Source organism: Squalius cephalus (genome assembly GCF_949319135.1).
Source record: "Squalius cephalus genome assembly, chromosome: 15".
Classification (NCBI taxonomy): domain Eukaryota; kingdom Metazoa; phylum Chordata; class Actinopteri; order Cypriniformes; family Leuciscidae; genus Squalius; species Squalius cephalus.
The window spans coordinates 34,371,652-34,443,740 of NC_137136.1; the positions used below are offsets into that span (position 1 = coordinate 34,371,652).

General features: G+C 37.6%; 2 protein-coding genes across 4 annotated transcripts in view; one reads left to right on the top strand and one right to left on the bottom strand.

The window, feature by feature from the left end:
- The window catches only part of cyb5r4 (cytochrome b5 reductase 4), a 13,777-nt gene extending 13,082 nt beyond the window's left edge, over positions 1–695 (top strand). For both annotated transcript variants that reach the window (XM_079895058.1, XM_079895059.1), the window contains exon 17: positions 540–695. In XM_079895058.1, the coding sequence (XP_079751184.1) occupies positions 540–594 (55 nt within the window). In that variant the 3' untranslated portion in view covers positions 595–695. The remainder of the gene's footprint in view (positions 1–539) is intronic.
- Positions 696–9,478: 8,783 nt separating this feature from the next.
- csf3r (colony stimulating factor 3 receptor) lies at positions 9,479–30,192 on the bottom strand. Of its 2 annotated transcripts, XM_079895821.1 has the most exons (16): positions 30,014–30,192; positions 29,583–29,651; positions 28,104–28,397; positions 27,173–27,302; positions 24,432–24,598; positions 21,936–22,093; positions 21,681–21,834; positions 20,859–20,923; positions 19,917–20,115; positions 19,652–19,834; positions 18,139–18,237; positions 17,853–17,996; positions 17,632–17,766; positions 16,930–17,026; positions 16,592–16,673; positions 9,479–10,979 (listed from the first exon to the last, which is right to left on the bottom strand). In XM_079895821.1, exons 2-16 carry the CDS (start codon positions 29,638–29,640, stop codon positions 10,500–10,502), a joined length of 2,445 nt encoding a protein of 814 aa, XP_079751947.1. In that variant the 5' UTR covers positions 29,641–29,651; positions 30,014–30,192; the 3' UTR covers positions 9,479–10,499. The 2 variants fall into 2 exon arrangements, with proteins under 2 accessions (XP_079751947.1, XP_079751948.1); XM_079895822.1 differs by lacking the exon at positions 28,104–28,397 and having other exon boundaries at positions 30,014–30,092.
- Positions 30,193–72,089: the final 41,897 nt, after the last annotated feature.

The following is a 72,089-nucleotide window of genomic DNA, read 5'->3' on the forward strand; positions in this document are numbered from 1 at the left end:
TTAGCCCTTTAAATACCACTTTGTTTACATAATGCCACTAAAACTATATTATTTGACATATACTACATGCTAAGCAGAATTCTTTGGGGGGATTTTTACAGTCCCGGACCAGTCTATCACTCGCACACGATTTCTCAAACAAAACACACATTTATAGGCGCTTCATTTACTGGCAAGTATTTGCTCCATTGGCCAAACCTGAGAAATGGCACCATCTAATAGAAAATAGCAAAAATTTAAATTTCAAAGCCTTGCCTATGAACAAAAAATGCATAATTTTATGCTTAAATGGCACTACAATCAAATCATTTTTTAATGGGTTTAAATGGGGACAATTTTGGGTACCTAGTGTAACATAGATTTATGAAAAGAAATGGGTCAAATATAAAAATTCCAATAAAAACACACACGTTTGGCAAAAACTATGCTGTCTGCATCACCAAAAATGTCTCTAAGGACACATAAGTGTTAATGTATGCTTCATAAAGGTTTATTTACTGTTTGGTTAATGGATTGCTTGTTTCTCTCATTGTATCCAGATTGGTCAGACAGCTGGACTTCAGTGAAGAGGAACTTCACATTTTTCAGGGCTGATTGAGACATTGGAGTGTGACATGCATTTCTGATACACACACTTGCAGACTATTTCTATGCATATACAGTGCACTTTCCAGTTAATAATGAAGCTGCGACAACCATTCTACCACATTGTCTTTTTTTTATTTGTGGAAATCCAATGTACATTCAGATGCGTGCACTTATAGATTCTCGTATAACACCGACAGAAGCTCTTGCTTTCTAGCATTTCTACTAGAAGACTTTCCCACCCATTCAAACACCAGACAGTGTAAGACAGCAGCCTTAAGCAGAATCATTCTGCTAGTTTTCTTCTTACGCTGTCATAATGCTTTTGGCCATTCACATGGTCGACGTGTAATGCAACTAAAGCATATCTTACTTTTAACTAGTTTTGTTGCTGTGTCTCCATATAGAAAATTGAAATGTCAGTAAATCAGGATGCAGTACATCAGTAATTTTACAGTGAGAAAGTATAGTTATTGCTGTTTGGAAATGCTGCCAAATGAATAAGGATTCTTGGTAACAATTTACTTAATGCCTTTATGTGTGATGCATTATAAAGGCATTCATAATGTACATTATAATGCATGATATTTTGTTATTAATAATTGTAACCAAAGTTAAAATGCATTATAATATTTTCAGATAGATCTGAAATTGGTTGTTTGTCATGCGTTTCACACTTTTTCTTAAGGTATAACAATGAATAGATGAGTATTTTAATGTATTATAACAGGTTACAATTATTCATGAGACCACACAATGCATTTTAAGGCATAATTAATGCATTAAACATACTGTTATAATGCAATATATATATATAGGCTATAAGTAAAGCGTTACCCGTTTCTTTTATCTCAGAATATGTGCAGATATTGTTCTAATATGTTAGATGGAGTGCAATTTCCCTTCACAAATGTCAACTCCTTGAATATGTTTTGTGCCTCTAGTGCTGAAATCTGCTGGTCCCCCGTTTATCTGCGCTGTAAACTCATATCACAGCTCTGATGTCATGACATCCGCTACTAAAACTATTATAGCAAAGCACTTTCTGTTATACAAGCAGACCATGTTGTTCTGGAAGTTTCTGATCATGCAATGTGTTTATTGTATGTTACTTCGGATGAAATGTGTTTGAATGCATTGCAGTCCAATTATTTATTTTTAGAAGAAAGCTCTGAAATATGAATGACTGTATAAAACTGATAATTATTTGACTCCACGTTCATCTTTATACAAACCACTGATGGCTTCCAGCAGGGAGCTTTCACAGGATTTCCTCTTTATCGGTTCTCACATGTGAAGGGGAGAATGGGATATGTGGCATTAAACTGTCAGGAAGACAGTGAATTCAGTGAATTAAATGGTTTTTGGTTCAAAAATGTTAACTGTGTCTTGAGACTCTTTGATTAAATGAAACGCTCTTTTAGAGTATTTATACTGCTGTCTGTCTGTCTGAAACTAGTCTTCTCACCTGCGGGAAGGACCATACATTACAGGGCAATTTATTCAGTCAAATCATCAAGTAAAACTAAACACTATAGTTGGAGTTTTATAACATTCATACTTTTAAGGTAATTACCAGCTAACAAAATATATTCTAACAATGTTTTCCATACGTTCCTATTAAGTTCTGAAAACATTATCTTCGAAACACCCATACAAAACATTAAGGGAACATTTCATTTTATCATTCTTTAAACATGGGAATGTTAGTTTTGGATGTTCTCTGAAAATTCTGAAATCATCTTAGATGAACATCCACATACAACATTTCAGGAAAAACAAAATGATCCATGAACGATGTATAAATAATGTTTTTGTGCTAATGTTTTGAGAGCGTTATTAACCCATTTGTGCCCAAATTTTTCTGAATGCTTTCATGCATATAGTCATGTTAATAGTGTTTTTTTTTTTTCTTTCTTGAAAATCATATTTGAAAGATGTTGTATGCACCCCCTCAATGTAAAATATGAATAGGAGGAGAACATTTGGCATCTATCTCAAAATAACTGCTTTTTACAGCTTTAAAAGTAACAAAATGATCACTTTAACCAGTAGATGGCTGCAGAGCTCCACTATTTGCTATTTGACTAACTGAAAGACATCTTTTCACAAGTTTCTCCAGTTGTATTCATCTACATATTATGAAATCACAAATATAACAATATAAGGTACTTTTTGTCAAAGTTTAGAATTGTTTTGTACTGAAAAAAAAAAAAAAAAAAATCTGTTTTTCAGTAATGTTATATTATTATTAGAATCAAATGAATTTTGTCAATGGACAAAGATTTGCTCTGCAAGTAGTCTGGCAAAGAGCTCATTCAAGTCCATTTCCATGGCCTAGAAATCGCGGCACCAATCAGAAACGTTGAGGCGGGCTTTACACGATGACGATCGCTCTGATTGGTTTTAGGTCTATCCAATTGCGTCCAGAGGCATTTGAGCGACGTCTGTTCAACTTTTAAATGCATTATTATATTCAAAATGCAAACACATGAGGACAGTCTCCATGAAAGACCCACTGGCAGATGAACGTGCTACTACATTTATCTCCGAAACGGTAGGAAATTAAATTAGATTTAATAGAGGATTTTAACTGTGACAAGATGATTGACAGGGCAGTTTACGTGACAGGACGCACGCGACAGATCCGTCCGATAAAGATGACGAAGTAGTATGTCCCAAAGCTTGCCTACTTTTTTGCTACACATTCAAAAGTAAATACAGTACATCAGGGGTGCCCAATCCTGCTCCTGGCGATCGACTGTCCTGCACAGTTCATCTCCAACTAGAGCAACTACAACTTTTTAAGTCCCGCTCCCGCCCGCTCCCGCTGGGGTTATATCCCGCACCCACCCGTTCCCGCTATATATACACTATTTGTTCACCCGCTGTCTGCTTAGAATAATTTTCTTCCCGACCCGACCCGACCATCCCGCTTTAATATAGATCTACCAGAATTTCACATGTACATTTTCACAGAGAAAATAAAAATGTAGTCTGCACAAAAAAAAAATTATTATTATTTTATTCGCCTTGTCAATATACAAAATTTAACATTTTGCTGCAGACAGTAGGGGAAAAAATATCGCAGCGAAAAAAAAAAAGAAGTGTAGGCTATTATTTTTATTCGTATTATCAAAATTCGTAACATTTTGCTGTTAAGCAAATACAATCAATGCATGACAGAAAGAACCGTTACTGGTCCGTGCGTGCATAACGGTCCTGAGTAGCCTACAGGGCAGACTGTAGCCTATACCGGGTGGTCGATAAGATTAAGATTAGGTAAAGCGAAGATATGCTGTTCTGAAAGAACGTCGGCGTCGGGAATGTGATATTGAATGACCGACCGCTCCCGTTCAAATTACACCAGAGTTACCGACCGCTCCCGTTCAAATTACACCAGAGTTACCGACCGCTACCGTTTTTTAGTCGGAAATTTAATCCCGTGGCGCAAAATATCTGGTCGGGTCCCGCGGATCCCGCGGGACAGCCGCGGGATTGCAGACCTCTATCTCCAACCCTAATCAAACACACCAGCCTTTAATTTTCAAGTGATCCTGACGTGCTCTGAAGACCTTAATTGGTTGCTTCAGGTGTGTTTGATTAGGGTAGGAGATGAACTGTGCAGGACAGTCGATCGCCAGGAGCAGGATTGGGCACCCCTGCAGTACATTTTCTTCACAAAAAGAGTACATACATTTATGGCGTAGTGTAACTTAGGCGAATTGGGACGCAACCTATGTCTTTACACGATGCCGATCGCTCTGATTGGTTTTGGGAGTTTTAGGTCTATCCAATTGCGCCCAGAGGCATTTGAGCGACGTCCGTTGGTGACGCCCCTTTGGAAATGAGTTATTAAAGAAGCTTTGCCAGACCATAACTCAGTTACTACTGCGAATGGTCTGGTTTTAACCAGGCTAGTGGCACACTTTAAATTTGTAGAATTATATGAAAAACAGATGTTTGAAATAAATGATAAACTCTAAAAACTCCAACTTTTCTCTTTGTAACATCCTGATCAGGATTGATTCTAATCATAATGTAACATTATTGAAAAAAAAAAAAAAAATCTGTACAAAACCTGCTACACTTTGACAAAAAGTAACTTTTATTGTTATAATTGTGATTTCATAATATGTAGATATGAATCTAACTGGAAAAACTTGTGAAAAGATGTATTTTATTTTTAAACTTTTAGTACTTTTATAGCTCTGCAGCCATCTACTGGTTAAAGTGATTTTTTTTTTTTTATTATTTAACTGCATTTTCCAAAAGATGGGCAAAGATCTTACACTAAACCATGTCAGATTATCCATGTTATCCCCATGAATGAAAGTTAGAAATGTGGGGTTTTTTTTTATAAGGTGAATCTTACATAAAAAAACCTTTTATTTTAATTTATTTATATACATTTTATGAAGTAAAAATGTCCAGATGTGGAATAAAAACATTAATAAACTGAGTAAAATTACATTTGTTTAATATATATATATATATATATATATATATATATATATATATATATAGATATATTGTTGCAAAATTACATTTTGTTGCCAGGGGTCTCTGAGACCTCAAACAGCCCGACTGTGAACCGCAAACAAACAGCGCACAAGGGTTAAAGTGGTGGAACATAGTGCAGAACAAAGTGCAGCCATAACAGGGCATTGTGAATCAAAAAGTTAAATATAAATAAATAAATACAAATAAATATAATTTAGAAAAAAATATATCTATATAACAAAAAAAAATAAAAAAAATAATTAACAATATGGCAAATAACAAAAATAACAGTGCATACAGACAATTTATGAACAGTAGAGATGCAATTTAAGGGGTTGAGTTGTGTTTATGCACTAAACAAGACCAATAACCTTGATTTATTAACCTATTAAAACAGTATACCCAATTTTCCCATGATATATGTACTTACAATGCATTTGTTGCCACTTGGACTTTTGACTAAGTATACAAAAAACTATAGATCTCTTGGAAGATTTGTTTTGTTTGGATGATTCTAGAGACCTTCATGATTATGTATATATATATGTGTGTGTGTGTGTGTCAATGTGCTTGCATGTCATTGAGACATAAAACATGGACAACATCTAGAAAAATACTTACAAAAGGAAAATGACAACTATACACTGTGGCAAATTAGTTGCCGGTGGGCTTAAATGGGTTTTAAAGACCCGATAACTTTAAAATAAACATTATATTAATGTTACTGGAAGAACGTTGCCAGAACGTTAGCTGGAGGTCTGAGAATGTTCCCGGTTAGCTGGATAATACCTTAAAGCTACACTGTAGGATTTTCTCCCATCTAGTGGTGAAATTGTTTATGACTACCAACTGAATATTACTTTCTAGCCCCTCCCACTCCGAGGGCGTTTTAACTCCTACGGTGGCCGTATTATTACAAATCTGCCGACAGTCGCGAGTAATCTCCCCCTCGCATTCGTCACGGCGCCACTGAGTGTAAAAGCGCGAAAGGCGAAGCTTGAATTTCCAGGTATGTCCCTCTTTGGCACATGTATTTTCAAGATGGAGGGGCAACATGGCTGCGGCCATTCGAGTGACTCGCTCGTATGTATTCTGAATGGCAGATTCTACACTTACGAGAAGACTTGATTAGTTGGTAGAAGTAATTACACATTAGTTAGTTAGTATACTTTATTGTCCTTTTTCAGGAAATTTGTCTTGGACTCAAAGCTGCATTAATACACAACATATACATGCATACAACAACAACATTAATGGGCACATATCATTTTGAAAGAACAAAGTGTTTTTGTTTTTTTTGCTAAGAATCAACTTAAAAAATTACACAGTGTAGGTTTAATACATTTGTTCATCTTTATTCAGTTTTATTCAGGAACATATTTGGTACACAGATAATTACCCCCTGACTCTGAGTAGGTCTAGTTTCTCTATTTGTAGAATAAACTGCCCTCAAAAAATCCTAATATTTAATTGGCAAATGCTCAAAATCAACAACAACATGTACTAATACAACCTCACAGTTTTCTATTTAACTGAAATGAAAAATGAAACTGCCATCTGTTTAAAGTCTGAAATTGATTAAGGCCATCAAAAAAAAAAAAAAAAAAAAGTGTATGACAAAACAATGGCAAGAAAATGAAATACAAAAATGCAAGGACCTGGTTCTTTTAATGAACCATTCAAGATGACTCACAAACTCATATCAGTCTGAGGAATACTAACACGAAATGAACTTGCTGAATCCAGCAGTCGTAAAAGCCAGTAGACCAGTAGACTATTGGTGCCAATGGTTTCTAGTCTTACGCTTATGATGCTTTTGGGACATGAATCCCACAGTGGTTACAGAATCTGCATCGGACTCATTAATGAACTCAATGTTAGGATGTCTCGAAACAAATGTTGTATAATGTTTGAAAAATGTAAGGGTAAATGCTGTTTGTTCATGTGAATGTTTAAAACACATTAACAATAGATTTTTTGTTTTATTTATTTTTTTATAAAACAGTAACTTGAAACATCGGTTCCAGTCTTCGAATTTGACTATCCGGTCTGTCTTTCAAAAGTGCTGATATAAAACAGTCCAGATGATCATGGGTGAACCGGAGAGATATAGGCATCTTAGGACGTCTCACTGTTTGTGTCTTTATTTAAGTGTTTCATACATGACCGTCAGTGCTTTAGTAGTGGGGCACTTTAAGATTTTAGACTATGTCTGCAGTTTACACAGTTACACTCCTTCTACATAGTCATATGTAGTCGCACTCCTTCAGACTAGTTCATAGTCTTTATGAGTGAGTCATTGAATCATTCATTCAACCTGTTCAAACTGCTGATTCATTCGACTGTCTTTATGAATGTGTAATTGAATTAGTCACGCAACCACTTTGTTCAACACACTGAATCATTCAGGAATCGGTAGATACTAAAGAACGTATTGCCATTGCCTTAAAACATCTACAAGACACACTTCATTGGTAAGATTTAGTATAAGAGCTTGAAGCCGTGAAGCCACACACTCAGTATATTGGCAGTATATTTTCATCAGTATGTAAACAGAGTTTCTGCAGAGCTTCTAGAAAAGTTTTTTATTAAACGTTACATGCTGAAAACCATTCACTGTCACACATAAAATTACGAATAGCCAAATCATGTAAATCTTTTATTTTATCCTTCCAGAGGAGGTGTTGTTATACATTGCCAGATGTAACCACAATTTGTACTCTTTAAAAATGTTCAAAATGCATATAAAAATACTCAATTTAAAGCACCATACAGACAAGAGGTAAATGCATATAGCAAAACACATATCAAACATAATGAAACAATCAGTAATTATGAAGTAAATGAACATAAAACTTTCTTTTTTTTTCTTTTACAAAAATAAAAACATACAGATACAAATCAGACATATTTGTGCTCCTTTTCTAATAGTACATACACTATATATATATATATATATATATATATATATATATATATATATATATATATATATATATATATATATATATATGCAATACAAAAATACAGCCACAGAAATGAGCACATCAGTGCTGGCCAGCATTATTATTATTATTATTAGTAGTAGTCTTATTTACTCCCACATTGCCATCAATAAGACTCATAATTTCTTCATTGACAACAAAAGAGAAATGTGCTTCTTTTAAACTGGATGTCATGAATAGCATTATTCTTCATTATTATTTTTTAAATGCTACTGAAATTTGCTGCAGTTTCTCAATGCTAAGAACACAAGAATAGACATTCTTGTTTAGGTAAATTCTTGGGTAACACTTTATAATAACTGCACGCTATTAATCATTAGTTAAGCATTACTAAACAGTTAGTTCATCATTTATAAAGCATTAATATACATTAATAAGCAGTTTATAAATACAGCTATAAATGCTTTAATCTTGATTTATAAGCATATCTATAATGTCTTTAATAATTGTATTTATATACTTTATTAATGATCAATTTATAATTTCTAAATTAAGTATAGCATTATTTACGAACCAGTTGCATTATTTACCATTATTTACAAACTAGGTGTTGTCATTGATGAATAAGATCACTTAGAAAGTGTAAGTAAATGTAGTAGATGCAGGGAGTTATAAAGCATTTAGTAGTGGTCATTTAAATATTTTTTTGAGCACATCTAAAGAGAGGACTAGTTATGCTTTGTAAAGCATTTATAAAGGCGATTTAAAGACTCAGTTTTCTTCTAAACAGAAAAAGGAAACAAACACAACACAGTGATACAGAACATAAAAATGTATAACAGCCTTTAAATCTCCTTTATAAATGCTTTACAAGGCATAACTAGTCCTCACTTTAGATGAGCTCACACAAATAGTTAACTGACCACTACTAAATTCTTTGAATTAATCATGAATTACAGTAGAAATACATGTTAATAAAGCATTTATTAACACACTTAGTAACTATTACTATATGTCTGAATAATAAGATGTATGAATGTACATTTAAATAGTTTATTAATCATTTACTTACACTTCCTAAGTGAGCTTATGAACCACTGACAACTTCTAAATAACTGGTTCGTAAATAATGCAGTACTTCATTTAGAAATGATAAATTGATCATTAATAAAGTATGAAAATGCAATTATTAAACACATTATAGATATGCTTATAAATCAAGAACAAAGCATTTATAGCTGTATTTATAAACTGCTTATTAATGTCTATTAATGCTTTATAAATGATGAGTTAACTGTTTACTAATGCTTAACTAATGATTAATAGTTATTATAAAGTATTAACAATTCTTGTCTAGTTTTATCTGGCTACCTTGAAAACATGAAACTTGATTAAATGCATCTACTGTATGTGACACGTATGAATGGCTCTTCTATTTAGAAGCGGGATTTACTTTATTAAATCTTCCATATTAAAAGTTCCACTTTCTCCCATTTGTTGTAATACCAGCGGTCTGTTTTATGGATATACAGTCCCTGGCAATATTAAAGACAGTTCAGATAATGAACTGAGTGGCAGTGGTCCAGAAAACAAATAAAACTAATTCAAAAAACATTCATAAAACAAATATGTGAGGGAAAACAATCATGTTATGACCCCATCCAGCCTCTGTGTGAACGCAGACTCTTTGGCAACTAAGGCTCATTGGGAAAACCTGCCTGTGGAAACATTTTTACACAATGAAATTACATTACGTCTTGCACATGTTGCAACACTTTCAAAGTGAAATGACCAGTGAGTGGCTCTAAAAGCACATTTGTCTTTTATTCCAAAAACGATGAACGTGAATCTGGTAACGTTTTATTGTGTTGGTTGTTGTAGTATCGCAGCAGTTCTGAATTGAATTGTCTGGTCAGTGGCTCTAAAAGGTCAATGCTCTGTCATGTTGGTTAATAAAGAACCACCTACACTAAACCATAAACATACCTCATAGGTTAACAAAAGCAAATTTGAGATAAACCCACATTTGATGAAGCAACAGAGCCATTTTAGCTGCTTCTATACCAGTCTTTGAGCTCTTTTATCGAGATTGGTGTTTCACGGGACATCACGAGAGCACTGCTGTATCAGGTGAGAGACTTTACTACATCAGAGAAGACACACACGGATGAGCTGGTCATGTGATGCAAACGTCAAAAAGTATTAATTTACAAATCTTGCACTATGGTAAAAGTGTTTTGAGGTCATAACATAATATTTTGCAAGGAACTGCATGAAAATAAGTCTATTATTCAATAATAATTTTGTGTGAAAATGATAAAAAGTTTTAGTGTTAATTTAAGCTGGAAACGGCAGTGATTTGTCTGTATTTTTTGCAAGGTAATGTAGGTAGAGGCACGTTTTTCCAATGAGCCTGCGTAATTTTTCGGGGCCCCCGCATGTTTTCTATATAGACTCAAATTCAGTTTAGTTATGATCAGGATCCCTGATCTCTAAGGATCTGAGCATTGGAAATTCTTCCCAAAGTTCTTCGTTCTCCTCACATCCAGTGGAATTGTGAGGAAACGCAGTGAAGTGTTTTGCTTTAGAAACACGCCTGCCTAGCAACACGTTCTCATATGGTGGAGGGCTGCCGGGCTCGTCCCCTCCTAACAGGGGCTGTGTGGACTCAGAGCGCACGTAGGGTGGCACAGGCGTCGAGTGGCTTTGATGCAAACCACCGAAAACCACAGTGGCGTAAGGGACTGAGTCCCTGTCCTGCTCCGGGTCGTAACTGCAGGCCTGGAAAGGGCGGTGACTCCCATTACGACTGACCATATCATGTGACCACTGACTCTCCTTGACGTAGTCACCCTTGAACGGCTCTTTCTCAGAGAGATCGAGAAGACTGAAGCGGGACAGAAACACCAACACAGGGTCCTTGTCTTCTTTATAGGGAGGCATGCCCTTGGACAAAAACATGTTAAGATATGAAATTACTGAACAGTTTGATTGGCTATTTCTAATTGACAATTTTTTTCACATATTCAGTAATAGGACACTTGACACACTTTTTATTGCCTTTTATCTCTAGAACATATTTTAGTAATCATCATAACTTAGGTATCATTGAAAAGCATAAGCCTTTTAGCAGGCTCCTCCCCCTAGTGGGCTCTCTCATGTTTACCATTTTGCAAAATTTACTGCATTATTTTATATATATATATATACAGTGCTTTAAGTGGCTCAAAAGAGGTGCCGGTACTCTAATTTTTTTTTTTTTTTTTGCTGACTCCCCTCCTCCCCTGAGGTAACTATGGAAGCTTGTTTCCGCCACTGAATAATAAATAAATAATAATAATTGCGACTTGTTATCTCACAATTCTGACTTTTTTTCTCACAATTGCGATATATCAAGTCAGAATTGTGACTTTTTTTTCTCATAATTGCGAGATAAGAAGTCAGAATTGTGAGAAATAAAGTCGCAATTATGAGATATAAAGTCGCAATAGCGAGATATAAAGTCGCAATTCTGAGAAATAAAGGCGCAATTGGGATATATAAAGTCAGAATTGCATGATATAAAGTCGCAAAATGTGTGTTATAAAGTCAGAATTGTGAGATATAAACTATTCTGAGAAAGAAAAAAAAAGTCAGTCTTTTTTTCCCTTAGAATTTGACTAGCTTTATAGATAGTTTATATCTCACATTTTTTTCACACTTTATAAGACGCAGTGTTGTATAAATTACTAGACAGCAATACTTGAGTAAAAGTACAAGTACTAGAAAAAGACTTTGGTAGAAGTGAAAGTTACCTTTTAGAATATTACTTAAGTAAAAGTCTTAAAGTACCTGATATTTAATGTACTTAAGTAATTGAAGTAAAAGTATTTTTTATTTATTTTTTAATTTTATTTTTTAAAAGCAACAGTTAGAACTTTGATTGTGAACTTTATTGTGGCTTTATTGTGGGAGGGGTGGGGGGGGGGGGTGTTGGGATGTACAAAATAATCTTTTTCTTAATCTAATTTGGATAAATATTAGGTACACAAGATAGGCATTCATTTTTCTCAAGAAAAAAAATCTCACCTAATGATGTAAACATACAGAGAGCCCTATCAGCTGGTAGTATTATTTAAGGTTAAAAATAATTCAAATTAAATATAATGCATTTTTTTATCCTAATAACAACTTTATTTAATGATATGTAAAAAAATATAATAAATATGTAATATAGTACACATATTTAGCAAAAAACTCTCTATAGCTGTGTTTTTCTAGCCAACTCACGTGCTATAGCCTATATTATGGTCATCAAATGGCTTTCCTGAGGTAAATATTATGTGACAATTGTTCTCCAGCTGTTTTACTGACCCTTTCCGCGGTTGAAAAACACTGATTGATCGATATTATGTAGGCTGAATATACATTTCGGTAAGTTGTACTGTTTCTTTTAACATTGTGTTCATTCGTGTTAATAGAGATGATCGGTTCACGTGCGCTAGGGATCTGTCATGTCACATTTACAAGCGCCAAAACGGTATTTATTGTTTGAATCTCGTTATAAAAATGACAGAATCTGAGAGCTGGGATTTTGTTTTATATCATAACTAACCTGCTCTGTCTCCGTGTCCTCTTTGCAGGGGCGTAGCCAGGACATTATTTCTGGGGGGGCCAGCTTGGGCCAGTCTTTTATTTGGGGTGGCACTTGATTGTCAAAAACTACTATTTTAAAACTCACTCAGAGTAGCGGTTTTCCCGCGGCTCGTCAGGCCATAAACAATGGATTGAACTTCCTTATGGACACTAATAATGTCTTATTGATAATCCATGTTATTGGGATGGGTGCTTAGATCAGTGGTTCTCAAACTTTTTACACCAAGTAGACTACCACCTCAGAAAATATTTGGCTCTCCAAGTACCACCATAATGATCAATATTAAAATACAGTAGCGTAGTAGGCCTAACTATTCAGCTACAGTTATGCACAGCTAAAAAAAGTTTTATTTATAATAAGAATATGTATTGTTGTCAGCCACTTTAAACATTGTAACAACACAGTTTTAACATCAACACTGCACTGTGTGCACTGTTACACAGGTAATTTTTTTTTAAATGTATAAAATGTCATCATAATTTCTCACTGTTTTGTAGCGTTTGCTGCTGCTGCCTTCACCGGCGCTTTCAAAGTTGCCACTGTTGTGTTGTTAGCAGCACTAGTGCTTGGTTCACTCTCATCCTCTTCAGTTCTTGTATTTGAAACATTCTCCTCCTGATCCAAACTTTTCTTGTCAGATTGAAGCCACAATAGCAGTTTTGAACTTTTCATAATTTAATAATCCACCTAACATTCATTTATATTTAACCTTTTCACACACTTAGTTAAGTTAAAAAAAAAATCAGCTGCTCCCAAGCGTAAGCTTTTCAAGGCGACCGTTATAGATCGTATCACTTTGTTTCCATGGTGACGTGTCGTCACACGATCACAACCACTCAATACATACTGATGTAAATATACAAAATATTCACAAATTTGTTAGCTAAAGCATTGAATCGCCTTTATAATGATCACGTTAGTTGGGAAAAAAAAGCACAGTTTGAATTTAGCAGTTGATCACGTTCTACTCACACCGGTGAGATCGAAATTCAGTGTTTCCTCTGCGTAGGGACCTTAACATGAGACGGGGATTTTTTAGTGCAAATGACAGAAAGACACAATATGAATTGTCATTTTTAGGCGATAATTTATTTATGTAAACCATGGCATTTTAAGTGCAATATTCAATTTATTTTTCATAATTGTCTTTTTGTTTGTTTGCTGAGTGAGTTTTCAAATCTGCGTCACTCATCGGCGAAAGGTGGAAATAGAGTGTTTTAGTCTGTTATTATAAACAAAGCATGCACACCTACAAATAAACGCCGACACAAAGTATGACGCTCTCTTCTATACTCACTCTAACGGTTTAATTATGTATCTTCCCCTGTGGCTCAGTGGTGAAATCTAAGCTTTTTCGCGCCAGAGACCCGTGTTCGAATCCCGGCTCTGGCGGCAGATGAGCTTTCTTACATACAGAAAGCGAATCCGCCCCTCGCGCCCTCCTGTTCACTCGGCGGGGGTCGAGTATTTATTTCTGAGTATTTATTTAAACTCAGGAGGGTTTTTTTCTTTAAATTAAATTTATTTTCCCCCTCCTCAGACTGGGGGTGGGGCCGTGAGTTTGGGGGGGCCGGCAGGGGGGCCGAGCCTTGACCAGTGGTGGCCGTGGCCCCCCCTGGCCACCACGTAGCTCCGCCCCTGCCTCTTTGCTTCGCGATTTTTCTGTGCGTGAGAAAATGGATGTGTTGTGAGAGCGTGTGAAAAGTGTCAATTGCGTGCATGTGTCTCACGGACGGTGAATGCGTGAGAGTTGGCGGGTGGTCGTTTACGATAACGGGAGGTCCTCTCGTGCTTCCATGGCGGTTTCAGTTGTGCTTCCTCCTCCTTTGTCATGGCAACAAACAACCATTATGCTGAAATAGAGCGCGCGCCGTGCATTGTGAAGGGCGCTCTGAAAAGCGGCAGCGCCGCCAGAGGATTAAAACAGATGTGCAAATGAGCGTACCGGTACGCTAAAACCACGTTCTGGGCGCACGGAGAGGTGGCGGTACGCTCAAGAGCTATATTTGGAAGTGGCGGTACTGAGTACCGGCGCGTACCGGCCCACTTAAAGCACTGTATATATATATTAGAGGTGGGCATAGATTAATTTTTTTAATCTAGATTAATCTAGATTAATTTTGAAATTAATCTAGATTAATCTAGATTAAAATGGCTCATTTGAATTCTGCCGAAGGCATTCAGAATATGTGTGCTACCCAAATAATGACTATAAAAGTAAGTCTTTGAGAACGGGTTTCTCAAGCCAGGTGGCGCATTAGACCAGGGGCTCATCTCCTGTTTCCAAAATGCATCACAAACTGCTTGAGAAAGCTGTTCTACTCATAGACTGTAAAAGGTTACTACTGTACTGTTACCGTACGTAGGCAACATTAGGTAGGCCTATGTTATTATCAACTACTATAGGCTATCAATTAGGGATGGGCGATATGGCCTAAAATCCATATTGTGATATACATTGCAGCCTCTTGCGATAACGATATTATAATAAAACCATTTCAGAACAGGTTACACAGACCCTGCTAAACAACTGCTAAATGTATTTGTTTTTTTTGAAAGGGTGTATGTAGTTTTGAGAACATATATTGTGCAAAACTGTAAGTATACAACATCATTTTGCAGATAAATAAAATTTAAGTACACTAGCTGCAGAGACTTAAGTAGGTCTAATGTTTATTATGGCTTGGAGCTTATGAAACCCCAAATTTAAAATTAGAATATTGTCTAACCGATGTCTTTTCAGTTAAAAAGAAACAACAACGATTCTTAAAATCGGGCGCTTTTAATAAAAAGAGATTATGTGCTACACCACTCACTAAGATATATTGGGAATAATACGCGCGCGCTGGTATTCAGTGATATGTTTCGTTTTGAATTTGAGGTGGTAGAACGGATTAGTCGTGTGTTAATTTACCGAACTGTTACACCACACAGTCTACGTCGGACGGCTTAAATACAAACCAAGTCCAAATAATGGATGTTCCACCGATCTTTTACACCAGCTTTCACTTTCAGCCGTGTTTACTTAAGATGACGACGAATATGATGCGTTGCAGCCGGGTGTTCCTCGCGGCCGCGGGTAGATTGCGTCATCATAGCTTGTGTAGCTTGAGCCAGCTCCCAACCCAATTTGGAGAATAGATTAACGGCGATATTTTTTTTATCGCGCGATAAGAGTCTCGCGTTAACGCAGCGCGTTAACGCCGATAACGGCCCACCACTAATATATATATATATATATAATTTGGCCACTGTTTTGTGGTAGAAGTGATACTTTGACAGAACCGTGTTAATTTATGACAGGAGAACGCATACAAAAAAAAATTCAGTGGAATATGGATGTCGCTTTTTTAATGGAAGCTTGTTTCCGCCACAGAATAAAGAGTAATTGCAACTTTTTGTCTCGCTATTCTGACATTTTTTTCACAGAATTGTGAGCAAGAAAGTAAAAATTATGAGACATAAACACGCAAAGTCAGAACAAAAGTCGAAAATCGTTTAAATTGTTTTATTCCGTGGCGGAAACAAGCTTACAAACACCTAAAGAAAATCTCACAGGAACCTCAATTTTTGCGATATCAATTACTCCAAAATTGGAACACAACTTGACTAGATATATGCCTTTAATTTTATAACAAATTTAGAGTCCAAATAATCTAGTAATATATATATATATATTGTATAAAATATGTTCTTTAGTACAGTACATTTGCTTTACGGTAAACTTTTGTAACTTTTTTACACTATAATTTTTTGAAGAGCAATAATCTGCCGAGTGTCTTCTTTAAAAAGAGACCTTAGGTCTGTATTCCATAGCATTCATGAATTATAACCATTTAAGTTAGGATAGTGCATTTCTATGTGAGTGCTCATAGAGTTAACGGGTTCATCAGTCAAACTACAGCAGTTCATCATACAGTACCTGCAGTGAGTCAGTGGTGGTCCACCTCTTAATGCTGCTGTTGGCAGGGTCGGGAATTATAGGCCACAAACACATCTTCACCCTGTGACAACCACACAGAAACGTAAAGTTTTAGCACTAATACACTGTACAAATGATTTCTAGAAGTTGCAAATAAAGATTATTGGAGTATGTTTTACAAGAAAATGTTTTCTACTTCAAAATGTCACATTTAATTAAATGTATTACTTGCCGTTTCTTTGTAATGCATTTTAAAACTCACGAGCAATTTCTAAGAAAAAAAAATACATATTTCTACAAATTTTTCCAGTGTACTTAACAAGCCTGTGGATGCTCACCGTTCAAGTTTCCCCAAACAGGTAAACACAACAATGATGATGAGAAGGGATAACCCAATGCATGCTGGGATAACAAAGACCACCATGTCTAATCGACCTGAAAAACATTTTCAATAATCAAACCAATAATGAAAATAAAAATTCATACTTTCCCTTAACAAAGAATATAATAAATAAAATGTAAAATTTGTTTGTCTGATGAACTGCATCACACTTAGATTTATAATATGTACAATATGAGGTTACACTTTATTTTAAGGTGTCATTGTTACAGTGTAATTATACATTTAAGTACTGAGTAATATTAAGTAACTACATGTACTTACTATAGGGTTAGTGTAGGATTAGGATTTGGTTGAGGGTTAGTTGCATGTAATTATGCATAATTTACTGTTATTACTATGGTAAGTACATGTAACATATATAACAAGGACACTGTAAAATAAAGTGTTACCCAATAAGATTTATAATAAGTATACAACCAAAGGACACATTGCTATTGCTTTTGAAAAAAAGATGCTGTAGAATAGTTGTAATGTTAAGGAGTGCATTCATATTACACTAATGCATGACTAAATGCACTTAGTGATTATGGTTTGTAAAAGTTATTATTGAAATCTTATTCACAAACACTCATATTTGAATAGTATAGGTCTTAGAATATGTACTATTAATAATTGAACAGTGGTCAAAAATAGTCACCAATATGTGCAGTTGACAGGGGCACAACTGATCCGTTAAAACTTCCACCCATTGTAAAAACCGATATTACGGCATAATATTTGGCAAGCGGTTGAAGATTTTCCACCACTACATTGGTCTTCTCAGTGTTTATAACTTGAAAAAGAATAGAAACATTATGGTTAATAAAATAGTTATGAAATCTGAAAATCTGTTATGAACTTCTTTGAATCCTTGAATACCTTGGGTATCATTAATACCATTCCAAAGGTAAATAGTATATCCTTGAATGATCCCATTTCTCTGTTTAAGGGGAATTTCATTCCAGCTAAGTTCGACCTGTGAATTACGGATATTCTGATGCAATGTCGGTGCCTCAGATGGAGCTGTGAGGATATATGAGACATTTGTCAGCATGCTAGAATTATACATCTATGGAAATATGAGCCCACTAGATGGAAGTGTTGTATCATTCTCCGGCTTTATTGCACATCATTTCCCAAGTTAATAGAAAGCCCTCAGACACACCTTTCTCACTGCTATATGCCATTACGGTTCGAGGACCTCCAACACTGTCAGCATATTTGGGAAAAACTGAGATTTCGTAGGGCTCGTAAGGCGTTAACCCTGAAATAAAACAGCCATGATTAGATTTGCATGCAAATCTTTGTCAGCAACAAATAAGAAAATAAAAGATTAAATACCAAATGACTTGTAATGTCAATTTTTAAAGCGACTTAGCGCTTCAAACTCTATTTAACCGAATCAAATTTGACACTTTTTTCATTATTATTATTATTATTACAGTACGGGTCAAATGTTTGGAATAATTAAGATTTCTGCTCATCAAGACTACATTTGATCAAAAATAAAGTAAAAACGGTAAATAGTATTACAATTTAAAATAGAATAACAGAATTGTATTATATAATACAATATAATTATAAAATTATTTTCTATTTTAACATTTTAAAATGCAATTTATTTATATGAAGGCAAAGCTGAATTTTCAGTCTTCAGTGTCACAGAGGTCCTTCAGAAGATCATTCTAATATGAGGATTTGCTGCGGAAAACTACAATTCGAAAGTTTGGGGTAAGATAGATAATAACTTTATTCAGCAAGGTGTCATTATGTGTTTATTCACAAGAACACGACTTAGGGGCCTTACACAACACCATTTTCAACTAAAAATGTAAACTTTTTACACATTTTGCCGTTCATTTACACGACAACAGCGTTTTGGGGACATGAAAATACAAACGTGAAAACACGTTTCAAGTTAAGTTTTTGAAAGCAATACTGTTACATGTATACATGTAATCTACAAAAACGTGAATCTGTACACGAAAAATGCGAAGGAACAACTTTTCCGTTTTTAGTACATCGTTGTTATATATAAGTACCCTAAGAAGGCACTCCAGAAGGCAGAAAACTACGTAATAGCTTCATTAATGTAAAGACAACACAAGAAAAAGAGAAGAACCAAACTGTGAGCTAAACGAAAAACCAAACAAGACTCAGGTGAACATAATCAATGAGTAACCGTAGAAACCATCTAGAAAAGGGAAAGCCACAAAAGGAAGCAGAACATTATCATGAAAAAATGATGCATTAATTGGATCAGAAGTTACAGTAAAGATATTTATAATAATGTTACAAAAGATTTCTATTTCAAATAAATGCTGTTCTTTTGAACTTTTTATTCTATTTAATGTCTTCCGCAAAAAATATAAAGCAGCAAACACTGTTTTTAAAATATTAATAATTGAGCACCAATGATAACTGATAATAACTGAGCAGCAAATGATCATATTATACTGATTTCTGAAGGATCATGTGACACTGAAGACTGGAGTAATGATGCTGAAAATTCAGCTTTGATCACAGGAATAAATTACACTTTACTATATATTCACATAGAAAACAATTTAAAATTGTAATATTTCACAACTTTTACTGCATTTTTGTTCAAATAAAAGAAAAATATTTAATCCAAACTCCTGACCGGTTGTTCATATGGTTGCTATAATAGTGAATACCTGTTAGTAAGAGACTGGAGCTGTTTTTGTCCATCAGACTGAAGGACAGGGGATCTTCCTTAATCAGAGATCTCCACTCGAGCGTGTATCCCGTGACACCGGAGGACTCAGGGCCTTCCCACGCTATGAGCACAGACGTCTCCGACTGGGGACGCACACTGACATTAGACACAGATTCCGGCCCTAAAACCAGACAAGAACAAGTCATCAAACATCACCGAGAGAACATCTGTCAGAAATATAGTCTGTGGTGGGAATTGAATACCTTTCTTGCGATGCACTGGCACTTGGGTATAATCCGAGCTCCCCACTGCATTCGTGGCTCTCAGGTAGACCTTTTTAATCCACTTGTTGAGATTGAAAGAGCAGTTGCTTTTCTGAGTTTCACACAAAGTCGTTTTAGGCTCCTTTGATTCGACAGTGTATGTCAGATCCCAGCCGTTGGCACGGAACTGTTTTGATGGCTAAAATGAGACAAGGCAGTGGTTAATGGGAAGTTCCAGGTTCAATAGATCTGCAAGATATGCAGTCGGTTATCGCAGAAAAAAAGATTTTGAATTTGTAAAAACAATCTAAAGTTTTGCTTAATGTCCCTTCTTCAAATCCTTGCATGTGAAAGTTACCAGGTTCCCAGCATTGCATGATCATGGCATGAGTTGAAACACTAGACGTAACTTAATTGAATATTTGTCCTGCTGCAGTGCCTTAATCGCCCCATACTTTTTCATTGCTAGTGTATGATGTATGTTTTTATAAACATGTTCACTGGATGTTGAAGATTCAGTCAAATAGAGTTTAACTTTCGACATTCAATAGCATGACCTTTACAAATGTGAATGAACAGCAAAGATCTTTCAATCACTAATTGACTGGTCATTTGTGTGTGTGTGTGTGATATATAATATTATACACTGCACACTATATGCCCTATTTAATATAAAATGAGAGAGATAGATGATTTTCCAAGCTGTGTCAGGACTGTCCAAAAGGATGAACCTGATTTCATCATGTGCAACATGTTTAGGCTTTCAACCAGGGTTATGTGCTTCTACATCAGTGTTATTCACCTATCATTTCCCTCTGATTTCAGGGAAAGGTTATGGGTAGGGTTGGGTTTAGGGGTAGGGATAGGGTTAGGACTACATTTACGGCCATGAATGTTGTTCCAGGAGCATGCCATCACGGTGACCATCAGAAAGACTCTCACCTTCCAGTAGAGCTGTGCGACCTGATCATTCACTTTTAGCCATGCGTCCAAACGTCCAGCCGGAGCTGAAAATACAACAACTAGTTCTGAGTGTCGACAAGTCATACAACAAAGAGGTAAATATACAATAGTGGACAAACGTGATGTCCGGCCAAGGGAAATTGACATCTTCAGCCTTTATTCAAATATTATTAAAAATTTGTTAGCAGGTTGCATAGCTGTGCTTGGAGTCGACTGATTTATTTTGACTGCGTGAAACATTGTGCGGACAGTTTTTGGCCAGGCTTTCATAGAAAGAAATTATGAACGCATGCAAAAAACAAAATATATATATATTTTTTTTCTATGCAGTTTTTGTTTTGTTTTGCATTGTAAAATAAAACCTGTAGCTGTACTTTTTTTGCCAAATAATTTTCTCAGATAAATACCTTAACCAACTTTAGTGTTTTGTTCTTCCCTCATATTTGAAATAAAATATTTTTAATATGTTGATGGTTTAATCGAACTTTAGCAGCGTTTTGCTGTAGAATCACAAGGATTATTAACAAGATTATAACAATACAACAAGAGATTATAATCTGCTGTATATTTGCACAGTATTGTAATGTGCACAGTATATTTTGGTCATCATAGGTTCCCAGGATGCACTGCGACATCAACTAATCATGCTGTTGCATTTGTGGTCAACACCGATCACCAGACACTATTCCACAACGCAGTACAATTAGGTTATTATAATTATTGTCATTATTTGTACAGTCATTTGTACAATTCTGAATACAGCATTTTTTTGTAAGGTAGTGAAGACATATAACTTGTTACCCCTCATAAGTGTGGTGCTTGTTATCGGATCACTCCATTCACTCCATTCACTCCATGGCCGGTACTTCACTCGCATTGTGCTGCTGTAATTTGTCCCATGAAGGAGGCCACATTTTTTTATTTTGGTTTCTTGTTGTGCACTGAAGTTGGAAACCTATAATAGAAGGATTATTTAAGACACTGTCTCGGATAACTTGCAAACTGTTTCACCTTTCAGCTGATCGAGCAATATTATCATGAAAAGCAATCACTTACCAACTCTTTGTCAAGCTGGTTGTTCAATGTTGTCAATCTCAGCTCTACACTGAGGTTCAAATGCAGCCATGTCTCAGACGGTGAAAGACTCCAGCTGTACTGTAAGCAGCCAGACTTATCAGCTTCAACCCTCTTAATCTCTGGAGCGCTGAATTTTGCTGTAATACAATACAATAATATATATATATATATATATATATATATATATATATATATATATATATATATATATATATAATTTTTTTATTTTTTACTATAACACATACATTAAGACAGGCCCAATTTTCTTCAAAACACAAACACTTTTGTCATGGCCTTCATAATTATGAAAGGTCTACTTCAAAGGTAAAGTTTGACTGATACAACCAGAAGCAGAATTGTGCAAAAAAAATCAAATAAAAGAATGGGTGCGCCTGAAATTTACTTTAATGTTTAAAGATGTTAAATTAGAATGTGAAAATTACTGAATTGCAATTCAGAGAACTTTTAATTGTATTAGTCCCATAAAAGATTTGTGACAAAACAATGGTAAATCATTTTGGCTAAATATCTTATTCAGTCATGAAACTCTAGAGGTTGTTCATGTTCCCGCACCCAAAATTATTCTGTTGATCTCTTTACTATGCAACATGGTTGACCCTTGGGTTTTGAATGTTAAAATGATAACTCAGATTGGGTGTTACCATGGTTAGACTCTTTAGAAGCATGGATAAGGTAATGGTCATGGATGGTAATTTTCATTTGTTAATTTATCTACGGCTCGTGTAGATCTAAAATCCTGAAGTGACAAAGTAGTGTGGTATAGATTACATTTATTTGAATGATTCCGAATAAATTAACGAAACGGTGAGAGAGTGAGTTACCTGTGTCTGTACAGCGTCTCAGCTGTTTTTGTAATTAAACTCACAGCTTCACTAAGTTATCACCTTGTTGCTGAGAAATATAATGTAGCTTTCAGTAGCGAAGCTGTTTTATTTATACAATTCAAGCGGTAGAGGTTGAAAACACGTTGCCATGCTCCTGAATGTTTCTGTGTGTGTGTGTGTGTGTGTGTGTGTGTGTGTGTGCGAAATCACTTATAAATTTTCCACCTCAATAGTGCGAGCTCATACAGGAACGTCTGCATCATAATACAACATTAAAGGGTTAGTTCACCCAAAAATGAAAATTCTGTCAGTAATTACGCACCCTCATGTTGTTCCAACCGCGTAAGACCTTCGTTCATCTTCGGAACACAAATTAAGATATTTTTGATGAAATCAAAAATATGTAGTCACTTGGACTATATTAACGATCTCTTTAATAACTTTTCTGGGCCAGCAAGTTTCAGTCCCTTAGAAACCTATGGAGGAGTGAGACATAGCTCTGATTTCATCAAAAATATCTTAATTTGTGTTCCGAAGATGAACGAAGGTCTTACGCGGTTGGAACAACATGAGGGTGAGTAATTACTGACAGAATTTTCATTTTTGGGTGAACTATCCCTTTAAGACGCTAGTTTTGTAGGCAAACGTGTCGCTCTTGCCTTGTGGTAGCTTGGAATTCCAAGGAGGATCGGATATACTGTACGTGTTTAAATGTAGGTCAGATGTACAGATATCGGATATGTATCTATTTAAAAAACACATTTGGAAGTTGCTCAGAACGGATGCGGAAAACTAGGATCTCATGTGGATTTTTGTTTACATGTGTGCAACAAATTCCGATCTGTGTCAGATTCAGAGTTCCTCTTAGACCCTCCCACCTCCCCCAGCTCCACCTGCCGAGATCTGCTACGGGATTTGTGTATGTCTATTCATGCAGCGGTCCTTACTAGCTCTGCAGTGGCAGATCTAGTCCGCCAAAACCAAATACATTAACATTGCCATATTCAATAACACGACTATTCCGAGAGTTGTCATGACTGAATTAGGCTTATTCACGTCAGGACAATGTCCACCATACTGCTGTCAGACAACTTGACAAAACATAATATTGACACGAACATTTAAATCTAATGATTATTACATAACATTTAGAAATGCAATGTTAAAACGTTCAGGATCACTCAAATCAAAATGTTCTATTTTCAAGATTTATTTTTCTGTCCTATTGCTCCATTTTAAATAAGAGCATACAAATAAAGAATAGTATGGTGCACTATGATTTATTTGTATTAAGTATAATGAAATGAAATAAATTAAATCCAAATTTCCATTGTTTATTTGTATCATCATTTTTTTTCTGAAAATACCCCATATGTTGCATCTATGACAGCCTGTTTATGAGTAATGCATATAAAATAATACAAATTTTCATTCTATTTTAATTTGTTCTATTTAAATTGGTACTGCTTTGTATGCCTACTCAAAATTACTATTCAACATCCTATTTATCAATTCATATATGTTCAGCAATTAAATAAATTCAGCATAGAGCACAATCATGGTATGAAGTCACTAATTCCACATTTATTCTTAATTCTTGACAGATGAATAAAGCTGATTGCTCTTATACCTGTTTCCATAGGGATCAGTTCCAGAGGAGCAGAAGTGGCATTTCCAAAGACATTCACTGCTGTCACATAAACCTTGAACTCTGAAAATGGACTATAAGAATTCCGCAGAAAGGAGTAGGAATGCTCTCCAGGTGGGATCTCATATTGAGTCTTTTCTGATTTGGCCCTGGAGAAATTAACAATTTATAAAACCTGTCACCACAACTATATCACAAATTAAATTGAATTTACTCTAAAACATAAGAGTGAATCTCACTAATTCACAATATCCAAGTCATATTTAACCACAAAAAGTCATTGGAAATAGTAAATTTATATTTTGCTGGGTCACTGTTACATTATTTTCAAGACAATGAAACACATTTCCCCCAATTCCTCTTACTGTAATGCAAAACATCACATTATTGTACACTCTTGGAACTCTTAAAAGGGTTCAGTAGTGTTCTATATAGAACTTTAGGGTTCTTAACTCATTTTTAAAGAACCCTTTATGTTAAATAGGTTTTATATAAGGAGAACAGATACTTTCATGTTTAACAGGTTATTTACATTTTTCTAGTGATAAGTTATGTTTACAAGCTCTTTAAAAGTCAGATGAAAGATGAAGAGTCCATAATGGTTCTAATAACAAAGAGTATTTATGTTAAAGGTCCCATAGCATGAACATTTTAACATTAATACGAGTTCCCCAAGCCTGCCTACGGTCCCCCAGTGGCTAGAAATGGCGATAGCTGTAAATCAAGTCCAGGCCAATCTGGAATCTTCCCTATATGTCGTCATACGAGGAAAGGTCACCTCCCCTTTCTCTGCTTTGCCCACTAAGAGAATTTGGCCCGCCCATGAGAAAATGAGCTTCGACCATGCAAGCGCGATATTGTTTTTTCCTCGAGAGACATCATGGCTTGCAAATGAGCGAAGCATGGCAGTTGCTCAGTGTTTGGATGTACAAATGAACACAAAAGTATTTTTTTAGGTCCTTCATCCGAGCCTCTGAAGAACCAGTGGATACTTAATTTTCTTTTCTTTTTGTCATTAAAAAAATATCCAGAGTACAGTCTTCTCTAAACTACAAAGATTACTGATATAGATGCTAATACAGCTTTAGAATGATAGCAAATCAGAGCAACATGAAAAGCCAACAACGTAGGCTAGCGTTAGCTACATGATAATAACTGTAACAGCATACATAAACAAACCAACTAAAGTACCGTATTCCAGGCACACTATTTTAAACTAACCATTCGGAGACGTCCTGCTGGAGCCGCTGAGTTGCAACTTCTTCAGGTGCTTCTCCATCCGGATCAGATTCTGGGTCAAACTGGAAAGCTTGAACGACAGCGTGTCTACGAGCCATTGTGATACATCCACTGTAAACATTAGCGCATGGTACCGTGGCCGCAAGCTGGTCAAGGCCACACCCCCACCCTCCACCTTGCCCCGCCTCTCTCCTCCTCATTAGCATTTAAAGCTACAGACACAGAAATGGCACGTCCTAAGGAAAGCTCATTGTGGGACTGGCTCGTAGTGGCTGTAATTCTGCACCAAGGCTGAATTTCAGGAAAGAGAGCGTGGGAGGAGCCATGAAGGAGAGGATGGTGCAAGAGTCCATGAAGGAGTTGACTGTGGACGGACGGCCGACGAGAACTCAGAGCGACACAAGAGGACAGGCCATGGTGGAATCCATAGAGGGAGGAGCCATGGAGGACAGTGATGAACCATTAGAAGTGGAGCACAAGGCGCAGGCTGAGAATAGATGGGACTGAGCAACACTGATGTGTCTGGAGAACAAGGTGGAGCCACAGCGACCAGCATCCGAGGTGGAGCCAGAGTACCAGAGGATGGAGACGAAGCTGGTTTGACTTAAGACCAAAGAGCCGGAAGCAGGGCGGAGCCCACTGGAAACGAAGGTTGGAGGGATGAAGCATAGCTGAAGGCCCGTAGGTCTTTGGCGTAGGCAGGGTGACGACTGACCAAGGTGGAGCCGTGAGGACCATGGTCTCCGGTGGAGCCGAGGCGGAGAGGGGGTGCAGGCTCTGGCTCCATTGTGGGCATTGGCTCAGGCTCGATTTCCATGGTGAGAATCAGCTGGGTCTCTTGGTCTGCATTGGGCTCTGAATCCATAACTGCAGTGGGTGTGGGCGCTGGGTCTGACTCTGGGGTGGTGATGGATCGAGTGTGGCTGGACCCTGGATCCTCAGCCCTCCTCATTATCCAATCCGATCCAAAAATTGTACACTTAGCGTACAGTACAGACATTTTCATAATTTCATAATGTCCTTAAATATAACAATATTGTTGACCACAAACTGACAATAGAATTTGCGTGTCCCGTGTGCGATACCTGTGAGTTGCCCTAAACGCCATACGCAGAAGACTGTCCATGATATTTCTTAGCAATGTTATTTCTGGGATAGGTTGCCAGGTCGTTCCCTAATTACATGGCTTGGGACTCACACATACACACATTCACACCTATGGCCAATTTGGCATGTCCTATCCACCTAACCTGCATATCTGCGGCTCTCTAGATGCACTACGGTAAAGCAAATTTGTAAGGGAAATGTACTTGATTGTCATGAGACTGTAATGCAAAAAAAATCCCAATGATCCTAAAATTCAGCTTTGTTCGTTTTTAATTTCCTTTATCCCCTTTGTTTAGATTTTTAGAGTGAATTGTGACCTTTTTGAGATTGATCCATAAACAAGCTACAGTTTTGAAAATGTCAGCAGAAATTAGTACCTCAATGCGTGAAGAGTATAAGTTGTAGGAAGGCTGGCTGTGTCATCACCAGGATCCCATTGACACAGGAGTCTGGATGACTCCGTTATATTCAAAACACAGCTCAGGTTTCGAGGAATGGGTGGAAGATCTTTAAAGATATAAGGAAGATTATAAGTCTGGTGAACTTTGGCCTGGAATGACAATGATGAATAGTCTTGATGATTACATTTCTGCAAATATTATATTCTTCAAATAAAATTTCTTGGTGTGAATGTAAAAACTGACCTTTCAGAGCAGACGCCATATTTAATTTGGTGTGAATGGAAACAAGGATGTGAAGGATGGAAATACAGTCTGTATAAGATAAGCTTTGCTGGTTGAACGATCAGTACCAACATCAAAGCCTCGTTTTCATTCATGCCAGATTAGATATGGAATGGACCCTGATTAAGATCTATGACTGTAGTTAGTAATTAGCAACATAGTACTTAATCATGGACCCTTTTCACAGATGTTGATGATGCATGTTCACACAGTTATCAACATCGCAAATCTAGTAAAGTTCTTCATATATTATAAATATTATTTTTGAAAAGATTTTCCATCATTTATGGCACAACGCTGCCCCACCATTGACGAGTTTGTAGTACCTACTCCGTGAATTCAAGTGCAGTACCTACTCTGACAGTATGTAATTTAAGATGCACAGAATTTCTCTATATTTTTTCCCTTGTTTTTTTTTTTTTTTTGGAAAGCCGTGGAAACGCTTTTATACATTTTTTATTTTGATATTGGAGAAAATGGGAATGCAAAAAATATTTTTGCTGCCTCGTTCACCACTACTTGAGTTCAACCAACTATGACTAATTATGAGAAACCCTGGAAATGTGAAAAGGGTCTGTTATAATAATAATAATAATAATAATAATAATAATAAAAGGATCCTCACATCCCACTTTTACTCTCACTCCATTGACTATTTGGCAGTTGTCTTCCTCTACACACAGGAAACAAACGATGTCTGTTGTTTGTAATAGGCTGGGGACGCGTAGACCATATGTCCTGTTATTCTCCTGGTAAGAGAGATTGCTGGGGGCAAAATCATCATTAATCTTCCACCTCACACGAAAGTCTTTGCCTTTGGTCAGCAAGCAGTCGTCCTCGATGGAGCAGGACACTGATACGGGTGAGCCAGCGAGCACCAATAAGGCTGGAGTGTGTACCTTAGCACATGCCTGAATCACTGCGGATAATAAATGCATATCAGTTTTTAGTGGCCAAAAGTGATGTCTGGCCTAGGAAAATTGACATCTTCATCCTTTATTCAAATATTATTAAAAATGCGTTAATGATTTCGTAAGCATATTGCACAGTTGTGCTTGGATAATGCAATAAAACACGGGAAATTGTGCGGACATCATTTTTGGCCAGGTTGTCATTCAAAGAAATGATGAACACATGATTCAAAGAAATGATGAACACATGCAAAAACAAAAAAGAACCAACAAAATATTAATGATTGATTATGTTGTAGTCAATAAATTATTTTTCCTGTCAGCTTTTGGTTTTTCTATACATTGTTTTTTTATAGTAAAATAAAACCTGTAGCTGTAGTTTGCCTTTTTTTTGCCAAATAATTTCGTAAGATAAATACCTCAACTAAGATTAGTGATTGGTTCTTCCCTGGATCTAAAATAATTTTGGTTTAATCAAACTTGTAGGGTCAATAAAAACAAAAATCCCCTCTGGATATCACTTTTGGACACTACATGAATTCAGGAAGAGAAGTTGGGCTCTAATAATGAATTAACTAGATCCACTTCACTAGTCTTGTGACTTTGCATTGCGTGACACATTCCTGACAACAAACCTATTTCAAAATGTGTGGGGAGTTCTTGCACGACATCACAGAAACATTACCTTGGTGTGTCTAAACAAACAAATTACATTCTTATGTATTTGAGATTGCAATACAATTATTTACTGTATAGCCAATGTTGTTGCTATGAGCAATACATTTTTACAGCATTTATTAACCTTTGTTAAGGCTAGTTAATAAAAATACAGTTGTTCATTGTTTGTTCATGTTAGTACATGTTGACAATTCACTAACTGATGTTAACAAATACAACTTTTGATTTTAATGTATTAGTAAATGTTGAAATAAACATTAACTAATACATGCAGTAGAAGTATTGTGTAATGTTAGTTCGTTAACTAATGTTCTTAACTAATGTTAACCAATGAAACCTTACTGTAAAGTGTTGCCCAATTTTTTAAGCAAATGATGAAAAGGGTCATTTATTTTGTAATTCGTTTTCCTGTTTAAAAGACAATTGTCTCTTAAAAGGTTTAAAGTGCTAGAAAAAGAACAGAAATGGTCTCGTAATCAAAATGATAAAATGGGTAAAAAAATGTGTTGATTCACCTTGTATCCGTGCATTGATATATATCCACAGCACAAGCACGAGCCAGACTGATGCCATGGTTATGATGTCTGAAAGAAAAAGTTACAAAACCTCAAATTATTAAAATGTCAAATTACAAAACCTTCAGTTTCTAACAGCCAACATAGAAAACTTACGAAACAGTACAACATACGAAAGTAATAAATACATTAAAAAAAAAAAAATCTTATAAAATTGTATATACACAATTTAACATATATAATTGTTAAGTAATGTACAATAAAAATAAAAATGTACTTTGATTTTAACATGTTCTCATATATTCATATTTTAATGTACACTAACTGTTTAAAGCATTATATAATGTTTATACATGACTTATTAATAAAATCTAAAGCATTACCAGTTATTCTAATTAAGATGGTAACATAAACACGATTGCAATACATACTTTAAAGTTTTTAAAAGCATCTGTAAGTGGTGAAGGTCACATTTAAACTGCGGTGAAGTTACTGCCCAGCGAAGTCTGGCGCACAGTCGAAGTTCTCTGTAAAAAATATAATAAAATGAAACAAAACGTTTTTGAAATGAGCCTATCCAGCTTCTGAGAAAGATTCCTGCGCTCTGAGTAAAGAGTCACTGCTGTCATATCGTTTTTTACCATCCTGAACCACAAGAGCAAACCGAAGGAGGAAGTGTCAGACTCTTGCGAAACCCCTGCACACGTGTCCCTTCTGCTCCCGCTTTTTGCTCTTAATTATCTGGAAACTTTAACTGTTGAAGTCAATTAAGTACAATTAATTATGAAGAAAAATGGCATTAATCATGTACTCATGAGTCAAGAGCGCAAGATTTTTGCGACAACAAAAAAATTGCATTCAGCGTTTTCGCGTTGTAGTGTGGACTGTGAAAACGGAGGTATAAAAACGATGGCATAAGTTTAGTCATGTGACGCATATTGTACCAATAGATATTCATGTTTATACGGTATTGTGCCTGTTATGTGCTATTCACTAAAATATGTCACTTTGCACACTCTTCATATCTGTCACGATGTCAGTTTGTTTTGATTTCTGTTCGTGTCTGTGTTTGGTTAATCTGTCTATTAGTTCAGTTCTGTCTTTCTCCGCCCCCTGCCTGTTTGTTTCCATGGTTACCGTTTTGATTTGAGTTTCAGTTCAGGTGTGTCTTATTAATTAGTCTCGTTAGTTCCTCTGTTTTCTGTCTATTTAAGCCTTGTGTTTCTTTCAGTTCTTTATCAGGTATGTTGCATTAAGTTGGTTGTTCTGTTCATGTTCCTGAGATGCTGTTTTGTGAAGTTTTGTAAATAAAGCTGCTGGACTTAGATCCTGTTTCATCTCTGTTGCAACATCAGTGTAACAATATTGCAGTCCTGCAAAGATGACAGAAAATTAACTCACATTTGCTGTAGGGATGTGCAAATGAAGCCTTATGAAGCACTGAGCAGAGAATGTCTAATAAGGGGAGTACTAAACTCCCAGCTTCTGAACTGGTTGCAGTTCCACTCTGGCTCCACATGAGGGTGCTCACAGGACGAGTGCAGAATGAATGGAGGTCTATGGCGCTATACCCCTCAAAATCCACTTTTGTCAGGATATAATTTTTTGTCTAGTAATTTGAATGTTGTATTCGAAAGGAGATGCAAATAAATTACACATTGCTGGGTGTTAGATTTTTTAGAGTCACTTATTTGCTTTAAAAAGTCTTTTAAAGTGCCAATGACGTCATACACATCGTACGACCAGAGATACTGCTTTACGGCAATCCTTCAGTCACTTTGGTGCTTTCGTGCTCTGCACTTTCTTTTCTCTCGAGAAATAGGACAACCCTTTGCCCACTATTAGAACAATTTATCATTGCACACCTACGAGGCATTTTTCTCCTTTTTTTTTATTTTTATTGATATTTATCACATTTATTATATTGAGCGGGACATTGGTGGTTGTTGTTGTTTTTAAGGTGGCAATACTATACCATATGTATCTTGTATTTCCTAACACAACAAGTACTCCAATTCAATTTATTTTCCGTGTAAATTTCACAGTACATACATAACCATAGGCAGATAAAAGTGCCAGCAACAAAAAAAAAAAAAAAAAGTTGCTGCTTTGAAAAAAAAAACCTTTTTTTTTCCCGAAAAAGTCACGATGCCATCAAGCCGTATCTCTGGTCATAATCAGTCCTTCACTGACCAGCGTTCATTGGCAGAATGCTAGCGTGTTATGGGCAACAACAACTCAACCTGTAAGAAATCGAAAGGACATAAGAACTCGTTCATTCAACTTTCGACCTATAACCCATGTTGAACTTGCAAAACCTACAATCAAACCTGAGATTTCTCAACGGCAATCGGGTGAAAGAGACAAATTCAGCTGTCTAGCTTCATAGACTCCCATTAATAATAATAATAATAATAATAATACATTTTATTTATAACGCACTTTACATCAATTCAATGACCTCAAAGTGCTACAATGCAAAACAGAGTAAAAACAGAGACATTAAAATAACACTTTTAGCCATAAAAGGCTTTTCTAAAAAGATGGGTTTTAAGGCCTTTTTTAATAGAGTCCACAGCCTGAGGGGCCCTTAGATGGACAGGGAGAGTATTCCACAGATTGGGTGCAACTGAACAGAAGGCGCGGTCACCCATAGTTCGAAGCCTTGTCCTCAGAGGCAGGAGGAGGTTGGCCTGTCCAGAGCGGAGATGGCGTGAGGAGGAAAGGGGGGTGATGAGTTGTTTGAGATATAAGGGGGCAGTGCCATGGAGGCACTGGTGGGACAGAAGGGAAACTTTGAATTCAATCCTGAACTGGACAGGAAGCCAATGGAGCGATTTGAGGATGGATGTGATGTGGTGGTACTTCCGCACGCCCATCAGGATCCTAGCAGTACAGTTCTGAATGTACTGCAACTGCTGCATACGCGTAGGAGCCATTATACGTGACATGTCCCCCCCACATTTCAAAATCTAATTTTTGTCCCCCCCACTATTTCCCAATGTAAGATTTTGTTTTGCATTGCCTGCCTATCTCTGCCGATTTCGGAGTCTCCAAATGAATCCATTCTGCAACTTTTAAATGCATAATTACATTTTTAAAAACGAAATTATAGGCTTAAGTGCAGGGTCCGAAAGTTGGTCGTTTTGTCGCTATGGTTACACTACACACACACGCACACACACCGTTGGCGGTGCGCTCTAAGTCAGTTGTGCAGTTACCCAAAATCTCCTGAATGAAGTTAAAACCCATCATGTCACTGGATGAAATAAAATCGACTAGCAAAAATACAGGAGGCCGCCTTCTTGTTCAGCTGCTTAATCTCGTTGTCAGTCGATCGCGCACCGCTCGCACATGCCATGCGCATCTAGGTAGGCTACTACTTAGAACTGTAAAAACTGTATAAATGTACGCAGCATATATAATGAATGTTCCTGGGAGATCCGTAGTTGCGCGGGATGTGGAAGCGCGCAAAAGTTCCAGAACCTTCTACTGCCTTGAAAAAAAATCAATTTTGTCAAGTTCAGCACAACGTTGGTTGTACAAAAAGTGCCGTGGCCTTGAATGACGGTAAGGTAAGGTAAGGAAAATATGTTTAGCACATTGTATGGGTCACTATTTCATAACAAGGTAATACAATGTGTAATCAAGTGATGTCAATTCCAGCGTTATGGACGTGACATTTGCAGTAAAAACTTGAAATATAAATTCTCAGAAAATGCATTTAATACCAATATTGAAACTGTTATATCCATACTCCCTTAATAAAGGAGTCCAGACATTAGAAAAACATAAGTCTACACATGCGTTTTATATTTAATATGAGGGAAATAAGCTACACATGCTGTGGGCGTGACACAAAAAATATTTTTTTTGTAATTCTGTGAATTAGGCTGCAAACTAAAGTATTACCCACCGGATGAAGAAGGTTGGCTCTCTACAGAACATAACATATTCATTTTATTTTATTTTTCATGTTCGCATTTATGAGGAAAAAACAATGATACGGACCTGAGCACTCTGAAAGCGGCACTAAAATACTGTTTAAAACTTTCACTGAGACCTCAAACAGAAAGCACAAAGTCTTTCTTTTAAGTGAATTTCGTTTTGTATTAATGATATCTTAATTTTAATCAATGTTTCATCAACCAATTGCTAGGATTTAATAATTAAGAAGTAAATATAGCAGACAATAGATAACAACGACACAGAGGCGCCGGCGCATGAACTGTAGCTTGTCTCATAATTGAACCGAAACTGCCTGACAGACCATCTATAGAAAGCTTGAAATGTCTTCTTTTTAACAGAACAATTCAAAACGAAAGAAAGCAGACTGCTGCTTGTGTAATCCGTATGAAATGTGCATTTCTCTCTGGCGCGTTCACTACTGCGAAGATTGCGAGTCAGCATGTCAACTTCATCTGGGCAGGGCAGTGACACAGAAAACACTTGTTTATTAATAAACAATTAAAATGTCTCCTTGCTATATTTTACATATTCATAATCATTACATGTGCCGGTTCTTTGTGACAGCTTTTAGGTGCTTTATTGGCAGCGCCACCCTAGGCTACATGTTACATGAACGCGCATCAGCACCAAAAACAGGAGATTTTTTTCAATCCCTGTTTTGGCAGGGGAAAAACTGATCAGAAAATGTAACGAAACGCTGTAGAATGTAATGGAGTAGAAAGTATAATAATTGCTGCAAAATGTAACGAAGTAAAAGTCAAAAGTAGGCCTATGCACTATTGATTCTACTTAAGTAAAGTAGCCTACAGATAGGTAAAGATACAACTATGTGAAAAATGTAGCCTACTTCAGTAATGAAGTAGGCTATTTGTACTTCGTTACATTCCAACACTGCTGATTAACAGTAATGTAAATGCTAAATGTCCTAATACCTGTTGATACTACAACAATGCAAAGTATAGGCTATGCTCTTAACCTTGCAGTTTTTGATGATCATGTAAGACTCAATTTCTCCATTTCTTTGCACAAAACTCTCCAGAAAATGCCATTTAATGGTTTATTTTTCAAAAAAAATTATCGGGGGGGCATACCCACGGACCCCCCTAGGGAGAGCCCCCCCACCATAATAAATCACAATTTAACCCCTGGTTGTAGTTCTATTAGATTGCCTCTCTCTGTTTTTATAATCTACCCAGTCTGTCACTACATACCACTTACAACCAAACTAAGTAGTGCAGTCTGTTCCCAAAACTCATTAGAAATTAGCATTTAAGTGCTTTATATATAAAAAATAAATCAATAAAAAAATCGGAGAATTTCCCCCGAAACCCCCCTAGCATTTACTGTCCCCCCCAGGTTCAAAATTGCTCCTACGCCCCTGAACTGCTGGATGTTCTTTCTTGGGATCCCGATGAGGAGTGCGTTGCAGTAGTCCAGCCTGGAGGAGACAAAGGCGTGGACAAGTTTTTCCGCATCGGGGAAAGTGAGTATGGGCAGAGTTTTGCAATGTTCCTGAGGTGAAAGAAGGAAGTTTTACAAAGATTTTTAATGTGTGCCTCAAAGGTCAAGTGAGGGTCCATTCTAACACCAAGGTTTGTGACTGAGGATGAGAGGTGGATGTCGTGGCCGGAGAAGGTGATGCTGGTGATTGTGGATGACCGGGTCTGGTGCAGAGTGCCAACAAGAATGGCTTCCGTTTTTGAGCTGTTGAGTTGCAGAAAGTTAGCCGCCATCCACGTCTTTATCTCCTCCAGGCAGGTGGAAAGTGTGGAAAGGGCTGCAGAGGGGTTTGGGTTTGTTTTGATGTAAAGTTGGGTGTCATCAGCGTAGCAATGGAAAGATATTCCATGCCGGCTGATTACATGACCAAGGGGGAGCATGTACAATGTGAAGAGGGTGGGGCCAAGGACTGATCCTTGAGGGACACCACAGGTGACAGAGTGTGTGTCCGATTTAGCACCACCCAGGGATACATACTCAGTTCTGTATGTGAGATATGATGTAAATCGGGCCAGAGTAGTATCAGAGAGTCCAATGGAGGAGTGGAGGCGGTGTAAAAGAATATGGTGGTCCACGGTGTCAAATGCTGCGGTAAGATCGAGAATGATTAGAAGTGATGGAGAGCCAGCATCAGCCGTCATCAGCAGGTCATTGGTGACCCTGACCAAGGCAGTTTCTGTACTGTGGCCAGAGCAAAAAACAGACTGGAACTTCTCATAAAGACTGTTAGTTATGAGGTGATTGTGGAGTTGAGCAGAAACTACCTTTGACAGGAAAGGGAGGCTGGAGATGGGGTGGTAGTTGGCAGGTACTTCGGGGTCAAGGCTGGGCTTTTTGAGTAGTGGCTCGATGACCGCAGTTTTCAGAGACGTAGGGACTTGGCCAGATCGGAGAGACTGATTGATGATTTTGGTGATCAAGGGACTTATTGCAGAGGAATGCCTTTTTATCAGGGCTGAGGGAAATGGGTCCAGGTCACAGGTGGAGGGCTTCATCTTCCTTAGGATGTCTTCGATGTCATGCTGAGAGATATCCGTGAAACAGCAGAGGAGCTGGGTAGTCCCAGATTGAGGGTCAGTGGATGTAACTGGGGGGGCAGAGGGGCTAGGGAGAAGAGGGGGCGGGTGCGAGGGAGCAGATACAGCGGGGGGCTGGAGGGCAGGGGGGCTGGAGAGAAGGGAACAGATCTTTTCAACTTTCGTTTTGAAGAAGGAGATGAAGGTATTGCAACGCTCCTGCATGTTATCTGAGTGTAGGGGGATCTGAGGTTTGAGGAGATGATTTATGGTTGAGAAAAGTTGCTTGGAGTTTCCAGGGCTATTGTTGATTATGTGGGAGTAGAACCGGGACCGTGTGTCACTGAGGGACTTGCTATAGGCCCTCTGATGTTCCCGGTACGCTAGCTTGTGAACAGCAAGTCCTGAGTCCTTGAAACGCCGTTCAAGGACACGCCCTGTTCTCTTCTGAAGCCGCATCTCCTTGGTGTACCAGGGGGCTGAGCATTTGAAGGTGACGGTTCTGGACTTGACTGGGGCATGACGGTCCAGGAGGGTGCTGAGTGATAAATTGTAAAGATCCACAGATTTAGTGACTGAAAGGGGGTTGGCAGTGGAGAGATGTCAGTAGTCAGGGTGGCTGGGTTGATGTTTTTAAGGTTCCTGAAACTGATTTGTCTGCTTGACTTAAGGTCCTTGCACACTGAGTCCGAAATTTTCGCATGCATTTTTTCGTATTTGTGAATATTCGTGATTCGGTGGCTCTAAATTGTCAAAACACCATTCAAAATGCTTGCTACGGACGCGAAAAACGCAGAAAATCGAACCTGATTCGATTTTTTTTTTGACGGACGAAAGTTTCGGAGGCAGTGTACAAGTGTGATTGACATAACGTGAGGTTGTATTTATTTTTTAACGTGCGAAAATTTCGGACGCGAATTTGGGTAGCTCCATTGAGATGGCCTTATGGTCGGACACGCCCAGATCGTGCACCGAGAGATTGCTGATAGAGGTGGAGTTGGTGATCAACAAATCAAGAGTGTGGCCTCTGGAGTGTGTTGGGACATTGACGTGTTGAGTGAAATTGAGACTGTCGAGAAGATTAGTGAATTCAGCTACCGAGTAGGAAGGGGGGATCGTTTACATGGATATTAAAATCACCAAGTATGATGATATTCCCTGGGATTGTGTAGAGTGTGGTGAGGAGATCATGTATCTCAGGAATGAAAGCTGGGTTCGGTTTGGGGGGCTGGTAAATCAGGAGCATTGTTGTGGAAAGTGGCAGTTTGCATTTGAATGCAAGGCATTCAAAAGAAGAGTGGACAGGCAGCGACAGGGGGGACAACTCAAAATCTACCCGGTGCACAACGGTAAGGCCACCACTGCGGCCAGTGGTGCGGGCCTTGCTTAGGTAGGTATAGCCAGGGGGACAGGCTTCATTTAAACTAGAGTAAACTTCTGGTTGTTGTCAGGTTTCAACTAGGCACATGAGGTGTATATGCTTGTTGATGATGTGGTCATGAATAAAAGATGCCTTATTATTAAGGGATTGTGCATTTAAAAGTTCAATTTTGACTGGGGGTGCTGGGTTGACGGTAGCAGAGTGTCTCTGTAGGGGCCGAAGTAGGCTGTGATCCACTCCACGTTTTCTGTCCTGCTTTGAATGAAGTAGCCTCTTGGTGGCAGCGCTCTGATGACGTGTCAGTTGTGCGACGGGCGTCCAGATTGAAGGAATGTACTGCTCAGCCTGCTGGTGGTGAACAAAGCATCTGCGTGTAGGACATAGAAGGACAGCCCAAACCATGAGCAGCCGACAGAAAAACCTCTCACGGTGGACTCGATGGAAACGATGATAGAGGGCTTTTCAGGTTAGTCAAACTTTGATTGGTATAAACATTCCAAATGACTCCAGTCAAATTTGTGGAAACCGTGACAGAGGGCTTTTCAGGTTGGTCAAACTTTGCTTGGTATAAAACAATCCAAATGAGGGCTCAAGTCCGAGTGAGCAGCGGCAGCCAGACGCGCCTGCGTACGCTCCCATCAAGGCCATTCACTCCGCACTCATGGGCGATCGCCCCCAGTGGAACTCTGGTGGAACTACAACCAAAATTCGGTACAATAGGACTTAATAGGGAGTGGCCAGGCTCTCATAGATAGGCTCTGCACTGAGGCTTTCCCCTGATTGTTCCAGGAAAAGATTCAAAGCATCAAGAGTGTCGAAAACAGCGCCATCTTGTGACTGGTCAAATTTATAGCAGCCATTCACACGAGTGCGCAGCACCGTTGTTTTATCCATTAAGCACAAATAAAAGCCTGACAATGCTAAATGTTCAGTTTTCAGATAATATAATTCACATATTAAAGTGTGCCAATAAATTAAATGTAACAATTATTTTAATACTAATTATAAAAATTCCAACAGAGTTAATTGCTTGATGCAAAGATGGTGGCTTAATTATTTTATGATTTCTATGCTGTTTAAATGGCAGAATATATGATCATGTAACATAGGCTTATTTATAAAAAATATTTTTAGTAAATGGACTTAAACTTCCAAAAACCTCTAGAGTAGTGGTCTGGGTTCAAAGATTCTGAAACGCAAAGTGAAGCATTCACGTGACTGGGAAGAAAGTGAGGCTTCGTTTTTCGTTGATCACGTGTTTCTCTGAAAACAGCACGCGCTCTGGCACGGAGTTTCATGAGAAATTGCGCTGCGAACTCGATACACGCTTTGAAGCTTCAGTGTCATATGTAACATCACTAATTTGCTGTTCTGCGGTAAAACACGAGAGCAGTCGCGTTTTAAACCAAACATATAATGGTGAGTGAGAGCGACCTGGACAGATCAGTGAATGCTGAGATACTTTGCTAAATAAAATGATCCTGCCAGAAGAATTGCGTGATAATTTGATTGTCTTGTTCTGTCTGTGTTATCTCAGTGAGCTTTTAATGAGGGATTACGCATGTGCTGTAAGGTGAATTTAGTGTTTTCCGACATATCAGTGAGGATGAGAACATTTGGAAAATGAGAAACTTTTGGAAAACACTTAAACGCTCATGTGGATGGTAAGCGTTTTGAAATGAAAACTTGGTTTTAAAATCTATCTAGATTAATGTAGACGTAGCCTGAGAGTGGGTGTGTATGATATACACGCACTATGCTGACAAAATCACTTTTGGCCACTACTGTATATTGACTTAGAGTTTGTTATGTCTGTTCAATCTTCATTTCTCAGGAAGTATTGATGTGTGTGCTTTTTTATTTTTTATAACTAATAAGCTTATCGTGTGATTAAATTTAATTAAACACGTTTTATAATTGTCCGACAGACTTAAAGGAATCTAATCATTTTGTGCAAATAAACTGTAATATTACAGTATAAGTTCAATGTGATCATAATGATATGGAAAGAGGCCTATATGATTTCTACAGTGCTGGCAAGCTAATTCAGCAGTTTTCCAGTTTAAATCTAATACTTATTACAACACACAGCTGGGTCAAACCAATGCAATCAAGCTCAGAGGTGTAATTCTGCCAATCTCCGAGTGCTCAGAAAACACAAGAAAGCCGAAAGCATTAAAGTTCTGCTCCATTCTCTGCTTATCAGCGGCTCACATAAAGGCCTTCGCTTCAGAGCGACGGCCGCCAGTATTTCTGCTCTCGCTGAGGATAATTGCCTGTGGTTCTTTACAGCCCGCCTGCTAGAGAGCAGTTATCATATTTATACTGATTTCTTTTGTCACTGTCTGGCATGTTGCTTTAGCTGCATGATTTAATACGCCAGTGAATACAGCTTGCCAATTTCTCCTTTTTCATGTATGTACGTCTGTGTATTTTTCTTATTTTTACGTGTTTTTACCCATCTCTCGAATAGCTTCCAGGGATTTGATGCAGTAGCTGATGTTTTTGGTTACACTTTATTTCGATGGTCCACTTTAGACATTCTACTAACTATAAGTAACTTTTCAACTACATGTCAGATAACTCTCATTATAGTATTAGTAGACTGTAGTAGACTGTCAGGTTATGGTTAGGTGTTAGGGTTCGGGTTAGGAGAACAAGTTGATTTGTAGTTGCCAAGTTACTTATAGTCATTGAATGTCTGTTGGGGAGCATCAAAATAAAGTGTTTTCAGATATTAAGTAGACAGTCTACTAATACTCTAAAGAGAGTTAGTTGACATGTAGCTGAACGGTTACTTATAGTTAGTAGAATGCCTAAAGTGGACTATTGAAATAAAGTGTTACCATGTTATTTTTCTTTTACATAATTGTTGGTGTCACTTCTATCTTGATTTGAGTCTACAAATGGATATAAAAATACCTTATGGCGTCTTTATAACTCGTATGGCCCAATAAAACAGTGAGGTTTTGGCCTCTCAGACGTGTCACGTATTGTCATTCATCCTTTCCTCAAACCATTTATGCTTGCAATTCTTGTTATTTATGTTTAGCTGTGTTCTTTGAATATTAAATAACTTCGTTCAACATTAGAAATGTTAAAAAATTCAAATAAACAGCTCCAAAATCGTCTCTTGTCTTTCATTGTTGTGAAATCTAGTAGAGTTGTTGCACAATGACAAAAAGAGGAAGGGGCAGATTTCCTTAATCTTTCATGTCCTCTTTACAAGACATCAACCATCTAAGAAACCTTCAAAGCAAACAGAATACAAAGAAAACTGAATAAATTGTTCTTCATTTTGAATTTCATAGTGACAGACTCATAATTTTGTCCAGTTAGTAAAATAAATAAATAATCCTATTTCGAATTTCAGTTTTATTTTACTGTGGATTTCTTTGGTAACAGTGTTGTAATAATTCAGCTGAAGAGATGTGGGACAATGATCACAATCTTTTGTGGTAAACCATTGTTTTGTACTGGTTACTGTAGATCATATCATAATTCTGACAACAAACAAATTGACCAAAATGATCATATGAGTGATGTGGCCTCACTCTGTGACATTTGATAAAGGTAATAAGCAACTATTGTGGACAAACCCTTTCTGTATTTTTTTTTTTTTTTTACTGTAGGAGTGAAATGGGTTAAAATGGTCCAGATAATCATGCTGAATACTAATAATCTCTCAGATGGATAGAGATAGTTTACATTCCTTGAACATGAAGTATTTTCTGTACATTGTTGGGAAAGGAAGCTGGCCACAGATGTGGGTTTGAAACAGGAAGTGTTGTAAGAGCAGGGGTCCCTGTGTGCTAAAACAGAACATGGGTGTGTGATTTTGTGTTGACTTCCTATTGTCTTAACGGTGAAGTGTGTCTTTTCTGTGCCAATAGTGGCACCAAAAAGAGCCCAGGTCACATCACATAAACAAAGAAAAACTATTTTTATTTTACAAAAGACAAATGTTAAAGAAATTGTGGCTACATAATGATTGGCAGAAATGTTTTTCCATATTAATAATCAAGTCTAGTCTTAAACCATTTCTCTTTTTGTTGGCTTTTAAAGGGTTAGTTCATCCAAAAATGAAAATTGTCAGTAATTACTGTCCCTCATGTTGTTCCAACCCCGTAAGACTTCGTTCATCTTCGGAACACAAATGAAGGTATTTTTTGATGAAATCTGAGAGCTGTCTCACTCCTTCATAGGCTGCTAGGTTATTTCATAAGTTTATCAAGCGACGAGAACTCAACGACACATGCGCGAGAACTCAACGACACATGCGCGAGAACTCAACGACACATGCGCGAGAACTCAACGACACATGAGCGAGAACTCAACGACACATGAGCGAGAACTCAACGACACATGAGCGAGAACTCAACGACACATGAGCGAGAACTCAACGACACATGCGCGAGAACTCAACGACACATGCGCGAGAACTCAACGACACATGCGCGAGAACTCAACGACACATGCGCGAGAACTCAACGACACATGAGCGAGAACTCAACGACACATGAGCGAGAACTCAACGACACATGAGCGAGAACTCAACGACACATGCGCGAGAACTCAACGACACATGCGCGAGAACTCAACGACACATGAGCGAGAACTCAACGACACATGAGCGAGAACTCAACGACACATGCGCGAGAACTCAACGACACATGAGCGAGAACTCAACGACACATGAGCGAGAACTCAACGACACATGCGCGAGAACTCAACGACACATGCGCGAGAACTCAACGACACATGCGCGAGAACTCAACGACACATGCGCGAGAACTCAACGACACATGAGCGAGAACTCAACGACACATGAGCGAGAACTCAACGACACATGAGCGAGAACTCAACGACACATGCGCGAGAACTCAACGACACATGCGCGAGAACTCAACGACACATGCGCGAGAACTCAACGACACATGAGCGAGAACTCAACGACACATGAGCGAGAACTCAACGACACATGCGCGAGAACTCAACGACACATGAGCGAGAACTCAACGACACATGAGCGAGAACTCAACGACACATGAGCGAGAACTCAACGACACATGCGCGAGAACTCAACGACACATGCGCGAGAACTCAGCGACACATGCGCGAGAACTCAACAACACACATTTTTTTTGGACAATTTTAACGATGTCTTTACTAACTTTTCTGGGCCGGCAAGTTTCAATAACATAGAAGCCTATGAAGGAGTGAGCCAGCTCTCAGATTTCATCAAAAATATCTTCATTTGTGTTCCGAAGATGAACGAAATTCTTACAGGGTTGGAACCACATGAGGGTGAGTAATTACTGACAATTTTTGGGTGAACTAACCCTTTAATACATTGTAATGTCTTGTTTTGTTCTTTTCTGTTTCCTTTTTATCTGTTATCTTATGGTCTTTTATTTTGTATTGTACAGCACTTTGCTGTCATTAAATGTACTTAAGAAATAAACTGAACTGAACTGAACCAATCAAGTATTTCAAGCTAATTTCCAAAGATCTGATTAAACGAGAATCTGAATTAAATCAAATTTAAAGTAATTTCTCACAATAGAAATGAGTGGTTTAGCCAGAAGCTTGTCTTGTTGTTTCAATGAAAGAGCAGCTTCTGATCAATTCTGCCATTGGTTCCCAATCCAGGACAAAATGGACAACTGTTCACCTGAATGGTGTGTGGAGCCCTAAAGGGGAAAAAAACAGAAAGGAAAAAAGTGATGAGAGGAGAGATTATTACAACGATGTTGCGTTCCCTCGTAAAACTTGCATTCCCCTGAGAAACTTTGCATTTGCATGCAAAACTTTTGTGATGGAAATAATGTGAAGTAGGAGGAAAATGTTTATTTCAGTGCTTATTTTTCCGGGGAATGCAAAGGTTTTGCAATAGAACGCAAATGTTTTGTGAGCGAATGCGACATTTCGCCGGGGAACACACTGCTTTTGCAAGGGAACGCCATACTTTTGAGTCAAAACGCAAAATCTCTTCTCTCCTTCCTCCCCCCCCCCATCACCATGTCCATGGCTCTGTAGGTGTCAAATAAATAAATAAAAACTGCTACGCTCACCACTTAAATGTCAGAGTATATGTTGATTTTATATCAAAACGCATAATTTCAAAGTCGCTGACTTCACACATATGAGATTTTTCACACTGGACATGTTAATGTTGGATCATCTTTAGGCCATCTCATATCTGTGAGTGAACAGTAAGGCTGAGAATCTGTAAAGTGTCTCTGTGCGCCTGACGGGTGTGTTGATGAGAACAGACCGAGACAGTGGAGGAGGAGGGTCAGACTCACGCTCTTGCTACTTACAAGCATCCAATCCACTCCTATCTAATAGCTGTCAGAGGCAGGCCACAAAATGGAATTGACTATCGATCTCCTGCTTAGCACAGGTCAGTGGCGATGGCAGGGATGCATGCTGGGAAGGGGGACAGCCGGCGGAGAACACGGAGAAGTGAGAGTGAGGAAACAATAGAGTTTCATTAACTTCAATTTCATTAAGAGAGAGAGAGAGAGAGAGAGAGAGAGAGAGAGAGAGAGAGAGAGAGAGAGAGAGAGAGAGAGAGAGGCTCTCAGAAGAAGAGAGGCTCAGAAAAGACCAGATGTGGGCCGGATCTGGGCCGACACTGTGTTGCTGTAAGGGTGAATATTTGTAATATTCTGGGAATTCACCAAGCATGAATTGTTGTTTGTTTGCACATGGTTTTCTCATCAGTATTGTTGTTTGATTAATAAATACCAATAATGTATGTAAATAACATCTAAGGCCTTCATGCAAATTGATATTAACCCTCATAACATCTGTTCTAAAAAAAAAAGAACCATTCAGGATGTTTTGTTATATCAACTATTGGAGATTAATTCTGACATTTACCCAAGACAAGTCCCCCACAATATTAGAAATGGCCAAATTCTCCCCCCAATATTTGGTATTCTTGATACTGCTCTGCTGCACTTCATTATGCACCACTGTTTGTTGTTAGGATGACAAAATGTTTTAAAAGTTACATTTTTAGGCTTGTCTACCTCAGCGGTCTATCAGAGCTCGTCAATGTCAAAATATTTGAGACAGCCAATCAGATTAAAGAAGGCGGGGCTTTACTGTTCACACCAATTCCAACACAGCCTTTCGTTTTTGCAGTGAAAGAGTGAGTAAAAAAATGGTTGTAGATGTAAATATTTGACAACTATTTTACGATAGAAATGTTAAACAGCCAATATTCAGTGATGCAAACTACTCACTGAATTTCACTCTTTTTATTTGAAAAAATATGCTATCATTTACATGATTCATGTAATTCATAACAGAATGTTACGAGACAAGACACGTTTTGCTTTTTTGACATATAGACATGCGAATATGAGTGAATGTCTGCAAATTTTTTAATAAAATATTATTTGCAAATAGTTTAGTTATTTTAATTAATTAAACTGAACAAGAGGCACAACTTTTTTTTTTTTTTTTTTGAGTGTAAAACAAGAGTCCAAGTAACATATAAGACCAAGTAACATATAACATCGTTTAGGTTTTTTTTTTTTTTTTTTTTTTACATTTTAATTGTAATAATGAATTGTCATAGTTTAACATTTAAAGTATGGATCTGGGACAAGGATCAAACAGACCCAGCAACAGTGTCGGCCCCAATCCGGGCCAAATCTGGTACATGTGGATTCCATGCGTACCAGATGTGGGCCGGATCTGGGCCAACACTGTTGCTGTCTGGAATAAAATCTATACATAAAAGTTTTGAACAAACACTGTTTACAGATGTGTGGTCCTTGTAATCCTTTCCCAACAGAATGACTCATTTTATGTATCAAAGTTTGGTAATACTGCAATTCAGCACAGAGGTTACGCTATTCTATTAAAAGTAGCATGTAGTTTCATGTTATGACAATCTCTCATTTTCTACCCGTCCTTTCCCCACATTGTTCCATATTGTGGCGATGTATGTAACAATGAGACAATTCAGCTTACCTTTGCGATTCCATGACAAGCCATAATCTCACATGGTACAAAAACTGTCAGACATTCCAATGTATGCTTACTGTCCAAGATCACAAAGTTCACAATAGGGTTTTATGTTTTTGATTAATTAAAGCAGGTTTTTTCCTGTGCCTCACACCACTCCAGACGTGTACATCTCCACCTGAAAGGCCCTTTCAGAATAAAGAAAGAAAGAAAAAACGATACATTTGGTAAATGAAAAAGGTTATGCTGAGCAGTTCATAAATCAATTGCCTTGAAAAGGGAGCTGGTTTTAAGCCTTTCTCCTGAGCGCAAATGCAACAGTAATTGACAGAACAAAGTGAGGCAATTAACTGTTTTCTTAGAGGAGTGAATATGGAACAGAATGGCCATTCATCACCATATGTCGGACTGGCGGTTCTGTGAGAAAGCATGTAAAGTGGGGAGAATTATTATTATTATCAGCAAGCTTGATGTTTTATTTGGCTGTGATAGTGTAATGAAAGGAGTGAGTGCTTGTCTCATTGTCTCAGTGAGATAAACTAGTTTAAGAATCCTCTTTTTTATTGGAATTTTGCCTTTTATAAAACCTTTTTTTTTTTCTAATACGTAAAGTCAGATCAGAACCTCAACTTTTGCAACTGTCACAGAGAATCTACAAAACATTTATAGGTTAAGGACAAAATGTACAACTAAATGAATGCGAAAGTTCTATAAAACGGTAGAACACTTAAAGCTATCTTTAGGCTGGCCTAACAAAGGTCTTAATTTTGGATTGTTTGTGTGAAAAGATACTGTACCTTCTGAGAACTTCTAATCTTGGGAGCTTTATTGTGCTGTCAAAAAGGTAGCAAATCCAAAGCCCAGCTGAACATCATATTGACAGGGAAGATTGTTTTTCTTTACACTTTAGGACAGAATACCATAATCACTAATGGAGTGAAAGTTGAGTACATCAATCAGACATCATAAACATATGTTTTATTGCACACTAGGTCTGGATAGGCATGGTTAGGTTTAGCACAATATAGCCTTCTGCAACACACAATCAACCGAGATGGAAAAGCTATTTGTTTGTGACTACCATTCATTAAACTGGCTTTTATGGATAAACTATGTGCTAGCAACTAATCTAAAGATCTAAATATATGTAGCTAAACAGATTAAACGAAAAAATATATACAAGAGTTGTATTTTTGACTTTTTCACACTGTTATGTTTTTATATACATGTATTTAAAAATAAAATAAAATAAAAAAAAATAATAAAAAAAAATAAAAAAATAAAAAAAACAGTTGTTGTTGATGTGAAAATGTTAATGTTAGCTTGAGTTACATTTGTGAAGTCCCCTCCAATAATTAGAAATGGCCAAAATTCCCCCCATATATCTGATATTGATGCTGTCCTATTGTTGTTAGGTTGACAAACAGTTTTAAAAAGTATTTTTAGGCTGGTCTTCCTTAGCATTCTATCAGCTTATCAATAGCCCTTTTCACACAGCAATCCCAGTAAATTACCGTAAAATTACCTCATCTGCCCGGACGAGGAGATCAGCTTTAGTTTTGTTATCACTCCAATTTGAAGACATTTTAACAGTGCTGAGTAAATGCGTCATCATTTTATGAATGGCCCAGACCCGTTGCTCTTTAAACGACTTATCACTTCTTACGTCAGCGGGTTCTGACTTTGTACGTGCAAAATACTGGTAATCTTAATTCCGCGTTCACACAGCACGTATACTGGTAATGTTACAACTTTGCTTACTGGTAAATTGCCAGAACCAATTTACCGGTATATTTGAAAAGGTCCTGTTAACACAAGATCTGTTACCGGTAATTTACAGGTATTTACCAGTTAAGACTGTATGTGTGAAAGGGGCTATTGTCAAAATGATTGAGCTGGCCAATCAAATCAAATTTGGCTTTACTGTTCACAGGTACCAAACATAAATTCCAGCATGACGCTTCAGTTTTTAATGGTGAAAGAATGTGAGGAAAGTATTTAATACTTGGCAGCTGATTATTGGTTGAAAAGTTTCCTAGTGTGTGCCAGTTTCATTTAAATTAACTAATTTAGTATGTGTATGTATACTCCATGTCTTGTTCAGTTCTTTGCCCAGTCTCGTCAAAGTATATTGATTGTGTTTCCTGAGTTTCTCCAGCTTGTTTTGTGCATCATTGGATTAAACACCCTTCAACTATTCGTCTTTGTGCGCTTAAACGGACCGGACCTAAAACAGGATTATTTGTGACATTTCCCCTTTTTGTTTTCTTCCCCCCGCCCCCCCCCCCCCTTGGACCTTCCTGCAGTTTTCCTGTTACGCCTCCCAGCAACCAGTCATCATGAGGACTTCACTATATTCGTAGAGTGGCTGCTGATGTACAACGAGTCGGTCCTCGACACCAGCCCCACTCTATACCTAGAGCCCAGTCACCCCACCACAGACACGGAGCCAGATCCTGCCGCGGACAACAAGCCAGAAGATCCTTCTGAGCCGTACCCTGTCCCGGAGCCTGAGGATATGTCTGACCAGGTGAACAAGCTGGCCGCCCTGAGGTAATTCTGGTGGAAAATCAAAAGCATGGAATGGATTCGCGCCCAAACTCCTGCCACTGGCCTCTGTTGACTTTGAACTGGATTTGATAAAGATAATTTCCCTGAATCCCCCTTCCTTGTTGGTCCCAACCAGCTTAGAGTTTCCTATGCCCCAACTGGTTCCACCCAGCTCAAAGTTTCCTGTGTCCCCGCTGGTTCCACATAGCTCAGAATCTCCCGCGTCCTCGCTGGTTCTGTCCAGCTCGAAGTCTACAGAGATCCCCCCCAGCTTCCCTTCTTCCACCTCCTTTACCAAAGCCAGCCAGTTCCCCAGCTCTGCCACCACTGGTTAGTGTCATTCCCTTGGCTCATCCTCAGTTGGCTCCCTGCATTGCAGTGGATTCTCCTTGGTTTCCACCCCATCTCTGCCTCCAGCCACCAAGCCCCGGACTCCACCTTGAACCTCCGACCCATCGGCTCCACCTTGGCTCCATGCCCCCTCATCTCCACTGTGGCCTGTCATCCCACCAGTTCTGCCGGGGTCCCCCCCGCCGCTGCCGCCAATAGCTGGTTTTCTAGTGTGTGCCAGTTTTTTCCTTTGATTAATGATTCTGTTCACCTGTCATTCATTTATATTAACTCATTTAGTCTCGATACTCCCTGTTTTGTTTGGTTCTTTGTGCTGTCTTGTCTAAGTGTAATGGTTGTTTCTCCTTAATTTCTCCTGCTTGTTTAGTGCATCATTGGATTAAAGACTGCTTCCCTTCTATTCATCTTTGTGTGCTTAGACAGTATATATAGTACTTTTTTTTGTCTAATGTGGTATGCTATAAAGGAAACCATCAGCTACGTTATTATTGAAGGTTAAAATGAACAACTGATTTGAATATCAATGCATATAAGGCAGTTTTATGATAATGACGGTATAACTTTTTAATGACATAAGAGTAAAAATATAATGAATAATTTAAAAAAATATATATTTTTTTACTTCTCACTAGAGTACATTTTTGTAATGTAAAAGTAATGTTACGTGACATATTGTTTACAAACAATTATTGTTTTATTGACCTCTTCCTCGATTGAAACACAAATTGAGCAAATACATGAGACATGGGGGGAGGGGTGTTCATTTGGTAATTGGTTAAAGGAATTGGTTCCTTTTTTTTAAAGGAATTAAATGGAATAAAGAAAATGAAATAAGAATGGTAAAAGTTACAGGTCTATTGTAGTGATGAAGTAAGCCTAATCAAAGGGTTTTTAAAGTGTGGGTTGCGTCTCCCCAGGGGTGCACCAGAGCATGTCAGGGGAGGTGAGAAGAGTGGTTAAAAAAAAATAATGATTAATAATTTAAATCAATACATTACAGAGGAAACAAAACACCCAACTGCTGCATGAGCAAATGATACGCAAACTACATCTCTCGGTCGGATATAGCAAACCAGTGTCATGCCAGTAAATATTGTAATCAAGGTAAAAACAATTACAGTTACATACAGGAGTTAGGCACACAAGATGAGAGACGAATTACACTGTGTGAGCTTGTGTAAATTGTAGCTTCAGTTTGCTGTTCTTAGCTGACAGGAGCGGCACTGGTGTTTCTTCTGCTGCTTCAGCTCTTTTGCTTCAAAGTTGGACGTGTTGTGTGTTCAGAGATGCTCTTCTGCAGACCTCAGAAGTACTGTTCAGAAGTACAGACCTCAGACAACAGAAGTACTGTTGCCTTTATATCATCTCAAACCAGTCTGGTCATTCTCCTCTGACCTCTGGCATTAACAAAGCATTTTCACCTACAGGATATTTTCTCTTTTTTGGGCCAGTATCTGTAAACCCTAGAGATGGTTGGGACCAGCCCATCTGGCACCAACAACCATGACATGTTCAAAGTCATTTAAATCACCGTTCTTCCCCATTCTGATTCTCAGTTTGAATTTCAGCAGATTGCCTTGATCATCTCTACATGCCTAAATGTATTGATTTGCTGCCATGTGATTGATATATAAAGTATATATTTCAAATAAATAATACTCTAACAGGCTTCATTTCCAATTTTGCTCCTAAAACAAAGTTTTTTTTTCTTTTCAAAAAGTTAGTGAACTTGTTTACCAAGGACCCAACAGTGCCATTGAAGCTCATACTTGAGATGAAACATGACTTACATTTCAAACCTAATTCATACAGGATTTTTTTTTTTTTTTTTTGTACATCATGTTGACATTTTTCCCCTTCTGTCTTCATAACATTTTTTTTTTTCTGTTGTTAACGTCAGCATTATTAGGCTACATTTGCTTGTTTGCATGTTTACTTATGTCACATTGGGTTATAAATATGCTTACCCCTTATTATTATTATAATTATTATTATTATTTTAGTTTTTTCCATAACTTTCTATAAACTGCTTCAACTTCAGAGTCAATAGCATTTAAGCAAACTTTTTTTGCAGATAACTTTTCCTACCTTTGAGAATATTCTTTCACATGGCATAGGCTGAAATTGCTAGGCATTGGAAGGCCAAATGGAAGAGATAAGTGTGGTTGGGCCAGTGACTGGCACTATGTTCCAGTTCACCATTTGTTCTGGTGATATACCGTGTACCTGCATCCAGCTTAACCTCCACTGGCATAACCAATGACAATAGGGACTTTCATTGTCTCTCTGATTTTATGGTCCAGTAGGTCCCATATGTTGTCATCCCGCCATCACCTCTCTGCCCCATTCCTGCTGTTGATTGAGATGATTCAGTCATTGTGGATGTGGGGAAAGGAAGCACTGCAATCTCTGATGAGGTTGGTAATTGGTGTGTTGACATTGGAAATACTCCAAAATATCTGTGTCTAGTTGAAACGAAACCTTTAAGTAATAAATGTAAATCTATTAAGTGTTTCCATAAATTAAGAGATTTGTTGGAACTTGAATTTTGTGTCTGATAGAATTGCTTTTGTCAGTGTCTAGCACATCTTGGAGCAGGTGATGCTTTCATCAGTTCAGACTAATGAGGAACAACATGTTTTTTATGAAATGTAGTAAAAAGTGCGAAACTATGCTTTGAAATGTAGTGAAGTAAAAGTAAATAAATTCCAAAAATAAAAATACTCCATAAATGTACTTAAGTACAGTAACAAGGTAAAAAAATACTTTGTTACTGTCCACAGCTGAAAGCCTCATATATGTTTTTGTCTTCCTACAGCAAATGTTTTCAATGAGTAAAGGATCTGTATACCATGTAAAGCCTTTATGTGTTCTCATTTTTCCATTATGGCATGTTTTCTTTATATTGAGAAGACCCAGACACTTAACAAACTAGCAAATTAAAAATGTTTATCTCCTTATTCTTAAAGACAATTTGTATTTGTTCTTTTTAAATTGGTTGATTTTCATGACAGGTGATTGACATTTGAAATTACTGATCAGCTCAAACCTGTCCGAATCAGATTTTATGAACCTAAATGGGCATTCACACTAACAGCAGCAATGAACAATTCTTCATTTTCAATATTTGGTGGAGCAACATGCAAGAATGACGATCAAACAAAAACACTCCCAAATAAAATACATGACCTGTAAGAAAATAGTATCTGATATGTTTAAATGTCCATCTAATGGAGAAAGATACAATATGCAGACAGTGTAGTTACAATATCTACCAAAAAGACAGACATTGCTAAACAGACATTGCTAACCAGAAAATCTTGAAACATTGGGGAATACTGAAAAAGCTTAATAAACATTAACATACATGGGTTTCTTTACACTTGGAAAAATACAATTACTGTTTGAATCTTTCTAGAATTCAATGGTTATATTTGACAGGGGGACAGAACCAATGTGTTCAACATAAAGAGACACCTTGTACTTCCATTTTGGGAAGCAGTGGAACCATTTAATAATTCACCAGAATTATTTCTGTCAGCACTGACAAGCCAAACGGCAACTTGATTTCATTCTGTAATTGGACACTCACCTTTATCCTGTTCCCATACTTTAGCAATTAACGTGGCCTTCCATTATTTGAAAAAATGGGACACAGAATAATGGATTTAAAATTGAAGGTGTTGGGAAACCGAGGATGAACGGCCAGGCCAAGGGAGTCACCTATTTATGGACTGAGCATTACAAGAAAGTAATATCTCCAGAGACACCTTCAGAATTCTCAAAAGGACAGTAGTTAGAAAGTAAGCTGCAAAAAGGAGTTTAAAATGCTACAAATAATTTTAATTTGACATACACAAGAAGATTTCCGTTATAAAGCTTTTGTTAATCAATATTTGTATATATTATTAATAAACAGGCTAATGTTCTAGATCACAAGTGTTGAATTGGTAGGAGAAGGCTCATATGAATGTCCCAGCCAGAATGTATCACTTACCAATCAGGTAGCACTTATAAACATAAATGAGCGCTCCTCTGCCTTGCTAAGTTATCTAAAAAGTTCTGTTCAGAATGATTAAACTTCATTTTTGTTTATATTCCTGTTATAATTTTGTTTGTTTTGTTATAATTTCGTTCATTTGGCTCATTGGGTTTTCGTTCCTTGAACCAGTTCAGAGCCCTGGTTAGTAACAGAGCAAAATGTTTTTTGTTTTGTTTTTTTAAAAGCCAATGTCATTAGTGCACCCAAACGAATCGGGACAAGTGTAAATGCATCTGGTGGTTGAAACTACGTAAAAAATGTGTGAAAGCGTTGTAGGCTATATGACATGCAGTAGCCCTGTCATATCTGGCTATAACTAGACGCATCATCACAGATCTCTTCAGAAAGCCGATGTGCTGAAACTGAAAGTCACTGATGCTCAAAACACAATCATTTTCATTAAAAGTAGTGAGACTAAATGATCTTACCAGTGTTGATGCTGCTCCCTTTCCAATCACAGTCTTTAATCTTGAAATTAGCTGATGATAAATAAAATGCAGCTCAAATCTGTTGATTTCGTTGATGTGAAAGTTAAATTTGCATATAGGAGACACATTTATGTGGCCAGGTGTAAATGGAACCATTTTAACCAATTAGATAGCTATCTGATCAGCAAAAACGCATGAATTGGTGTAAAAAGGCCCAAAGCCTCTTTCATGACTTGGATAGTTTGATGCATGCTCCCAACCATAGACTAGAAACAAAAAGATTTACCAAAGCTTTAAAGCATCTTGAAGCATTGTTTTGATTGTGTCCATTAGTTTGTAGTTTGGTGTATGAAAAAACAGTGCAAATGAAAGGATTAGAAAGGGTGATGTATGTTATCCAATTTCCCTACATGTTGCTTAGACTTTGCAAGCTGTTTAACCACAAAACATCAAATCTATGTATCTTCAGTGTATTGGCACTCTTCGTCATCCACCAGACCCATCCGTTGTGCATGAAATGTCTCGAGCCATTGTTGCTAGCTCTAAACTAGTTTTTTTTTAATTAGTAACTTTGTAGAGGCTTGGACACATCTATTGAACTAGAAATGGAACATCCTTTATATTTTCAGATGTAGAGATTTTACAAAAGAAAGTGATTTATGTGTTATAGTGACCTATGTAACTTGCTGTTCTTGGTAAACCCATGAGTTTGGCTCTCTTTAGATGTTGATTGTAAATAAATAACACTTTTTTTTATTTATTTTTTTACTTATAGCATTGGTCAAACAAATTGTTATTAGTCTACATCCCTACTCCCAAAGTTTCTGCCTTCTTCCCTTATCAGCTTAGGTTATTCTTTGGCATTGTCATCTTTGGCTTGCTCACTGGGAGTATTAAGACACTGATCGCTGTAAAGCTGCTTTGTAATAACATGCATTATGATAAGCGCTATAGAAATAAAATAGGATTTAACTGAAAAGCACCATTATAGCGAAAATGCACAAAGTATCCAGAGAGTGTAGATTATAAATAGACTTAATGCAATGGAGCTTAACACATACTGTTGGAACTCTCCCTTTTAGGGTGAGAGTTATTTAGTTTATTTTTATTTTCTTTCTTCTGGTGCAGCTGGAACATGTGGTGAATGTAGCTGGATTACCATTTTTTCTTTCTCTCTTAGCTCTGGAGCAGATAAGAGCAACACGCGATTTGCTTTTATTATCTTCTATTGCTTTGCTCGTTTGCCATTGAAACCAATCTGATTTTCTCATCATCAGTGTCTGTCTCAATACAGCTTTGTCATAGTAGTGTTGAGTGTGTGGAACCAAAGCCTGTAAGTCTCACAGGCTGTTCTTCAAGCCCTGTATTAGTTTTAGAGCAAAATGTTACATTTCAGAAAAAAATAAATAAAGACCTTCATAAATAACTTCATAAGTGTTCTGACACGAACTGGACAAGACTCTGGAAGGGTGGTCTTGATGGGACACACATTGTCTGTTCTCCTAAGCGGATACTAGACTGACACTCGAAACGCTACTTACCTGTTGACAACGTCTCTACGAAAGATTCCTATACCTTCTCCAGCATTCCACTATCTCCACTCTGTCACCATCTCCATAGTTGTTCTCATTCATCTTCGTGCATTTCCCTGTCATCATGGTTTCCTTCTGGTCATTGACAACTGAGGTGTGTGCTTCTCAACCATCATTCTCCCACTCTGTTATATTCATGAAAAGACTATTGCTTTCATTTTCCTTGTCCCTCCACATATAATTCTGGTGTTCTTTTGACTCTAAAAGTCCTTTCCCAGTTTCCACTGCATGCTTCCAGTCGTTCCATGCTTCATGCTTCCAAAATCTAATAATCGTAAATGTGGTGTCTGCGGCAGAGGGTGCTCGAAACGTTCTGCATGTGTAGCAGAATGCAGCATCTGCATGAATAGATTATTCCAGCCATTCTCTGCTTCCATGCCAGGAGCCGTTGAACGATCTTTTTTTGCCTGAGAAAACACGTGCAGGAAAGATTTTCAAGATTACTTGGTTGGGTTTCTCAACTCCGAGATCCCCTGGTGCTATCACCTGTGACAACCCTTGCTTGAGGCTATGGTCTTGGCAAGTATATATATATTGTGCAAACAAGCCAGGACTGGTGGTCGGTGGGACGTAGCGTGGAGTTAGTGAAGGGAGACAGGCTCGTCCAGGGAGGGCACTAGTGACTCACAGGGTGGGCCAGACCCCCCAATGCTAGCCCATGGTGCCGGGACTGCCACACTACTCGTGCTATTGCTGCAGTTTTTTAGTATCTACACTGTGCACCAGGGCCGGAGTGGGGCCACTTTTCAGCCCGGGAGTTTCAGGCCCAAGACCGGCCCACTTTTTCCATGGTGGAATTCCAAATTAGCACTTTTTCCAAATTGGATAAATGAAGCAACAGTTTCAGCTCTTACTATTGTGTAGTTTGTATTAATACCATGGTTCAACAAATAATGTAAAGGTTAAATAATAATTAACTTAGACTTTATAAGAAGTGATTGCGACTTTATTTCACGCAATTCTGACTTTATATCTTGCAATTCTGACTTTATAACACGCAATTGCGACTTTATTTCACGCAATTCTGACTTTATATCTCGCAATTCTGAGAAATAAAGTCAGAATTGCGAGATGTAAACTTGCAATTGTGAGATAAAAAGTTGCAATTATCTTTTAAAATGTTTTATTCTGTGGCGGAAACAAGCTTCCATACCTCCTGGCCTCTTCCTCCCATCCATCCTCCCTGACGCGTACCGTTACGGCCGGCCCAGCTATCGGTAGGCGGTGCCACGGTACGTAGCCTACCTGAGAAAACGTTTTGGAAAAGACGGGCTATGGACCCAACCAACTCTATAGGAGGGGAGGGGAGAAATCCCTCACATAGTACAACCCATGCAACCCGCTGCGGTGTCAGAATGCGGAACGTGTGTAGCCTAATGTAACTAACTAACGTGACAAATGTGCAAAAAAAAAAATTATTCTTCGACCGGCCCAAAAGTGAAGCGGCCCACCGGGAATTCTCCCGATTCTCCCGATTACCCACCCCGGCCTGCTGTGCACAACAAATGATCTGTGTCAATAGAATACCCTGATTACCTACTACATCTACAAAATTAGAACAAAACTTACTGCATGAAACTCAATGCACTTGATTTGACCTTTTCAGGGAGACAGATGGACCATAAGTCATTTCTGCATCCTTTTTTAACATCTGTTGACTCCTTTTCGAACTGCCAAATGCAAAGTAACATCACTCACTGAATTAAACATGCATAGTTATGAGGTCTTGTAAAAAATGTAGAGAGGACATGTGATAATGAAGCACATTTCTTAATCATACTACTACAAAATGTTGGCAGTATATGCACAGTATCTGTTAGTGGAGTATTTAATTCTAGAAGTTAAAAAGAAACACCACAGATATGTTTGCCATTCAATTTTATATCCTATAAATTGTAATAGGCCTATATATTTTAACATCAATTCTTAGATATGAGTAGTTACTTGTGTGTTAAAATGAAAAAGGAAATGACAAGGCCAAGCAAAGTTGCCAAATCAAATTCAGTTCAGTGAGTGACAGAGAGAAGCAACACTAACTGAAACTGAATGTCATTTTTGTGACTTGTGCACTGTGTGAGAGAATAAGGAAAACATTGCTTGGCTTCTAACTTTCTCTCTGTTATAATTTAACAGGTAAATAGATCTGATATCACAGTACAACTGCCATCTTAAACCTACATGAATAGGGATTTTGGCCAACAACAAGTTATGAATGAGGAATTTTGGTAGTGCTGTGGTGATTGCTGGTTAAAATGTATTCAGTCACTTATACTCACTCTGTTGTCTGAAAGGAAATATGTAAATGAGAACAGCTTTCTTTACATTTGGCTAATATAGTATATTACAATTGAGTATGGGAGCATGGATTAGTAGAGAAAACAGGTGCCGACATTAGGCAGAAGTCATGCAATATGAATGATTATGGAAGTAAAATAATGACAAATGTTTTTGAAACAAAAAAGCTTGTTGAATTGCACTACTTGAAAAAAAAATGCATTGCATTAACCCTGCTTGCATTTTAAAGCATTGTATTTTCAGGGCTTGCATTTTTATGGCCTGAAATTCAACATGGTTGTATATTTAAGCTGTGAATATTTCAATTCAAAACATTTTACACTCGTTTTCACTATTAAAAATTCAATAATCCATATTCACCTTTCAGATTTCACTTCCAAAATGTTCATTCTGTTTAAAAATACAATTTGCTTCCACAAATTCAGTGGTTCAAATTGGTTCAAATGGTCATACAACCAACTGTAAAGTGTTCATGTAGGTGTCATGATAGGCCTACACACTTTTTAGATAGTTGATATTAAAATAAATATGAGCTCATGTGGTTCTGAAAAAAAATAGCAATATGTAGGCCTACACATGATTTGACAGTTTATTTTATTAAACATCAAAAAAAACTAAAAGTGTGCATCATGTCTAGCACCTACATTAACACTTTACAGTTGGTTTTATGACTGTAAGTCATTCTCTTCAAATGCTATTGAAGTTAGAAACGTGTGTACCAATGTCTTATGTAACTTTAGAGACGGTCCCTAAATGTGCGAATATCCAGTGTCAGGCGAACTTATCACTGCCAGTATATCACTGGGAAACGATTAGCGTGCAACTTTGCGTGTTACGTTCGTATTCTGGTTCATCTGCTTGCCTGTAGCCTATTAATATAGCCTACATCCCCAATAAGGTGGGAGTTTGGTCTTTTACAGTGCTATGCATAAGTTTAGACACCCATACTAAAGTTGACTAAAAAGAGGAATAAAAAATCATCTTTTGGAAACTGAACTTAATGCCTTAATTTAAAAAATTAGGAAAAATCCAACATTTAAGGACACCAATTTTCTTTGTGAATGAATAATGTATCGTAAATAAATAAATGTTCTTCCTTAAAATACAGGGTGCATAAGTTTGGACACCCCTATGTTAAATTCCCATAGAGGCAGGCAGATTTTTATTTTTAAGTATTTTTTTTTTATTATTTTTTTAGGATACTATGCATCCTGATAAAGTTCCCTTGGCCTTTGGAATTAAAATAGCCCCACATCATCACATAGCCTTCACCATACTTGGCATGGTTATATTTCAGTTAGCCTAATAGCTAGTTTGATTTGCATTGAGAGATGATCTTATGGAAAGTACTCCATGCCAGTCTCTAGGTATGGTGAAGGCTATGTGATGATGTGGGGCTATTTTAATTCCAAAGGCCAAGGGAACTTTATCAGGATGCATAGTATCCTAAAAAAAAAAAAAAAAAAAAAAAAACTTAAAAATAAAAATCTGCCTGCCTCTATGGGAATTTAACATAGGGGTGTCCAAACTTATGCACCCTGTATTTTAAGGAAGAACATTTATTTATTTACGATACATTATTCATTCACAAAGAAAATTGGTGTCCTCAAAGGTTGGATTTTTCCTAATTTTTTAAATTAAGGCATTAAGTTCAATTTCCAAAATATGATTTTTTATTCCTCTTTTTAGTCAACTTTAGCATGGGTTTCTAAACTTATGCATAGCACTGTATATCACTGTATTTTGTCCATTGAGTTACTTTGAGTGTCCTGAGACCGCAGGGGAATCCTGGAGAGTGACCTATTGAGGATATCCCCAGTTCTGCAGCACAGCGCCGCAATATAAAGTTAAGAAAACTAAACAACCGAGAGAAATATATGTCTACTACCTCAGATTTAACGTTTGATCTGTACATCAGCATCGGGGAATAGCATAATCTCGGTCACGACAGAGAAAGCTGTGCAAAACTTGCATGTACAAAAGTAACAGTGAAGACTTCAATGTAAACACAGCTTTTGTGTCTTTATCAGCTTTTCCATATGATAATCATCACAATTCATCGCCCTGATAATAATCACAAATAGCCTACTGCTTGCTCCATTTCTGTAATTCAATGAATGAATGAGTCTCTCACCCGTTGCTCTATAGTTTTCTTCGTCAACAGCCGCTTGCACCCCCTGCTGGTGAGGACGACTAACAGCTATGGAGATCATCAATCGGCAAACTATTGATATTCCTGCCGTTCCTGATGTCAAATGTTGAATTTTCTGTCGAATTTGAACCACTGAATTTGTGGAAGCGAATTTGTAAAGCGAAATAAAATGGACCAAAAATTGCCGGTCGAATATTATAGGTTGTATTTTTAAACAGAATGAACATTTTGGAAGTGAAATCTGAAAGGTGAATATGGATTATTGAATTTTTAATAATGAAAACGAGTGTGAAATGTTTTGAATTGAAATATTCACAGCTTAAATATACAACCATGTTGAATTTCAGCCCATAAAAAATGCAAGCCCTGAAAATGCAATGCTTTTAAAATGCAAGCAGGGTTAATGCAATGTATATTTTTTCGAGTAGTGCAGTTCAACAAGCTTTTTTGTTTCAAAAACATTTGTCATTATTTTACTTCTATAAATGATGCAATAATATGGGATGCCACGAATATGCTAAATGACGCATGACGTCATCCAGTGACATTTAGGGACTTTTCAAGCAGGCTTTACTGCCGTGCAAAGGCAAAAGACCGTAACTTCGTTTTTGGTCTAAAATGAGTCATTTATCATGTGGATGAGTATCTTGAATCAATTCCGTTGTTTTTTCGAGAAAATAATGAGTTGTCTTAACAGTAACTTCCAAAAGCCCATGAGAAACCAAGGCAGAACACCGTAACACCAGTTACCGCTCTTTGGCTTTGTCTTAGAACGCTCAAGTTGAGTTACGGTACTCTGCCTTTGTTTAGCCGCGCGTCAATATGAAGTTACTGTGCCGGTGTTCTATCAAATAATGCTACCTACCAGATTGTACGGTTATCTGCCTTTGTTTTACTGTCCATTCAAATTAAAATTACGGTGTAGCCTGTGTACTTTGTACTGCTGCCATCAGTCCCTCTAACTTCTGATGTCCAGAACATTTAGTATGGTCTGAAACCGCTCCATCGACAAACGTACGATATCGATCGCGAAGGGTTATGCAGAGTTGACAGAAAAATGTTACACATGCCGTATCAGATGAATACAACAAAGAACTAAAGCCCTGCCTCACCCAGTTCGGGTACTGGACCTGGTTGAAACACTAGCTGGCAGAGTGCCAAAACTTTGCCGGCGCCTTCAGCCCCGCCCTAAACACGGTCGAGCCAACGCTGGACTAATATATCTATGGAGGTATTTTGTCATGTCAAATGTATTAATAATGCCATCAGAATGCAACCAAAGCACAGGATAGCAATAAGTAGATGGCTATAAATAATTGTAAACCATACAAAATAAATGCCATGATCACTAGATTTTATACAGGTGTTACTATAATGATTTTGTTAATGATGATCAGCAACCAAATATTGATAATGTGGAAGTTACTGCCTTTTGCCTTGGCATGACTTCTCACTTTTTGCTGACAATACAAAGGCAGAGTACAGTAACTTTAAAATAGTGGTCAAAAGTCAAGTTTGAGCTCAAGATTTTTTTATGTATATAATTTTCATTACTAAAACATCTATTTGCCAGATTTCCAATGTCCTACATATAATTAATTTGGTGGGACAACTAAAAATCTTTAAAGTCATTTTTCTCAGTTCCACACTCTAGCGAGTTAAGGTCTTTTGCCTTTGGGGCAGTTTAGCTGTCAGGGTTATGTTTAATTCTGTTAAGTTGTGTTTTGGTTTCATTTCCATTGTGTTCCCTGTCCCTATTAGGCTGAGTTATGTTCACTAGTTTGTTCCCTTAGCTACAGATTATGTTCACCTGTTGTTTATTATTTCCCTCGTTATCTCTGTATATTTAACCCCTTGACATTTTTCTTTTTCTTTTTTTTAAAACTATGGACTTTTTTTAATATATCATCCTCAGCGAGTGATCCAAGGCACGCCTGCCTGCCACGTTTTGGTGCTTGGAGGAATTTTGCCGCTTTTGTGTAGTGGGTGCTGGTGAACAATAGATCACCATTCACTGTCTGCACTGCTGATGAAGATGTGACCAGCCCCACTCCAGATCCAGAGCACAGCCAGACGCCTCCCTCAAGAGCCCGAGCCCGAGTCTGAATAGGTACGTGAGCCAGCAACTCCATGCGTTTAAGTGGGCGTGCTCGTGGAGTACGAGGGGATGGAAGGATGTCCCATCCACTCCCACTCCCGCCACTGAGGATGAGCTAGACCTGGCCTCTGGGAACTATTATTATGAGGATGAGGACTCCTGTCTCTATGGTCCCACCCAGCTCCAAGTCTCCTGTGTCTCTGCTGGTCCCACCCAACTCCAAGTCTCCTGTATCTCCAAAGGTCCCGCTCAGCCTCCTTCTACCACCTCCTCTGCCTATGATAGCTAGTTCCTCAGCCCTGCCTCCAATTTAGACTTGGCTCCTCCTCTGACTCCACTCTGCTGTGTGGATCTGCCTCAGGTCTTCTGGTCTCCAGCTCCACCTTGGTGAGAGGATCCCCTGGCTCCGCAACCAGCCACCGAGCCTGTCAGCCTCGGTTTGTCAACCAGTTGGTTCCACCTTGGCTCCTCCCTCCCTCTGCTCCACCTGTTACAGTCGTCCTCATGGCTCTACTGGGGTCCCTCCATCTCCACCTTCGTCAGTTGTCACTCCACCTCGGTGTAATAAACAAGACCAATACCTTCCAGATCCATCGGTGTCGCCTGATCTCATCAGCTCTTCGGCTCCGCCTATGTCTTCACCTCCATCTCTGTCTGTTGTCCCTCCTGGGTCCGCCTGCCAAAATTCCACCATGGCTCCTCCCTTAAATCCGCCATGGGCCTTCGTCCTGGCTGTGCTCTGGTTCCTAACCTGGCTCTTCCTGCTCTCGTCTCATCCCTGGCTCTTCCCACATTCATCGCCACACTGGTTTCCATCGCTGTTATCTCTACCCATTTCCTGCCCGTCGCCCGACCCCTCGTCCGCCTCCAGAGCTCCACCCTGCCTCCTCAGTTGGACTGCAATTATGGCGAGTTTTTTCCACTCATTACACAATCGTAACATTAACTACTTTCTATTGAAAATAGTTGGCAAAACTGGAGCCAAATTGGTCACGTCATGGAGAGGTATTACCATAACTACAAAACCATGTTCAATTGATTGTTGCATTGTTTTGTAGGGTGAAAGGCATAGTTGCAAAATTACATCCCACATAACAAAAAAAGATTGCAAACACACCATAAAAGAGTACAGTAAATTGTGTCAATGGAAATTCATGCTGAAATGGAATAAACACCTTGCTTTAAAACTCCAGGAATGCATGTACATTTTCTTTCTCAAGTCTGGTTCTCATACAGTATATCTGTTTAGAAAAGTTTCAACATGTAGGTGCAACGTTACTTATAGTCAACAGAATGTGTTAAAGGGAACATCAAAATAAAGTGAAACCAAATACTATTTTAAGATATGTCAGTGCAATTTGCTTTCAGTTAAAACAGCTCAAACATGCATTTTAGTCTTGGACAAGGGTTAAGTCTTGGCTGTGAAACTGGGGGTAGCTGTGCTTTGACTCTTTACATTTAAAAAAAAAAAAAAACCCATTTTATTCTAGTTTTATGCATCATTTTTATTAACACTTGAATGTGGGCAAGTTTCATAAAAAGTAAAATTCTAAACAAAAAGCAGAGAAAATTGTACTACGTCCAGGTAGGATTCAGAACGATGATCAAAACACAGATGGAGTAGATCGAGTCCATCAACACCCCCAAAGCTTCACAGTCCTAAAGCTCAGGACTGTAACATTTTCACTTTTCATTCTGTAACATTAGGCAGTTTTGTTTTATATTCTGTTAAATGTTGATTATCGTGTTATTTTACATGTGCATCTAATTATTATTATTATTATTATTATTATTATTATTATTATTATTTAGTGATTATTGGTTTGAGTAGGGGTGTAACCCCGACATCCTGGCCAAATTTGCCCAGTGGCCTCTGTCCATCATGACCTCCTAATCATCCCCATGTATATCCCTCATAATAGTCATGTGCCTCAACAAGTAAAGTCATAACATACTGATACATTTGCAAATCATTACTTAATGATTAATTAAAGCAGACAACTGGAAGTTGAAGTACATTGCTTTGACCAACTGTGGTAATTAAGGCATTAATTTACACTTTTAGTTAATAAAATAAGTTATTAAGGAATTAATACATTATGATGCATTTAATTAATAACAATTCATATATTACTTAATCTATTAATCATTTAGAATCTTTATTAGTTACTGATGCAGTAATCATTAATTAATGGTTTAGTTCTTCATGAGTCATACATTAACAAATGATTATCTGTGCATTAGTTAAGCATGAATTAATGCTTATTAGTGCACCCGTATTGTAAAGTGTTACCAAATTTTATATTAAAGGAGCATGCAGCAATTATGCTCTGTAACGACTGAACTGAGCTTTTTTTTTTTTCTCCCCTTGACTACTTTGGGATTCTTTGTTGTTTTAATACTTACAAATAGTGTAAATTTAAAAATAGCAACATCTTTAGTGGTTGACACATTTCTAACATCACATGGAAAAGCATGATACTGCCCAGCTCTATTACACATTTCAATTCTCTTTAGCTTTTCTCTTTTTCTCTTTCAGAATTTCCTTTAATTATTCAGCGCAAATATCCGTCCTTGCAAAAAATCGAGCAAATCCAAATAAGTAGCCTACATAATTTAAAAAGATACAATAAAAACTTGTTACATTTATATAAGAGCAATTTGACTCTTATAAAACCTCTAAACCTCTGTCCATTTCCCTGCTGTGGTCGTGTGGAGTGAGTCAACAGCAGACATCTGTCTCGATTACCCGGCAGAATGGGCAAAGGTGAAAGAGAGAGAAAAGATACACAAGACACACACAACAGAATCATAATTACTGTGGCAATATGATGCCACCTTTACGTTCAGTTCTAATTAGGTAAAAGCCTTTCAGCAGAGAATGCAAACATTATCTCTCAAATTGGCCACATGGCCTAAGCAGCAATTTGTGTCAGCAAGCGTGAGGAGATGCTGTGTTGTATGAAGGCTCATTTGAATGCTGAGAGTCTGTGCATCTGTGTGGTACCACAGCACCGGCCCCTGAGTATCAGCCTGCGTCTGGGGACTAATTAATCAGGTCTTGTGTCCTCTCTGCGATTCAAACTCAAAGGAAAGTTAGATGCAAAGGTTCAGCTGTGAGGCTTCTGAAGGTATACAGCACTGCACACTGAGCGCTCATTAACAGCTTTAGCATGCATGACAACAAAGGAAATGATAGAAGATAAAGATTTATCATTACTGTCTCCACCATTGCTCAGTAAAAAAAAAAAAAAAAAAAAAAAAAAATCAGCAGTTCCTCCCTGCTATATTTTGAAAATTGACATCTTCACCCTTTATTCAAATATAATTAAAAAATGGTTTAAAGATTTTGTAAGCATATTGTATAGCTGTGCTTAGAGTCGGTTGTTTTATTTGTGATAACGCAATGAAACATGCCAGATTGTGCCGACATAATTTTTGCCCAGGCTGTCATACAAATCATGAACACATGCTAAAAAACGAATGAAATATTAATAATTGCAATGTGTGCAATACATATAGATTTAGACTCAAAAACTAGTTACACTCCCATAGAAACAAGAACTAAATAACATGAACTACTTATAGTCAGTCTGTGAATTACACAATGATCTTTAGGCACACACACACACACACACACACACACACACACACACACACACACACACACACACACACACACACACACACACATGTATGTGTGTTTCATACATTCAGTTTAACAGAATTAAAGGACACACGTTATCATTCAACTGAACTGTGTATTTTAAACACATTGTTTGATGTCCATGCATGTCCCTGAATGAGCACAGTTTTCTAGTGTATTTAATTCAACTGCTCAGGTCATATTAATGGTATGGCCCATTTCAGGGGTGGCCAAAATTACAATTTAAAATAAGTCAGAGCTGCAGAAATGTATCTTCATATTTAAAGGTAAAGCTTCATAGATTAATTTCTTTGAATTTTGTTTTGATGTCCTTCAACCCACCCCATAACCCACACCCTGCTAACAGTATATGAGTGTTTCACTCCTCAAATTTGGGCCCACTCCTCCTTGTAGAGCTGCCTCATCTCAGCTTCAATTACTTTTTTTGTGGAAATCTTCAGAAGTGTCCTTCCTTTGTGATGTGATGCGCCAAGCTTCAGTGAACTCTAATTGTAAGGGCAGTTTATTGTTGGTGTCACTCTGCTCTGGTAAATCTCATGGATCTTTTGGTCCCCAGCATCCTTGAAGGAGTTTAGAGACACCACACAGATTCTTTGACTTTCAGTTGCTCTTTTCATGTTTTAACCCTCTTATCAGGGCACAGTGTGCACTGCAGTGAAGAGGACACTTGCCCTGCTTTAATGAAACACAGCCAGCTGGTGCCAGGAACACCATATTGTGATTATTGATTGGATCAACAAAGACACACACAAGCTTTCATTCATATGCACCATGCTGTCATGAGTTGGATGCCCTGGCAGTGATAAAATGGACCTGGCTTTTTAGGTGGCAGGTGACTGTATTCTGAGCCAATCAAATAGAGAATTCATTAACAAATATGGTGCTCAAAATAAAGATCCCTATCTTGGCCTCAAACACTACCCATAATGTATTATAAGATCAGAAGTACAGAAGTAAGATTGAAGTACATTTTGCAGTATATTTTGGCTTTTACATGTTTAAACAAAATATATTTTTGGGTTTAAAAAAGTATTTTCTAAAGCCAGACTGTTTATGATATGTAATTAGCATATAAGGAAGGCTGGCTGCTCCTACAGCCAAATATATATATTTGACCAGCGTGTTGAGGTTTATGCAAGGTGTGACCTTCCTCTTTAACTCTTTCCCTGCCACTGAAGGAATGTTCCGTCATTTATGACAACGCTTCCCCACCATTGATGGAAATATCCGACAATCCATGTTTTCACTGTTATTCGGTAGGGGGCGCTATTACACATCTTCTGAAAGAGTACAGAATCTCCTAATCAAAACACAGGAGAAGAAGAAGCAGAAACAAGTGATAAAAGCATTGCTTATGCACATTTAAGCTAATGTGATCTTCAAACATTAAACAGCATATAAATCAAAACTACCTAATGCTACCAAATAAAATGTCGACCCAGGACGAGCTTTAGGACTGTGAAACTGATGGACTTGATCTACTCCATCTATGGCTGTGTCCGAAATTGTCCCCATACACTTAAATAAGGGACAGCCATTTGTAGTGGTGTCCAAAACCGTAGGGGATGTCATCAAGTGCACTTATTCAATCCCATAACGCACTGCAATAACGAGTGTACAACCGATGTACGCTCACTGGCTAGAGAATACCCACAATGCAATGTGAGGGTTGTGCCGAATGAATTCCTGCGCCTTGCCAGAAGATGGCGCCCACAGCTGAATCATCAATCCATCCACTTTCCAAACCGCTGGTCCAATGTGGCTACAGTAATATCATTTCATATTAATATCATACTGTCAGGAAACAGACTCATGGAAGTAATGAGTAACAATTAACAGTCTTTATTCAAACAGGTAGATGCAAGTATATTGCAGGCAGACAACAACCAGTAGGATGATGATGAAGCAATCGAACACAGGTACGTTGCACCACACACACACCAGTATAATGCTGAGTACTGACTTAATGAGATATCCTATATCCTCTTACCTGGAGGTATATCCTTATTACTGGAGCTGCCAGTTTGCTAAGTTTCAAATGATTATTAAACAGCAAGCACAAACTATTCAAAGTGACTTCAAGTGAACTATATTAGTGGTGTAATGTGGGGAATAGTAACTGAGGGTATAGGGGGTAATTTCAGACACGACCTATGTTTTGATCATCGTGCTGAATCCGATCCTGTCTTTGACAAAAACACAATTTTCTCAGCTTTTTGATCAAACATTCAAATGTTGATTGAAAAAGAAATGCATGAGGCTAGAATAAAATGAGCAACTTTTTCCACACCAAAAATGGGTAATGTTAAATTATATTGTCTTTTGTCTATTGATATCGGTGAAAAATGCCAATATTTCTGACCCGTGCCAGCAAAATGAGTCATTCCATGTGCACAAGCTAATTACGACATACAGGCAAAACAAGTGAAAATTCTCAGTGACATGAGACTGAACCAAAGAAATGTGATTTTCAAACTCATGCTGATGTAAACAAAATGATCTTGCTCACAAAGGCACCTCAGACAGCACGCAATATATACACATGAGAATTACAGTATTTCAAAATATCTGTCTAAGTATTCACAGAAACATTATCTGTTATGTCATAAGTTTAACTGTTAGGGGAAAACATCTGATGAGTAACATTATCTTAGATCCGTGCGGAAACAGTAGGTCTTAAAATATAGGCTGTCTGTTTCATTAATGTTAATCAAACAATTGTGATATTGTGGAAACAAAAGTCTACTGTAAAATGAATACGCTATATCTAATCAATAAAATTGTGGCAACAGATTACAAGCAATATTATTAATTAAACTGAACAAATTAGAATTGAGTAATAATTAATCAAATTAATTCCTTAAAAGTTAACCATTTAAAATGAGTAAAATTTACAAAAAATTTTTTTAAACAATATTTTTTTTTTATTGCCAACATTGAAGATACATGATGTTAACAAGCAGAATCACTGAAGGAGAAAACCATATTTTAAGTCACCATTATGGTGATCGGTGTTTGTTTTAGTTGGGCTCTTGACTCTTAAATCATTGACTTTAGATTTTGTTTGGCTGCTGTACCTGAGTTATAACAGCCAGATGAACAACAAGAAAAGGTGATCTGATGGTGTTGGTTGTGTTTTAACATAAACATTATTTCACAATCATTTGACCTGAATCACTGAACTCATATAGAGCCCAAATTCTGAGTAAGGTTTACTTTATTAATTATAGCAGCTCTGCATAATATTTTTAGCCTTTTCAATGAAATCCATATGATCAAATCAATAAAAAAAAAAATACAAAAAAAAAAAAGTTCTTATGTAGGCACACACAGACATCAAGAATGCACGTATGAATCTCAGCAATGGTGACAAACAGATCACCTCTGATCATAAGCTCATTATTTATTCATGCAGTAATGTATGATGGGAGCCATGAATGAGTTTTGATTGGTGGCACCCAGAATGCACTGCAACATGCTTTATAATTGTCACCATTGTTGAGATTCACAGGTTGATTATTGATGTCTGTGTGTCTAAAAACTAAATCAAAACAAAACAAAAAAATATTTTTTTGTATATGAGACACGTTTAAGAAATATTTGGATTACATTATAAAAGTTCAAAATATTATGCTGTGCAAGAACAGTGCTGCTATAATTAATAAAGTAAACCTAAATTGGTAAATTAGGTTCCCAAGTAAATTGGGATCTATATGAGTTCAGTGATTCAGGTCAAATGATTGTGAAATAACGATTATGTTAAAACACAATCAACACCATCAGATCACCTTTTCTCGTTGTTCATCTGGCTGTTATAACTCAGGTACAGCAGCCAAACAAAATCTAAAGTCAATGATTTAAGGGTCAAGAGCCCAACTAAAACAAACACTGATCACCATAATGGCGACTTAAAATATGTTTTTCTCCTTCAGTGATTCTGCTTGTTAACATCAGGTGTCTTCAATGTTGGCAATAAAAAAAAATTGTTTACATTTTTTTTTTGGTAAATTTTACTCATTTTAAATGGTTAACTTTTAAGGAATTCATTTGATTAATTATTACCCAATTCTAATTTGTTAAATTTAATTAATAATATTGCTTGTGTCACAGTCATCGTCTGTACCATTCTGTCTTCGTCTTCACTACAGTTCCCAGAATCCTCCTTCATCACCTGCACCTGCTGTTCATCATCATTATCTTAACCTCCTTCACCTGTGTTCCTGTTATCATCATCTGCATCACCTGTCTTGTGTTCATCTGTGTGTGTATTTAAGTTCCTGGTCTTCACTTGTCTTTTGCTGGTTATTGTTTGTGCACTTGCACACTGTTTCGTGTTTGTTTGGATTTTGCCTGTGGAAATAAATATTGAGTATTTTGTATCTTCGCTCTACCTTCGTCTTCTTCTTCAACCCGCTGACGTTACAGCTTGTAATCTGTTGCCACAATTTTATTGATTAGATATAGCGTATTCATTTTTACAGTGTATATTTTTCCTATAAATATTTGGTTTTGAATTGGTGTGTGCCAAATTTAATGTTATTACCAGGGAATTTAAGGTATGGTTGCTCTGTGATTTTGTTTTTGGAACCTTGAGAAAACTTTAACTCGACTTTTCTCAAAATGGACTGACTCCAACAGTCACTCCGACTTCAAACAGGCTTCAAACAGGTGCAGCTCGTTCATTTTTTGTCTGATTCCAACAAATCACATCATTTTGAAGGTTTTATAATGTGAATGTTAAAGAGAATGTGAAAATAACAATAACTTCACATTTATATGTTCTAATATGATGAAAAGTAATTTACAGGGTTGTCTAATTTTTCTTTTCTTCCACAGCAATGTAAATATGCAGTGTTTAATTACAAAATGTCTGACATGCCATGCATTTCACGTACAAGATTTCAAAACCTATTCCAGGCATGCTCACTGATCCGCCAAATTAAAGGTGAGCCTACATTACAGTGCAGGTGTGCAACGCAAGGATTGAATCGGAGAACAAAAGAGATGCTAGGAGTTTAATCTTTCTCATCATTTACAAAGACTTAGCACCCAGCATGCTCATACACTGGTTGAAGATTCATAAAAGTTTTTGAATATGTGTTGCCCAAATATTCTAATTGTTACATACAGAGGAGTATCATAGGTTATCATATCTAGTTTAATGCATTTTCTTAAATAAAATAATATTCCCTTGTGTTAGGTTTGACATAAAATTGTGCTACTCCTAGTCATTCACTTCTATTTATTCATATCATACTGTAAATATAATCTGTACATATGTCGGACTTAACCTTTATACATTTTCATATTTTTATTCTTTCATCTTTTATTTATATGTGTGCACTGCAAACTTCATTACCAAGAAAAATTTCCAATAAAGGCAATAATGCTCTTTTTGATTCCAATTTTATAACATGCCATGAGCCTGGATGCTTTCCAGAGAAGAGTTTAACTGGAGCTTTGATGAAAAGCCACAAACAGACATTGATTGCTGCGAAGTTCTCCTTACATAAAGAGCTTGAAAGTGGCGCATAATCATGCGAGCTACAATTGCAGCCTGCCATTATGAAATATCCATAATTACTTCACAGTGGAGAGGGTGTGAGTTTTGATTTCCATTGTCTTCAGGCAATGGCTCTGCAAATGGTTGTGTTCTTTTCGGACCTGTGGTTTGGTTCGACGAAATGGGAAATAACAAAAGCTTTTTGAAAAGGGAATGTTCCAGAGGGAATAAATGCTGTGATTTTCTCTACATCCTACATCCCATTTTCGAATCCTGGGCACAATGTTGGCAGGAACAATGCATGGCTGATGAAAGACAAGCACAAGGCTCAACATCTTCAGATCCTTTGTCTAGCTTTCTAATGACTGGCATTTATGGAGACTAGTGATTCACCTGAAACAAATAAAGTATGCACAATTTTTCAGAGAGCGAACAAAATTAGCATATGCTCAGGACTTCCGGTTCGCAGGTTGTTTTTACTGACGTCATAATTAGCTTTGTATGTTGTTTAATGCCCATAATGGCTACAATGACAACATTATTTTTTTGTGATGGCAGCACAAGAGTGATTATGTCTGTCCTTCACACACCGAAGCAGCTCAGTTCACAGTAAACACTTTCCAGGTGCTCCAGGAGTTTGGGTCAATTACAAATAACACAAACTTCATTTTATTTTTTACATTGATTTGACACATTTCTTGAGGATAGAAAGATATAGCATTTCACCAGTTTTGGAATAAAAATCCCATTAAAAACTATTGTTGACAACTGCTCAAAAGCTTCCTTAAGTTTGTTCTCCAAAATAAAACTTTTCCAGATTATTGTCAAACTATGCCGCATGATATAAAATCTCATTCAATGTAATAATAATTGGCATTCAGCTGTTCTTTTGGGCTTGTGGTTGTAGCATTTATGCAGCTGTTATGACAACCTCTAAGAGAACCTATTATTTCAGAAGCTCAGGAATATAGTCTAGCTGATTACAACAACTGAATGAAACTGCAAAGCATCCTATACAGAACGTTTCTTGCTGTACTGGCACCACAAACGGAGAAGTAAGGAAAAAGGTGGACACACAACAAAACATCTTTCTTTTGTCATGTCGTGCAAAATGAGCCAGGAATGGAGATTTTGTCATCATTTACACAATGTGATGAAGTTCCAAACCCGAATGCTGCTATTACTTTCTGTGGTAAAGAAAATTTATTATTATTATTATTTTTATTTTTTTTCAGAACCTTTGCACAGCTTTTTTTTTCTCTACAGCAACAATTCATGGTGAACATGTCTGGCAAAAACAGCATAAAAGGAACAATATCAGATTTACCATTGTTACTGTAGCCAACACCAATGGTTCTTGGTTCTTTAGACATTCTGTATGTAACTTTGCAACTACATGTCAGCTAGCAGTCATTAGAGTATTAGTAGACTGTCTAATATCTGATGACCCCAACAGATATTCTACTGACTATAATTAACTTTGATACTACATGTCAACGTATTCTAACACTAACTAATAGTGTATACTAATGGCGCTTTTCCACTACACAGTACCAGCTCGCCTCGCCTCGACTCGCCTTTGTTTGGTTTTCCACTGTGTAAAAGTTGTACCTGTACCTGCTTCCAGGTACTTTTTTTCGTATCACCTCCGGCGAGGTTCTGAGCGAGCTGAGGCGATACTAAAATGTGATGTGAAAACACGGCAGACTGCTGATTGGTCAGAGAGAATCGTCACTATTCACCGCGTCATCATTGCACGCGGCAGACGGAGTATCCTGAATAAAAAACAGCAAAAACAAAAACATCCAAAAACAGCATACACTCGATTTCCTCCATTGTCCTGTGTGTGTGTGTGTTGCGTAGAAGATTAAGTCACGGCAGTTTCCTGCGGCATCGCTATGACAACCAGATACTATTGTGGAGGTACTATCTGCAATGGAAAGCGAGACTAGTCGAGGCGAGTTGAGTTGAGCTGGT

Bases quoted from the DNA above. Each gene is read 5' to 3' on its own strand.
- csf3r (XM_079895821.1), bottom strand. From the start codon at position 29,640: ATGGCATCAGTCTGGCTCGTGCTTGTGCTGTGGATATATATCAATGCA. The intron at 22,094-24,431 runs GTATAAGAGCAA...ATTGTATTACAG, and splicing joins ACTGATCCCTATGGAAACAG to CAAAATTCAGCGCTCCAGAG. The intron at 17,767-17,852 runs GTATTCAAGGAT...TTCTTTTTCAAG, and splicing joins TGGTATTAATGATACCCAAG to TTATAAACACTGAGAAGACC.